General features: G+C 37.3%; 1 protein-coding gene across 1 annotated transcript; it reads left to right on the plus strand.

Annotated features, from left to right (window-relative positions):
* Positions 1 to 19,544: 19,544 nt before the first annotated feature.
* Positions 19,545 to 53,668, plus strand: SLC15A5 (solute carrier family 15 member 5; the record flags this gene model as incomplete). Its single annotated transcript, XM_080344031.1, has 9 exons — positions 19,545 to 19,908; positions 21,381 to 21,603; positions 27,621 to 27,790; positions 31,311 to 31,531; positions 34,107 to 34,293; positions 38,988 to 39,176; positions 43,441 to 43,572; positions 51,615 to 51,723; positions 53,524 to 53,668. The coding sequence occupies 9 exons, from the start codon at positions 19,545 to 19,547 to the stop codon at positions 53,666 to 53,668; spliced, it is 1,740 nt and encodes a 579-aa protein (XP_080200157.1).
* Positions 53,669 to 72,089: the final 18,421 nt, after the last annotated feature.

Here is a 72,089-nt window from a genome sequence, read left to right on the forward strand (position 1 = left end):
CCTATATTTCCACATCACTACACTTAACTATTTATTTGCAGCAAACAAAATGTAACTACTCATTGTCTTTGTGAGTTTGGGATGGTCAGTTTACAGTAGTTAAATAACTGAAGTATAAAACTTATCATATTTTCCAAACATTTGTTCCTCAAAATTAATAATATATAGTGTATAATTTTCATTGTTTCCATAACTATCCGGTCCCTTTTTGTATCTTCTCAAGTTCTTGGCTTCCCAGAGAAATTAATTTAAAAGTCCAATTAAATGCTGTGTGAAAAGGTATTGCTTTTTGGGGGGTCGGATTTTATTCTTCCTAATGGCATTGAATTGGTCTTCTGATTCTGTATTATGAGACAGTGAGAAAATAAGCTCTCTATATCTTAGCTCCTGATACACACTTTCAGGATTATCTGTTTTATAAAGGACAGTCTTATTATGCTTATTTAAATAAGAGACAACAGTTTCAGGGATAGATGCGGTGATTAGAAGATGAATCATGCTTACATTTCAAGATTACAATTCTCTGCTTTTTTTTTCTTCCTTAATAGTTGCTACTATCACAACTAACTTCTAAGAAGTGCATTCCATCTGCCCCCTGTGACACCCCCACCTTAACTGTTCTAGTGAACCACACTGGCTCCAAAGTCTAATGGAAAGAGTGGAAGATTCCTATTGATTGCAAAAAGCCTGTAATAGGGTCACGGTGAAATGCAGTGTAAAAGAGACAGTTTTCTTTCTTCCCCTTCCACTCCCCATCTAACTTGGCCTGGGAAGATTTGGCACTGTTTCCAGACTGCTTCAGTTTCTCTGCATAGGATTTAGGTTTATTAGTGTAGGTAGAAAAAGTATAATACACAGGTGACTTTTTCTCCTAAACCCAGGATTCTTTTGGTGCCTGTTTATTCCCTTTAAGTTTCTACTTAACAGGCTGTTTCGCTGAGTTGTATCTTGTGTTTCCTACCAGAACTAACTTGCTTCATTTGTCTGCCCCCATGATAGAGGACTTTTCTCCTGAAATTATACCCCATATAAGACATTAGTCTAACCAGTCCAACTCTTGAGGAAGCTGATAAATCAACAGTAATCTAAAGCCCAGCCTCCTGTCAAGTGCCAGCCTATGTCAAAGGGCTTTGGAGTTCATGCTGTTCTGTGTAATGAGCCCTGCCCTGGGAGGACAGAGAAAATACAGCTTGATAGCTGATGAAGGTTTGAGATTCTTTTTCCTTCTGTGCAGGACTGTGAGTTTCCTGCATTTCAGTAAAATACTTAAAAGCTAATTTAGTCAGTGTGTTGGTGGTGGTTAGATGTGGATGCTTGACCAGTAAAAACTGAACTGGCAAGCTACATGCTCCTTTCTCCTTAAAGTCACTTAAGAGAAGGGAAAATGATTATCTAGAGTGAGCTGTCAACCTTTATGCCAGCTTTCCTCCTGATGTGATTTATAAAACAGCTAAGATAACCTCTGGGGGGGAGCTTTGCAATGGAAATAGCAAGTGATTCTTATTCTAATGAACATAACACTGTCACAAGTTTAAAGTTCAAATCTGAGGTATGAAGGTTTTTGGGGAAAAACGAGCCCGTAAAATATGAATGTGACAGCATATGTGTTCATTGCCTGCACAGTGTATAAAACAGGAGAAATAAGCAAGCTTCATTTTTCTAATGAGGTTTAAAATATTTTTCAGTCTTTATCAGGCAGAAGTTCCTCAATACTGGTTGGTTTATTATTGTGGTTTTTGTTTGTGTTCTTTTTATGTTTTTTGTTTTTCGCTTCACACTTTTCCTGATTGAGATGAGGCATTTTTCTCAGAGCAAGTTCTGCGCCCTTTGGTCCTCCAGCTTTGCAAAATGTACTGTCACAATTGGCACTCATTAAATAAGTCTCTGTTGGTAGCTGCAGCCAAGAGGCAGAACGCTGAATGGACTACAGGAATTTCAACTCCTGGAGAAAGCTTGTCCTGACCAGCATTTAGAAAAAACAAACGAAGACTTATTGGAGAACTTGTTTCTTCACATACTGTTAAAAAAAATATATAAAAGGAAAAGAAAGAATCCCATTACTAGCTATCTGACAGCTTTTGTTGGTATCTAACTTACTTCAGAACTGCTTTAAAAATAAAAAGATGCTTTTCTAGAAACTGTTACATGCAAAACAAAAAAAAAAAAAAAGAAAGTTTATAAATCAATGACAGGTTAACCTGCCCCTGAACTTACCCAGCATATTTCTTATGACGAGAGCTATATGAGTGCAATTTAGATAGTCAGTGAACCATAGTATCTGCAAGTTTGCTGAGGCTGATGGCTTTTCACTGTCTGCTTAGTATCTTTCTGTCTCAAGGCTAGAGTTGCACTAGATCCTTGCTGAAGTAGAAAGAGTCAGCTGAGCAGAACAGGATAGTGAGTTACAACCTTTAAAAAGGTGTAAAAACACTAACTGTGCTTATTAGCCTCACTTTCTGAAGGTATACCTCACTTCAAAGACTTGTATTAGTAGGAAGCTCACATGTTGTACTGGCTTCTGGGTGCACTGCACTGTTGGGAATGGTGTGGTGGTGTCTTGTGGGGTTCAAGAATTCTGTGTTGGTCTTTTCCTCAATGGCTCAGCTGCCCATATCCAGGTACAGAAGGGCCACCGTGCATGTGGCAAACTCTTGCTCAATGGAAGCATGAAACTTTTCAGTGGGACATCAGTCGAATGCTTATGACCTGGAAGCAATATCAAATATATCAGAAATAGAAAATATCCCTTCTGCCAGTTTGATATGGTTTGCATGAGTTATACAGAAGGTGTTCACAGCCAGAGGAGTATGTGTCACTGACATGCACTTGCTATGGAGTCCTGCCCTGCTGAAGTTTCATAACTAGCAGCAGTATTAATGTGATTCCACTTATTTTTCCTTTTCACACAAAAGCTGTGTACTTACAAAACAGTGCTGAATAGCCTGAAGACATAAAGAGTTTAAAAAGAGGAAATGTAGAACTAAATTATGTTTTCCAATGTGGCACACGATTGCAGCTCACATTACTGTGTTGTGAAAACCAGAATATAGTCTAAAGTACTTTCAAATAACCAAAAACTTGCTTGGGTAGTGTTTTCTTAAGCCTTATCTGTTTAAGTAACTAAGTGATAGGACAGATGGTAGATGAAAGAAAGACCCCAACTTCCCCTTTGAATTTTTGAAAAAAAAAAAAAAAAAAAAGAAAAGAAAAAGGAAAAGGAACAGATCCTATTATACTCCAGCTGATCCCAAATGATAGACACTATCATGGAATTAGGAGGTTCATATTTACTCTGGGAACCTGGCTGCATATGGGACCTACCTGAGATTCAGGGAGAAGCAGCCAGGTGCCAAGTGCGCTGTCACTCAGTGACACAAAATGCACACTGAGAAGGGACAATGTAGCTTGATATTTCTTTCTGCAGTAATTTCTCCTGAAATATGGTCAGTGCAGGTTTGGATTAGGACATACAAAAGCTCAGTATCACAGCTTGTTGAAAAAATAAAGAAAACACTGGAAATTCTTCGTCTTTGTTTTTCAGCAAAGCTTGAATTTCCACAGGGGAAATAAAATCAGTAATTCCTGATAAATACAAAGCTTAGTATAAAAAAACTTTGATGGTAATAAAAATACACAGCCTATCTGTTTTGCCTTAGCAGGTGTCTGAAGCCTTGTTACGTCTCTTAGTGGCACAGAGAGATGCTAAATGCAGCATTTTGCCAGCATCATGGGATGATTTATCTATGGAATATATTTTTTTATGCACCTGTTATACCTCAAGTGGTAAATAAGGCTTTGTCTGTGCTTCAAAACTGTGCCACTTTAAATATACCACTGTAGTTAAAGTAATACAACCGATTGGTTGTTACAGCCCTGTAAAACAGCATTGAGTCACATAGTCATCCCTATAGAGTGAGGGGAAAATATCTGTGGTGATTTTGTACTGCATTGCACATTGAAGTTTTTATTGATGTTATGGTAACAGCTAAAAGAGAAAAGGCAACCAAAATGTTATGTTGGGAAAGGTATTGAGTGCAGATAAGGCTCAAATCAGAAAGATTGTGAGTAGCTTCAGGTACAAATCAGGTTTTCCTGTGGCCAAGGATAATACTTGCACACTATGGGCTGTACTAAATACCATTAATTATGACAAGAGTGTGGCAAAAAGATTTCACTGACACAGGAAAATAAAATGTTTCTGGCAGTAGCATCAGCAGCCTTACCACTGAGCAAACAAGAATTTCTCAGGATCCAACTCTTGTGCAGAATAAGACCATTTTAAGTTTGCTAACTATCAGAAGTCTCAGTGTCACCATGTTATGAAGTAGCTCCTGAGAAGTGAAGTCTGTGCCATTGTAAAAAATTGCTAAGTATCACTTGGAGTATCGTATTTGTCTTCTGATTTCAAATAGGTAGTGAAAAACAATTCTTGCCAAGGGTTTCCAATAAGGATTACAGCTGGGTAAGGCTTATTTTAATGCCTGATTTTGGAGAAATCAGATTCACTTCAATTACTTGCCTTTTTGCAAGGCAGAGCAATTTAGAGAACATCTACCTGGAAAAATTCTGTGGGTTCAGGACATAAGTTATTCTTCCAACAAGGCAGACATAAACACAATGCCCAGTCCCAGTGACAGAAAGGCTTTAAACAGTGTGCCACACACATCAAGACCATTATCTGATTGTCACACTGTTGGATATTTTGAAAAGGCTTATTTTTTCCCCTCCCATGTTAAATTTGGAATGGCTTTGATTTCATCCTTATGTAAGTAAAATCATTATTTAGGATCTCAGTCTCTCCACTGATCTTTTTTAGGATTCTTCATTTCTATATTTGGCCCTGCTGTTGATTTGCTAAGGGGCCACAAATTCTCTGTCTCATAAATGACCCATCTCTAATGTGGCAAATAACATTCCCTGCCTATCTGACAGAAATGTGCCAGACTTAATTAGCAACAGACAGCGTTTTCAAAAGTGACTAGTCAGAGACATCCTGTGAAAAATGAGACTCTCGAATACTATCAGGTTGAGCCTCTGGATACACATTCACACTTAAAAAAAATCACAAATAAGTTGTTGAAAAACAGTTGGTGCTCTGATAAGATACATTTTAAACACACTACTATATATCACAGTGAATATAATAATGGCTACATCTTATTATATACACATATTCTGAAACCTAATTATTTTCCTTATCCAGCGCCAAAGACTTGAAATCCTACCTACTCTTGTTTGATATATTCAATTTTCTCTTGAAGTGCAAACGCTGCCAGACCTGCTGAAGGTTACCTGCAAAATCCAGAGGTGAAACACACTATGGACTATGAGAATAAAGATGTTTTAAAACTTAATGTTTAAGCTTAGATCTACTCAGGATTTTACAACTCCATGAAAGCATGCTTGTGTGACTGCCAGAATCTTTCACTGTGAAAAATATGTACCATGATTTCATCACCAAATTGGAAGGAGCGGCCACTTGCACAGCACATGCAAGTGCTATACAGCTGTTTTTGTGATGGATCTCTTGCTCGTTGACCTGATTTCAACTGGTGTCAACTCAACACAAGACAGTAAACTTCTTTGGATGATTAGAAAAAATTGCTCTGAAGTGTGTGAGCAAACAAGAGCTGCAAGCATTGTGTTGGGAGATTATCTTACAAGTGTTACATCTTTGCAGTGGGAATATAACTTTGCTTTTTCTTCTTCCATCAGCTGCTGAATATTAGCAGTTATAATCATATTAAACATCTCCCTGACATTTTTTTCAGCAGGAAGCATGACTCTCTTCTCTTGGAAGAAGCCAGACCAAATTATGTGCTCTATCAGCAATAAGTAAATTTAAGAACCTATTAGAATTCAGTGTTTATTTTGATGTAGTGAAGTCTGGTAATCTGGGAGATACAAACTCCTTGCAAATCTCCCATAGAATGTGAATTTGAAATTACGGAAAGACACTGGAACCACAGGTGCCTTCCCCATCCCTTGAAACTCTTGCCAAATATAATAAATATCTGTCTGTATTTATGAACTGTATATTCCTCTGAAATCTCAGTTTTCTATGCCCTGGAAGGGTTGTTGGATTTGTAGCACCTACATCTTCAGAAGATTCCCTTTACACAGAGCATACTCCATCCCCTCCTTGCTTCTAAGGGCACACCAGACTGCAGACAGCAGTTACATACATTTTGCTGGTTTTAGTGCTTCTGGCTGTCAGAAGCTTCTGGGTCTCTGGGCACTGGGTCATAGAGGAGGAAAACTAAATTTCCTGGCTGTCCCAGGTAGCCTACATCCAGCCTGCAGTGTGGGGAGGGTTTTTTAAAAAAACAGAGTTAGTCAGTATTTCAAAATTGTGTTTGTGGCAACTTGGGAAGAAGACCTCAACATTTTTAACTTCCCATTGATGGAAAGACTCATGCTAGTATGTTCTAGAGAAAAATAGGTTCTCACCAGCATCTGCTTCTTTACATCTTTCTTTACTTTTCCATCCCCCTCAAATAAAAGGCAGCAAAATTGTAGAGAGTGAAGAAAAAGGTAGTGATAACAAAAAGGAGTCTGGGAGCAGATTGAAGAGGAGTAATACAGAATAATGCTGCTCTCTACAGGAAAATAATGAGAGTGGGAAAGGGTAGAAAAAAATAAATAAAGGCCAGGTTAAATCTGAGATGAGTAAAAATAGCAGCAGGGTGGAGGAATGGAGAGGATGGGGTGGAAGTTATAGCAAAAAAACAGTGGAGACTGGAAGGAAAACGTAGAAGCCAACCTGATTTCCTTAGCTTAGCAGTATTCTGTAGCCCTACCCATCTACTTCATCCACTCCACACTTTACACACTCTGAAAAAAGTCAAGCTGAGTTTTGCAGAAACTCTCATTTCACGACAATTATCCCCAGAGTAAATCCATCTTGTGCTTTGAGATTATTAACAGATTTGATTTTTTAATTAAAGACTATTCACAACCCAGGAGTGAAAAAAAAAAAAAAATAAAGAACAGATTTGCACAGGTCATCCAAAGTTGAACACTTGCTATTTTTGAAGTACTAGTCTTAAAGACTTCCTGTCCTCTCAAGTATGTTTGTGGTGTTTTGTCTGGGAAAGAGGACTGAAGGCAATTGTGTATAGCAGATAGATACTGTGTTAGTAAAAACTAAACATAATCTTTACTAAAGCTCTGTTTGCAAGGTGCTGACATATTGTTTCTTTTTGCATATGTGCAGATTGATTTCTTAGGCCACTTCCAGACTTTTTTCAACTATAACCTGAGAGTTTCCCTCCCAAATCAATAGTCATACTTACACATGGGGAAAGGCAAGCATTTTGGTGGCATGGCTGCATCACTGTTAAACAATATAGCCCATGTTCTCCCCTTGTACATCTCTTGTCACATAGGTGTCTCCTTCACCATTCCACCCTGGCCAGAGGAACTGAATGAGGAAACTAGGATGTCCTTTTGCTTTTCTTTTCCTGTCAGATCATGGTGTGATAACCAAAACCTGGTTGGCATTCCTTTGCCTTCATCTCTTCTGCCATGAATATAATTACTTGATGTACGTCTCGCTAAGAGATTTCATGTCTAAGATCTTCAAAAAAGTCTGTCATGGAGAAAGCAATACGGAGAAAAGCTGAGAAAATGTGCTTTTAGATCAATGTGTAGTATGAATGTGACAAAACTTTACTGATGTACATACACTTCTGTATCTAACTGTAAAATGTGAGCACCTAATACCAAATATTTTTCATTATTATTCCCTCTCCGTCTTTCTTTTTTTAGCCTTTCTTCCTGTAACAGTATCAATTATTTTTCAATAGTGTCTTGCATCCTACTCTTTCTCATCTCCTTTTCAGTGCTACCCTTTTCTCTGCCAAATCATCAAAGATATTTTTGTTCTTTTACCTATTGTGGCAGAGTCTGTAAACACAATCTTACAAAGAGAATTTCTAAGTATAAGCATTTGTGATGCATTTGCACTAAAAGCTTTGAATTGCTATCTTTGATAAAGCTATTTGGTCTGATTATATTGTTTTGGAATTGCACATTCAAGAGCACTTCTCTGAAAAAATGAGTTTTTCAAAATATAGTACATTGCATGTCTCAAAATGGGGGAGGATTATTTTTAAATACTGTGATCCATGTAAGCAACTGTATTTCTATCCTGAAATTCACACACCAACAATTAAGGGTGAGATTTAAAGTCCATTGTTAAAGACCCAACAAGCCCTGATCTTAAGATATATCAAATATAAACAAAGTTAATAATAATTATTCTGGTTTTCATTCTCTTAAATTGTTTCTGTGTTTTGAAGACTGCACTGACAGATATCGCATGTGGTTGAACATGACAAGCATTCTGCGTGAGCACTGAATAGCAGGTGTAACAGCCATTGATGGTTGTGGTGTACGTTTTAAGCAGAAATTGAAAACAATCTTTCCAAATACAAATTCAGATCTAATAGACTGGAATATAGGTGGCAGTAACTATACTTTTGGAAATTCAGTGATGTCTTTAAACTGCCGTAAGTAGTCAGAAACAAAGTGTATTCAAGTCATTAAGTAGCAGAGGCCTAGAAGTACAGCCAGCTATAAAGTTACACGATGTGTTGATCTCAGCATTTGAGACATGGGCAGACATTCCTTTCATAAACCTTCACAGCTGAAGACATCACCACCCTGGTACAAACATCACAGCACCCACCAATTCCATCAGTGGAAAGGATTATATGAGCCTTCTTTAACCTATTTCAGTAAAAATCAGTCAAGTTAAACAGTAACTGAAGTTGAAAAAGTTTATTCACTATGTTTAGGTTGTTGAAATTATTTATCGGTGCAGGGTTCTACCAGTCATGTTCAATGGCAAGACATGCAAAGGAATTAAATATGGATACTGCATACATTTGCATGTTAACAGAATATATTTCTGTACTCACACATGTCATCAGTGCAAGCCATTGAACATACTCTGAGTCTTATAATGTCCAGTGATTTTCAAAAGGACCTTCTTGTTGAAGCTGAGCAGCCTTCACAATAGGGATACTTTAGCCATGTCTTTTTTTTTTTTTTTTAATAGCAACATACTATTTTCACTCTCTACTAACTTAGTATCTGGTGTTCCTCTCCTTTTTATGTGTATTGATGGTTTTAAAACAAGGGACTGAATTTATTTTAATAAAAGAAGAATGTTTTGTTTCAAATGATAGCTAAATCACTTGTGACATGTAGCACACACTAATCTGTCTTGTCTCCAGTGATAAATTAGTGGCATACATGATGCCTTATCATATTAAAAGACAACTGAGGGTGCTTTATTGTAAGCTGTACAGTGGTTTAAAATTGTTTTATACTCCAGCTAATTAATGAAGATCAGCAGTAAAAGGAGGGCCGCAAAAATGATCAGAGGACCGGAACACCAGTCCTGTGAGGACAGGCGAAGAGAGTTGGGGTTGTTCAGCCTGGAGAAGGCTCTGGGAAGATCTTATTGCAGCCTTTCAGTACTTAAAAGGGGCCTATAAGAAAGATGGGGACAGGCAGGATGAGGGTAATGGTTTTACACTGAAGGAAGGGATATTCCAGCTAGACATGAGGAAGAAATTTTTTACAATGAGGGCAGTAAAACACTGGAACAGGTTGCCCAGAGAGGTAGTAGATGACCCATCCCTGGAGACATTCGAGGCCAGGGCTGAACGAGGTCCTGAGCAACCTGATCTAGTTGAAGATGTCCCCGCTCATTGCAGTGGGGTTGGACTAGATGACCTTTAAGGATCCCTTCCAACCCAAACTATTCTGTGATTCTATAAAATGAGTGAATCCAAGGTTTCCTTTTCTTTTTGCCTTTGTACAGTATACTTAACTGCTCCCTTGCATCTCTTTAAAAGACTGTGGGAAGAAAGTACTAGATGGTTTCAGTAACAGAATTTTAGTACAGTATTAGTGAAACTCATAGGCAATCACCTGAATAGTTGTGTTGAAATCTGTATGCACTGGTGCCAGAAGATCAGTGTCTAACAACATCCCATGCCTTTCCATGAGCACTGGGCAGCCATAGATTTTGAGGACTGATGTGAAGACTGGAGGAGCTGAGCATGTCGAATAAGACAAACTATTATCGCATTAGGACTCATATTTAGACCAAGGGATTCTGCCTCTTGCTAAGGTTCCTGTGTGCTAGTGGACCAAAATGTTGAGGCTGTAAAAATTGTAGAGGCAGATATGGACAGAGCTAAGCCTCTGTGCAGCCTCTTTCTCAAACTCTGGTACAAGGGTACTAGGAAAAAGAGCAAGGAAGATGGAAAGTTTATGGCCCATGCCATTGACTGAATATGGTATGCTATCCCAAGCACTGGCTGACTTCCTTGGAAACCAAATAAAGCTGTTTATGTGACCACCTGCTGCACACAGACTGTACATGGAATTCCCCAGAATGATTACTAAAATACGGAGCATTTGTCATCTGCGTTTGAAAATCAGAATTCAGAATAGCTGATTGGAACAAAATGTGTACATGTATGTCTGCAGACCAATATGATTCAAACAGCTATATGATGAGGGTGTCCTTTAGTTACTTCTGTGGTCTCACTATGCCATGCATAGAGAAGACAAGCAAAAAGAAGGCTAATTATTAGGATGCATATACATCTACATCTAAACATGTGTAGGTAACATGATACAATCCTCCTCAGCAAGAGGGAAACTCCTAATGACTGCCTATTTCAAATTAGCAATGAGCCTCATTCCCAGGAGGTTTAAATCTAGAATTCTTATTCAGGTTCGTTTTCCTTCATGAAGGTTTCAAAAGACCAGAGAAAATAAAGAGCTCAACCTGGATTGTAGTGTCTGTAGTATCCTAAGGAAACTTTGGTTTCTTATTTCCATAACTGGAAGTACAATTGCAGCTACATATTTGCCTTTCCTTATACTGGATTAGATTCTAGCACATTTTATACTACTTGTAGTTTGCTAATTTGTTGTGCTGGGGCATCAGTCAAAGGTCATTACAATAGTTAAATGCATTCAACATAGAGGCCCTGATACAGCTGTGTGACAAAGGAAAAAACAGAAGCAGCATGTGGCTTCTCACTTTAGAAGAATCATGTGGCTTATAGATTTAATGCCAAACATAAGAGAAAGCTTAAAGAAGTGCCTGCACCTGGGAGATCACATCAAGATCCAAACTTGCCTCGATCTGTTCAGACTCACGGTTTCAGTTCAGATCCATAAGATGTATCCTGAAACCCTTGGCAAAAAAAAAAACAAAAAAAAAAAATTAAAAAAAAATAAAAAATCTGGCTCATGCTTGGTACAAAAATTAAATCTGTCTGTGTTTACTGCAACAAAAAGAGATAATTTTGAAACAGTTGTACTGTACATATCTCCAGATTAGAAGTGTGACTTCAGTCTCACACATTTTAGGCAAATTGCTGACAATGGAGGACATTGTACCCAGTACTCCAGAAATGCGCTCAACAGTGCCGAGCTGAGTGGAAGTATCACCTCCCTTGACCTGCTGGCAATGCCAACACCTTTCATAAAGACTGACAACTCCATTAAAAAACAATTTTAACAAGAAAATATTGGCCATTACAAGGAGAAGTATTTTCTGCCAGTTTCTCTCTCGACCAAGCAACATGAGGTACTGTAGACAGGGTCTGTAGTAACTCACACAGTTTTCAGCTGGAGGACATTCAAGTTTACAGCTGAATAAAAAATGTTACCTACTTTCCTGTACCAGTTTACAACACTGAAATGTGTATGAACAGATGAGGGAAATAAAAAAGGTTTCAAGATAGCTATCTGAAACTTTTTGTTATCAACTTTTATGCAATCATCTGTTTATGAGAATTTCATATGGACAGATGATCTAGGTTTCATATGACCATTGACTCATCCCATGAAAATTTGTGAGATTCCAAATATTATTTTGTGAGCAAAGCCAAAAACTTTCAAGTATTTCTTTTCCCTTTGTAAAGGATGCTCTGCCTGCTCTAGCATTCAGCTCTCATTTCCTACATCCAATGTGCCAAACTGTGCTTTTCTCAGATAGTGTTTTCTCACTCCTCTCTCTTGAGGACTATCTATGTTGTAGACACAATTAACTATTTATTGACACAGGCCCTTGAATGTACCTTTCCCCAAATTCCAAGAGAGCAGCCCTAATCTCTAGATTACAAAGTCAGCTTCCCTACAGCTCATAAAGCTTTACACAATGACTTACAGCTCCAGCAGGAGAGATTAAGAGACTATCTGGGCACTGCAGTGGTTGGAAATCTCTTCAGTGAGTTGGGAGATCTACTGTCACCCCCCTATTCTGATGAATATTTGCTTCTAAAAAAGATGCTGACATCTTTTCATGCCTTCTCTGAAATGAGTCACATTGGATCAGGTATTAATCTAGAGCAGAAACTCCACCATCACATAGTACTTATATATGTGTTTTAGAATACTAACCACAGTCTACTAAATGGACTAGAATATAAATGAACTGTCACTATGGGAGAATAGTTGAAATCATCTTGGATGTACAGATAATACTGTCTCAACTGTGAACTCTGCTTTAGAATCTCATTTCGATCTGTACCTAAAAATCTATATGTCAAAAGAAAATATTCCGAGTGCCATTTACAAACTATAACATGACACAAAAAAGCCATCTTTCTATATGATAGAGCTACTTCTAATTTTCCCATTAGACCAAATGACATCATATGACATCATAAAAAATATCTGCCAACAACATGATATAAAACCATATCATGCATCATGAAAAATAATTGCAATTCAGTTACTCCTGAATTATAAAACCGTCAACTAGGTGCAATAAGACAAGAGCCTTAGAAGATATGAAAAACTGTTTAGCATAGATAATTACATACGTTTGAACAAAATCCCCAAAATAAAATGTGCAGTTTGAAGGAACAAGGTAATCACACCACAATAATTTTCATTTATAGCAAAGGTTTGAGGATAAGCAGTTTTAAGAGCACCTCCCTGGAAGGAAAAAAAAAAAAAAAAAAAAGTAAATTAGCAAACCTTTTCCACTTACAGAGGGGATATGAGCAACAGGAAAATAAGCTATTTCTTTTTTCCTCTATCATCTTCTTGCTTTTATTCTGCTTTGTCATTTAATGTTGCTACTTAGAATCACAGAAAGTTGAGGTTGGAAGGCATCTCCGGCAATTGTCTTGTCGACCCCCCCTGCTCAAAGCAGAATCACCTACAGCAGGTTGTTCAGCTCTGTGGCGAGTTGGGTTTTGAATATCTCCAAGGACGGAGACCTCTGTGGACAACCTCTTCTGGTGTTTCACAACCCCAGAAGCTTTTATGGGTGTTTACTCTTCAGTGGGTAAAGAACTGGTTGGATGGCCGGGTCCAAGGAGTTGTGGTGAATGGACTCGGATCCAGTTGGAGACCACTTGTGAGTGATGTTCCACAGGGCTCACTGTTGTGGCCAGTTCTGTTTAATAACTTTACTAACGGTCTAGATGAGGGGGTTGAGAACACCCTTAGTAAGTATGCGGATGACACCAAGTTGAGTAGGAGTGTTGATCTGCTGGAGGGTAGGAAGGCTTTACAGAAGGATCTGGATCAGCTGGATCATTGGGCTGAGGCCAATTGTACGAGGTTCAACAAGACCAAGTGCCAGATCTTGCACTTGGGTCACAACAACCCCAGGCAGTGCTACAGGCTCAGGGAAGAGCTGCCTAGTGAAAATGGATCTGGGGGTGTTGATTGACAGCCAGCAGGAAAGACATCAAGGTGCTGGAGAGAGTTCAGAGAAGGGCAATGAAGCTGGTGAGGGGTCTGGAGCACAAGTCTGATGAGGAGCAGCTGAGGGAAATGGGGCTGTTTAGCCTGGAGAAAAGGAGGCTGAGGGGAGACCTTATCACTGTCTACAGCTTCCTGAAGGCAGGTTGTAGCATGGAGGGTGTTGGTCTCTTTTCCCAAGTAACAAGCAAGAGGATGAGAGGAAATGGCCTCAAGTTGCAGCAAGGAAGGTTCAATTTGGATATTAGGAAAAATTTCTTCATGGAAAGGGTTATCAGGCATTGGAACAGGCTGCCCAGGGAAGTGGTTGAGTCACCATCCCTGGAGGTTTTTAAAAGACGTATAGATGAGGTTCTTAGGGACATGGTTTAGTGCTAGAGTTAGGTTATGGTTGGACTCAGTGATCCTGAGGGTCGTTTCCAACCAAAATGATTATATGACTCTATGAAATTGTTTCCTGTGTTTCTATTTGTGCCCATTGTTTCTTGTCCTGTAACTGGGCACCACTGAGAAGAGCCTGGCTCTGTCCTCTTTGCACCCTCCCTTTAGGTACTTAGATGCGTTAAGAAGATCCCCTTTGAGCATTCTCTTCCCCAGGCTGAAAGTCCCAGCTCTGTCTGCCTCTTCTCATATACGAGATGCTTCAGTTTCCTCATTATCTTCCTGACCCTTCGCTGGACTTGCTCCAGTGTGTCCATGGGTTGTATAATACTTTCTTGCACTTGAACTTGCCTAGGTACTGTGGGAAAAGCAATGGAAGTCTTTCTTCCTGTCATTTCTGTGATTTAGTCACACTCCCTGCTTGAACAGAAGAAAGAGAGAGAAAAAATTTGCACTGGAGAAAAAGTAGGATTTGGGGAGAATTGGCTACAGCAGTCTTTTTTAGGACAAGCAGAGAAAAGAAAGCTTTTTGCAGAAGAGGCCTGTACTCTCCTCAGGGATCTCCTGGGCATCTTGAGAGAGGGATGTGATTATTGATATGTTACCTTTTGGAAGAATGAAGAAGAAAATGGCTTTCCTACATCATTTTTAATTATGACTACACAAGGAAAAATAATAAAGTATACTTCTTAAAATACAGATTTTGCCTAAATGGAAAGTCTTACCCTGGTCTTGCACTTTAAGAAAGTGGCTATGGGAAAAGACAGGCATTAAGTCCATCCTGAAGCAAGGCTGAACTGAGCTAAGGTTCCTGGTTACATCTGGCTAAAGTTTGGAAAGTTTTGCAAGAATACTTAACAAAGCAAAAATAAAACTATTCAAAACATGATGTTGCACCATAGTCACAGAACTTCCTAGAAAATTTCTCATATAATCAGTAATTTTAATAACTGTTTTTATAGATACTATTTTAAAGCCTTAAAAGCATACTTTTATAACATTTAATACATTTATATAAAATATAAAACAATTTCATTTGAGTAGACTTGCTAATTAACAGATTATCAGATATCACAAATAAGCTTTCTCGACATCTTGATGCCTACATTTCAGTTTCTTAATTGACCTTTTACATTATTTACAGACCACTTGGGTTTTGTGTGTATTTGTTCTGATATGTAGTCAGACAAATATTCGTCAGTGTTCTTACTGGTGCTGATTAGGTTCTTCAGAAGCATCAAATACAGGTTTCAAATGCTGTGAACTCCAAAAGAAGCACCATCATATTCTATCCCAGTTCTGATTCAAGGCTTTCTGCACAGCAGCCAGAGTACTCTGATTTTGCAGTGATAGGCAGTGCAGAAATCTTTAGAATGGCTAGCTGAGGTAAGAGTTTAAATAGAAGTTTGTATTTTATTATTCCCCTGCGAAATAGGATACAGACCACAAGGAAATAAGACATTGTCCAAAGTGACACATAATAATAAAAAAAAGGTGACAGAAAAAGACAAAGGAAATTCATATTCTAATCTCTTTTGGAATACTCCTCCTACAATTAAAAGTCCCCCCACAAAGCCATTTTGAAATCCTGTGAAGCACATTCACAAGGGTCAGGTCATCTCCAACCTGTAAGAGATCATGGCTTCCAGCACTTGTTTTTTTCTGCCTCAAAAGACTTCTAATTTTCATTTGTTGATTTTTACCCTACTATACACATAACTGCAGGGAAGGATAAAAAGAAAGAAGGATATACTTAGTATCAGAGTCTCTGACTCTTTCTGAGGCCACACATTGCCCTAGATGAAAGCAGGCATGAGTGGAACCTGCAGAAAGCACTGGTTAGCTACCCTTGCTGAAGGACACCCTGCAGGGATCAAACTTGGGCTGGTAACAGCCATTTTGTGTTAAAATTGATCATTTCTCATAAGCATAAGAAATTAAAGTGGTGATCCTGAAAAGCATGAAGTCTTGTCTTAGCTTGTATTTTTACCATAACTCTTCTGCCATTAGCCTTGTAACTCTTCTAATTAGTCACTTGGAGCTGTAGCAGATACACTCGGTGCCAGAAGCATTCCTCCCAACTTGTCTTTGCAGCATTTTCCTGCTTTCTCCCTTTCTGTCATCCAGTTTTGAGCTGCGTTTCTTTATTGTGGCTGCCTGCTCAACCTACCACCTTGGACCTATTTTTTACACCATAGACAGTAAACCCTGGGTATGTTTGCCCTTGTTTGGCAATGCTCTCCGCTGGAGCTTTTGCTCTGTCTTCCCAATGTCTTTGAAATTGCAGTCCTCAGGTCAGTGTCATTAAGCCAACTTCTCAACCCATGCAAATTAATGGGAATCCTGGCGCTAAATAGAAAGATTTGACCCATGTAATTTTTTATTTACAATGTCAAAATTTCTGTGTTGCACTGTCAATCTGCCCGTGTTAATTATGCTTCCCCCCACCAGATATTTGGCAGGAACCACAGCTGCTGCTATGATTAAAGGTAACACCTCCACATGTTCTTTAAAAGACTAAGAGTAAAGCTGAACTAAATTTCCTAAAACGTTATAGAGACTGACCCTTCTAGAACATAAACAGAAGTCTAGAGCCACTATTGCCTTTCAGCCAAAGAACTGTTGTGCTGTACACTGAAGTTCTACCTCTTCAATTTCAATAAACTACCCCTATAATTAAAACACTGATGACAACAACTGTCACTTGTCAGAGAAAATTAGGAGAAAATTCAAGTTCCAACCTGTCCATCTTAATTCTTTGCCTAATGCTAATTTATAAGTTCCAGTATGGGTAGAAGTAGCCTTCTGTCTTGGTTGATAAACTATCAAATAGCAACTCTTTTTTTTTTTTAATGCCCAGACCTTTAGTGAGCTGACACTGTGATGTTAGAGCAAGTATTTTTACAAACCTCTCTCCAAGATCTGACTGTCCCATTTTGAGACTTATCCTTTCAAGAATGCTTTACAAAAATATACTGCCAGAAGAAGGGCTGGATTTTGAAATAGCAGGTATTTGATTCATCTCATTTCTAGGTGCCTCAGTATATAAATAGCTCTACATATATTAACACAAATAATAGAGTTTTTCATCAGGCATTATGCAGTCCTACTACCTTGTGTATTAAAAATAAGCCAAGTGAATGCCAGGTGATTCAACTAGAAATCAACTAAAACCACATCAAGTAGTTAGATATACTACCTATAATTGCTGCATAAGTGATTAAAAATGAATCAAAAAGATAATTTTGTTATATCAAGTTGTATATTCTTTTAGCATTGACCATATTAACTCATGTAGTGATTTGGATCTGTGACTATTCTAATACCACACCCATATTAGTCACATGCAAAGGCAATTCAAAAGTAACAATGAAAATCATCCACCTCCTCCTTTCTATGGCATTTATAAGGCTCAGTCAATTGTTTATTTTCCCTAGCTTGTAACCCAAAATTAGGGTAAATGAAACCACATGAGGACTAAGATACAATCACCCAAACTACTAACTCTGCTGTTGCTACCAGTTCCCATGATATGATTCACTTTGAATTGCTAGTACCCATGAGAACAGGTAAAGTTTGCACTTTTTAAAAAAAACTAATTTGTAGGAAGTGATGCTATTTTACACTGAAATGTTGATAGGAGTGAGAGTATATTTATCCTGGTATTTTCTGTCTGATTGTAAAATATTCCCTTAAAAAAAATAAATTCTTAATGAACAGTCAGATAAGGGTGCCTTTTAGTCAAAAACATAATCTTTCTTGTTTTGAGATTAGTTTCATTAGACTTTGGTGGAGAAGCTAAGCTGAGTTACAAGTGATTTGTAGCTTGGATTTCTCTTGTTAGTTCATCCAAATGAAGATCATTTTAGTTATCATAGATCAGAAGACAAATAGATTTTGGCATGCTATGAGTTAGAGCTCTTTTCATCTCCAATGGGACATCTGTGAAAACTATAAGTTCTTTGATGTCTGAGTTCTTGCTTTAGACTCATACTAGATTGAAAATATATATATATATTTTTTTTTTTCAATTTCCAAATTACTTTAGGGAGCAATATATAGTTAAATTTAAGCTTCAGAGCTTCTAGGCTTTATGTATGAATCACAGTTGCTTTAGAAACAAGCCAGGAAAGTAAATCAAAATTGACAGCAACATTCAGAGTTTGGTTTGTTGGGTTTTCTTTTGAGGTAATCTTGGAATCTATCTTTATCCACACTGGTTGTATACTATTGTGCATCTGGTTTGGGATGTAGCAGTTCTCATATTATAAATAGTTCTGAAGAGGTAAAATTTGAGTAGTTGTGATGGACAGATGGAAACAAACAGCAGAGCCTATTTCTCAAAAAATGCCATCAGAGACATTGAGAGCTCCATTTAGAGAAGCAGTCCTGATTTACCACTGCCTTACAACACGTGTATGCATTTGTGTTTGTGCAAAATAAATGCAGAATGCTTTTAATTCTTAAAAGCATTTAGTTGGGAGTATTTTGAACAGGTTTTAGTGACCTTAAAGAGCTCCACAAAATGGAGATACTGATCTGGGAAATCTGCAAATTTCTCTGTAGGTAAGGTAGCAGGACCATTATAAAGTACTAGAAGTTTGGCCCTTCCTAATTTCTTTTTAAGCTGATGATTTTCTTTTGGTTGACATGAGAGAACATGCCATCTGTGCCTCTGCCCCTTATGATGCCTTGTAGCTATGGTGCAATAACTGACTAGAGAAACAGTTCTGATTTAGGTTGCTATTGGATTGTTTTGTTTTTCTTTGCTGGTATATTCAGCTTCCTTTCTTTTAAAATTTGTTTTTCTCACTTAAATGTAGAAGCATTACTTCTTTTAATAATTAACTTTATCTGAATTTCAACCAAAAATAACACAAAATGTAATAATGATTAGATATTGTTAACCTTAGAAAAAAGTATCCTTCTTTTTATCTCTACTTGCAGTTTTTCTCTTGTTGCCTAATTAAAATAGCAGATTATTTAAAATAAATTATTTTCTTGATCTGTTATTTGAATCCTGCTGAAAATGTTAGCTTTCTTGTGTATTTAAACCTTTATCTTTAACATACAGATTGAGTTGCACATACTGTATTGGATTCACATAATTTAACAGGTAATACAATTTTGGGGAAAAATCTTGTTCACCCCTAAATGGATTAATTAAATAAACAGACTGAGTTCCTGAGTGTTGCTAAATTGAAATGTTGATATAGAACTTTAATTTTTTCAAATTCTTTGATCCTATATGTAATGTTGTGAAAGTGATGGGTGCCCTAAGAAATTGTAGTAATGAAGTGTCGAATTCAAAGAGAGAGTCTTACCAGTTTGCTAATTACAGTGGAGGAAGACAGAAGTATACCTGTAACTTAAACTGCTCTACTCAGTCATACTCAAAAAAGACAAGCATGCCTGGTGCAGACAGAAGAGAGATGCAAGAGAACCAACTTTTGAACCACACAGCTGACAAGGAGCAAAGACCTGTGAGAAGCAACTGTGCTGGAAACCTCTCTCAACATGAGAAAAAACTCCAAGAGGCTATTTGTGTGCTGCTGGTGGAGCTGTGTGAGCGATTCACATTCTTTGGCATTGTCTGCAATATGATCCTTTTCTGCACTGTCAAACTTGGCTATCGCAACTACCAGGCAGCTATTGTCAATATGTGCTTTGTAGGCACCTCCATGTTGACGCCAGTACTGGTTGGCTGGCTTGCTGAATACCTGGTGGGGAGGATCAAGCTTGTGTGCATCTGCATGTTTCTACACTTCCTAGGTAGGTGACACCCTCGTGGCTATTTCATATTTTGGTTATTCTGTTGCAGAAATGCATTATTGATCATTGTGTTTGAAATCTAACATTTTTTTCCAACCTTGTGGCCACCTTCTCTAACAGCTAATTACTCTCCTCTACAAAATACACTGCATTTTTTTTTTCATATGCATTTTTCTGAGGCTCTGCTTTGAATAAGACTAAGCAACATTTTCATGTGCATCTTGTGGATAGCTGGTGCACAAACATGGCTCCTCTAAGGTGGCTTAGCTGTTCAGAACATGGATGCTAAGCTCTTAAAACTGGTCCCCTTAACAAGCATCTAAGGTTACTAGTGTTTTGGGCAAATGCAAGGATTTAGTCAGAGAGATAGTTTGAGAGAGAGTTCAGAAACTGTTTTCCAGCTGTTAGTATTGAGACTTTATTTTATGTAAAGATATATGACTTTTGTATTTGGACAAGAGGGAAAGATGTATTTAAGCAATATACTACTTTAAACAAACTTTGCCTTAAGTAGAGAAGCTGATTATGTTCCAGTGTTTTACCCATGGGCTTCTGGTTTGAAATCTCCTTCTGCCTTTTCCTTTCAAAATACATCTTAAAGTAGGAGACTGGTGACACAAACAGAATTTGATGGATTCAGCTATTGTTTTAACCAGATGGGTTTTGTTGTTTGGTTGTTTTTTGGTTTTTTTTACTGCCTTTTTTTTTTTTTTTTTTTTGAGCTAGATCATTAAACATTCCCAACATATTAGTGTTTGATGTACAGTTGTAGTCTTAGTCATGGCTAATGTTGATGTTGTTGAGACATCAATATATTTTGATTTTAGCCTCCAATTACAACTCGCAGAATCTGTGGCTGAGTAAATTTGAAAGACTTGCCTTGCAGACTAGATGTGCTAAATGCAATTCATGGCAGTGCTTCTCATGTATTTTCCATGAAGCTGAAGCAGAAAAAAAATTAAATTTTCCATAAAAGTTTTGAGAATTTGTTAAATTATGATTCTCATTACAATTCCGGGATTTAAAGAAGATGCAGAAAAGGCTATGCTCCACCATGAAATGTGGGGTTTTTTTCTGTCCATTGATGGTTTATCAGGTGAATTTACATGTTTCAACTGGTGCCCTCTGGCAAGTGTAGAGCTATAATACTTCTCTCTATGCACAGGGAATGGGAAGGGCCCGTGAGAGGAACTAAAAGTGAGCTCTTTAGTTGAAGAACCTGAAACCTTACAAGCATTTCAGAAGAAGATTGCTTTCCTGGAGGTCCTTAGTGGTCTTAACTTACTATATATGGTGGCATCCAGAAGGGTTCTGCATCTCCACAGAATTAAGACTCTCTCTCTTTGCACTCCTCTGTTGTGTATCTCTGTTTTTTTTTTAATCTGTCTTTTCAACATAACTGCTTAAAAAATGTCTTATTCATCAGTCTGATTCTAATCCACTTCAAATAACAATTTTCTTTCTAACTCTAGGCACAGCCCTATTACCTGTTGTGGCATTCCCCTTTGAAGATATTTACATTGACAGACGACATATTCTTCATACACTAAACAAAAGAGAGCAGAAAATAATATTCTACTTTGCACTGCTCACAGCTAGTCTGGGAATAGGAGGCATAAGAGCTATAGTTTGTCCATTAAGTGCATACAACCTTCAGGACTGTGGACCAAAGGAACTTCTTTCTTTTTTCAACTGGTTGGTAACTTAATGTCAGCTAAATATCTGTTGGGGATACTGTAGAATTGCCTTGGAATTCACTGCTGAATTACAAGGCAGATTCTACAGATGGTGGGTTTCATTTGTTTTTATCTGCAACACATTTAGATTTTTGGAAGAGTTGCCAAGAATTTCTGTAAAAACTTTTCCTAAATTTTTGCTTTTCCTAGGACCAGTAGGTGATCATCTATTTTGGCTTCCTAAAGAAATCTTCAGCTAAAATTAGGATGAACTGATTTGCCTCAGTGCTCATGAACTTGATAGCCTAGTTGCTGTTAGAAAACCAAATGGAACATACTGTTCTACCTTTAACATGGTTATCCCTTTAGGATATTTTGCTGTTACTCTCTAATTAACAGTGGCAAAATTCAATCATATATTATAATTTACATCAGAGTAAATATTTAGCAATGACAGGCAGCAGTGGAGTCTGCTGATTTATTTGAACTAGGGATTGCTAGTGGTCTCTAATTGCTAAGCTCGGTGGTAGCAATCTCCTGTATTGTTTCATCTCTCTTGCTGTGAAGTTTTGGCGTTAAATAAACTCATCAACATTTGTGAATTGGTTTGAATATTTTAAAGTTTTTAAGAAAATTTTGAGGAGAAATTGTTCCTAAAATGATTCTTAAAATTAAAACTTTTTTCATGTTAATTATTTAACTCTCTGTGTGTCAGGGAGGTCATTTTTGATGATATATTTGCCTTTATTCACCACTTCTATAGCACTTTACGGTGCTATATACATTCATCTTTACCTTCTGGTTAAACTGTAGAGTAAGGATGAAAAAAGTCACAGTGGGAACCTCCAGATTCCTGCTTTGAGGCAGGGTGAAATAAGTTCTAAACTGCCCCCTTTTCTTTCTCTGTACATGTGTGGTTATTAAAATCAAAACTGAGCACATTTGCATATTGACAATGCAATGCTGAAGGATCAATGAAGATTTTGGTGAATCAGCTCTCTCTTCCTTTGGAAATGTCTTTCCTAACTTTTTCCTTCAATTATGTTAATATGAAAGAGTTTTGAATCGAAACCAAAGTCCAATGAATAAGGCAGCTTTAGCAAAGGTAGATGAGACTGTCTAGTTTCTTAGAGTAGATTCTGACTCCTTGACCTGCCCATAGGAGAGAAGAACAAAAATCCTTCCTTTTTACTCTACTCTGAGTTTTAATCCTTAATTAGCAACATCATTTTGATTAAACAAAACTCTGGGGGATTAAGACTGGAGAGCAATCAGTTGTTCTGAAGGATAGCTCTGAAGAATTTATTGTACTGTGGTCTTAGCCATTCAGAATTGTGCTTAATCAAAGTGACATTTCTCAGTGTTGATTACAAAAGAGACATAATATGAATGAAAAGTTCCTTGGGGGAATCCAAATGGGTCAGTTCTTGGGACTTTGGAAATATCAAGAAAGGTACATGTACTATTAAAAAAAAATAATAATTTTTGCGGTGGCATCCATTGCCATCTCAAGATGTAAAAATGGGGGTTCATTCTTAGCATTCTTAATCTCATTAAAACCTCTCAGAATATAATTATTTTGTCTTGGTAGGTGCTTGTCACAGAATTGAATTTTAAAATAATATGAGATGGTTGCATACTCTTGGTGAGTGAGAGTCTGTGTTCTTAGCTAGGTTCTGTTTAAACAGTCAGAATTTTTGGGTTAAAGTTTGGGTTAAAAGACCTTGTAATCACCTGTTGTCTAATTCAGTCCTCGAAGGCTGCTTTGCACATCTAGGGCCTGGTTCTAACTCCTAGTACGAACTACGAGTCTGAACTTTTGAATAAACAGAATATATCAATGCTAAATTAAGAAGGGACTTGGATTCTGCTGGACTAAGTTTCCCTAAGGATGTCTGCTTTTCTAAGGTCAAGATTATGGACTGATACTATTTTTGCAGTGGGAGAAGAAATTTCTGTCTGTGGGAGCAGAAAATGAGAGCAAAGTGTACAATCTGAGTACAGATGAGAATTAACAGTGTTGTCTTGTCTTACTGATCTGCTGTAAAAAATAATAATAAAAAAAAATGAAGACGACATGGAACCAGTAGTTCCTTCCCTCCTTCCCTCCTTTTTTCTTTCCATATACTGCAGATCAGTTTCTGCTGTTATCCTGGACACACTTTAACTTTTAAAAATGTTTTTCTATCCCTTTGGGTTTTATTTTCACCCACCTTTTCTTTCCAGAAAACCCTATAGTAATTCTGAAAAAAATAACCTCCTCCTGCAAAGCTGTAGTACAGAAAAAGATAGAGCTTGGATACTGGTCCATACATGAAATATCTAGGTCTGAGTTTGGATAAATCGAAACTTAAATTTTGAGAGCTAGGCATGCTTAAAAAATTAAATACAAATATTTCAAGAAATCTACTGAGGCTTCAAAATTAATGCAAAAACTGCCAAAAGGTCGATTTTAGAATGTTTCCCCATATTTTACTTGGTCTCAGATTGTTTCATTCAGCAGTTTCATCACAACTGTGATGTGAAGCAAAAACTTTTTTAATATTGTGTAAACATAAACTAAGTAGTAACCTGGATATTCAGTCTTTAAAGTTATCACAGTGGATAAATTTGTGTAAAGTGTTATGATAACATTATTAGATATTTATGGGCATGTCACAATAACATGTAGGTTTGTATCTGGACTGCAATTCTTGAAATGAATCTTCCGCATTGGCATTTGGCTCTCAGTGTGGAGAGACTTCAGAGTGCTGAAGCTCCATGAAGGATCTGTTCCCTGCAGAGTTGGATGTGATGTTCAGTTTAATGTATTTAACTAATTCAGTTGTGCCTTACTGGAATCTCTCAAACACTTCACGTAATGCAAGTCTAAATATTGCAATATTAGGTAGTTGTGTTATATGAGAGATAGCAAGAAATGTTTCTGTTTGTGCAGTTTCTGATTTGCTGCTGTCAGTCTGATATGAGCAAATCCCAAAATTCTGATCTGTGCACTGAAGTTAGTTTATCTTTCTTGTTTGGTTTTTTTGTTTTGTTTTGGTTTGGTTTTTTTGGTTTTTTTTGGTTGGTTTGTTTGTTTGTTTGGGGGTTTTTTTCGGCTTTTTGTGTGTGTGTGTGTGTGTGTGTTGTTTTTTGTTTTTTTTTTTTTGTTTCTCGCTTCTGGGAGAGAATGGAAGCTTTATATTTCAGTCTTACAGTACTTTGCTACACAGTGATGAAAAACAAAAGCATTCTCCTGTAAGCAAGGGTTTTCTTTGGAGATTCCTGCTTCCAGTGAAACAGTTGTAGAGTCGTGAAGAGTGTCAGGACTTCAGGTAGCTCAGGCATGCTTCTTTAGAAAGTTTGTAAAACAGCTAATGAAACGTCTAACTTAAAAATTGTCAGTTAGGACTTGTTTCAAAACTTCTACACAAGTTCTAGCTGACTCAGTTGTGTAACTGTATTTTTTAAAAGCTGTAGTTGAACAGGGGTCAACATGTGTGTGTACCGAATCCCTCCAACTATACCATCATCACAGAATAACATAATTCCAGTGGAGAGGAAAAGTCCATGATTCTGATGAGTATCATTTCATAAAAATGTAAATTACTTCAAGGAAACAGTAATTTGTTTGGAATTTAGGATATGTTTTGCTGTGACTTCAGAGAAATGCATGAAGCGGGAGAGTTCATGGCTCTGCGTGTCCTTGCTGGTTCCAGGAGAGCTACTACTGCATGGCTCTCAGCAGCACTGAGTTTGCCCTGGTGGATCACGTCATTTTTCTTCTGCCCCTTGTGCTTGGTCCTATGAGGCAAGGTGCATGACCATGTTCCCATGCCTACTGCTGCACAGCCCTGTGGTCATTTCCTATCCCTTAGCAGGGTGATAGAGAGTTGTCTTTGCAGCTGAACGGACCTGAGTAGTGTTACCAAGGTCCATACTTCTGACACGATAAAGGTTTTGCTTTCTATGCACTAGCTAGGTGTGATGTAATGGGCAATGTCAGAAAAATTGGAGGAAGCGCCGTAGGCACTTCAATACTGTAACTCACAATGCGGCAATGGTTTGTCTTGGCAATTATGGTAGGCCACCTAGAAGTAATTTTAAATGAATGAAATGGGATTAAGGAAGGCTCCTAGATGTCAAGACAGACTTGCAATGTCCCTCTTACGATTTTTGGCTCAAAACATTTTGCTGTGATTGTTGATATGGGACCAGCATCAAGCTGAAAAGTTTGAGAGCTGGATTATTGAGGTGTAACTGGTCTTCTAAGACATGTTAAGATTTTTCTTTTATTATTAAAAAAGGTATTCTAGATGAATTAGGACACATAAGTAGTCCAGTCCAGGTAGTATAGGCAGAAGTGCCACCAGACAAGAAAGCAAGCTTTGCTTCCTCAAGCAATATGTATTAAGCAGTATAATTATGTATCAATATATATTTCACCTTTAAATGGAACCATTTTGTTTAGGTTCCAGCAAAGGTGAAGGAACTTCTTCCTGCAGTTGCTTACAAAATGTAATCTGTGATATACTGAGGTAGTACTGCTCCATTATTGATCCCTCTTCTTTCTTTAAAATACAGTTGTCATCTTTAAAGCTAACTTGGAACTCGAAATTTTAGTTCAAGTTAAAATTCTTAACTTAAAATTTCAAAGGTGAAGTCTGCTAGAGAGAGTCAAATCTGAAGCAAAAATTGCTGAATAACTGATACTGACTCTTCAAATGAAGTATACTGATCCCTGACAGTATTTTTGGAAACTGTGACTCCAAGAAAGCATGTCTTCCCTAATTCTGATCTTTCTGCTCTGAGATGCTGAATATTTGATTCTGCCATGTAGCCTCAGATCCCTGCTTTGTGTGAGAGTTATGTTTTAAGGGAAACCTTGGTTAAAGTTCTGCTGCAAGCAAAAAGGCAACAAAAGTGGCCTGAAGAAAATTGTAAGGGGAGCACATCAGAATTTAAAAGAACTTAAAGCGGTTTTAACTGAAGCACTTGTAATTATGAATGTTAGACTAAAAATTAGTCAGTTGTGTTTGTGAGAAGAGAGCTGTGCACTAGAAGAATAGGCAGTACATTTTGTTTACCTTCACTTAAGTTTTACTTTAATAAATAGCTATACAGTTAACCATCTTCTTGCAGAAAGCTTAGTTTTAGGAGAACTCATGATTTAATGTGTTATGTAGGAGTCAGAATCCAAGGAAAAAATGTGGCAACAGTATACTCCTAACTGTGCAGATATAAATACATTTGCTAGGGTAAAGAAAAGAAGTAATTATTCTTTTGCATCCTAACAGGGAAATGCATTGTTTTGGCATTTTTTCTTTCTTGAGATTGCTTTTTACTATCCTTAAAATTACTGAAAGCATATTTATTGTGCTATTGTCAGGGATTCCAAACTGCAGTAGGCCTATCACTAGTGGTATACCATCTGCTTCCAAGAGTATGTAATTTTTATTTTAATATCTTCTGTGCATAGGAGGGGATCACCACTTACTTGGGAAGAAACTCTACTGCCAAAGGCAGTCTCAGAGCAAATTATGTTGGGGAACCCCCTTATCAAGATATTTCCAGAAGCCAAGAAAACTTCAAACTGAGCCTTGCAACTAAAGGAAAAGTCATTCCTTCTGATAAATCAAGTTCTAATATTTCTTTAATAAGGGATAGTGGTATTAAGACATTTCTCTCTTAATCTTGAAGTATGTGATTTGATGATATCACCTACACAAAACTTATGCTATCAGATATTAACTACGTAAAGGGTAAATGTTGATGTATTTAATTAGTCTGATTCACAAGGATATTTCCAGTACTAGACTGATAATTTGTTCAGCTTTACTACCTTAGTACACTTACTTTAGTGACATACCTCTTGGAGCTGAGGCATCCAAGTGAAATTTGGTTTTAATTGCTGCGTCAGTGTGTGCAGGGTACCAATGGTGTCCATGCTTACTGTACTTACTATGCTTTTAATGTAATGTTTTAATGTTTTAATCATCTTTAAAGGCCTTATTTTATTCAGCCTCTCCACTCTTTTCTCTTGTCTGTGTGTACTAGGTTTTACTGGCTGATTAACTTAAATTCAGCAGTTGTCTTTGTCACCATTTCTTATATCCAGCAGTCTGTGGCCAAGAACCTTGGTTTTCTTATCCCATTTGTGTCCATGCTTATGGCTATGATCACAATTCACATGGTGCGTGGTGAAATGATTTACAAACCCAAAACAGGTAAGAGTCAACTATATATTGGAAAATATCTTTAGAGCTTATTTTCACAGAACTTACATATCAAAATGAGTTCTTCCACAACACTGCCCTGTTTGGTAGGAGTTACTTGGGTTTTTGCTCTACAAGGTCTGTATGTAAGAAACAACATCCAGCGTCTGTAAAGAGACCTGGAGATTCTAGATAGTCTGAAAAAGTGAAAACTCATCTCTGGGAAACTTATGTACATTGTCTGTCATGTCAAGATGTGTCGAAACATTTACTTGTGCAGGAAGAGTTATTGAATGCATGTGACTGGTGGACTTGATTTTGTCATGTTTGTTGCCCTTAAGTGTGCTCTATTGCTTTGGCTGAACTTTTAGCTCAGCAGCCAAGCAGTGAGGTTAGTCAGCTAAACAGTAATATGCACTAGCAGCAAAGTTGTTCTATAATGCCTTTAGCTTGCAGAATGTCTGATGCTTATTGCTATTTCAATGTGCTTCCTTATATAACACCAAGTGTTTTTACACACTTGAAAATAACTAGAAATACTCTAAATAGTTCCTATGCAGACTGTGGAGATATTTATAACAGAAGTTCTTATGTTTCTGCAGCCTCACTAGTTGGTACCTGAGCTCTTAAACAGTCTTTGGTGGCAACTACCCTTCTCCATTGGCCAAGCACAGAAATGTCAGTGGAGTCTTGGTGACGTGAATAAGGCTGCACCTGAACCTTGCTATTCTTTTCCAACAAAACCCAAAAACTGAAAGCAAGTTGTTGTTTCAGTCTTTTTGCTATAAATATAATTTAAGCAAAAATATATTAGCAGTGAAGGAATGAATGCATGAATCAAGTGCCTGGGAATATCATAGTGAGGATGTCATTACAGAGGTTTACTCAAAACAAACAGAGCCAAAGGAATGCAATCTTTCCACAATGCCCAAAAACATCATGATAATGTGCAGCTGAGGTCTGCGAAAACTAGCATCAAATTAGCTAGTTTCTTATGGAGCAAATGATGGCTCTCTGGCTTGCTGCAGCTTATTACAGATTTTATAACCTGAGAAGGTAAGAAAATTCGTTAGTATCTGCCCCTGAGCCGGTCTATATCTTATGGACTAAATCTCTAGTTTTTCATCCAACTAGTTTAACTCTGCTAAGTGGAATAACATAAATTTGTAGATTATGTCTCAGCCATCAACAAAACTAGCAGATTTTTTTTATCAAATGTTTTTCCCTATGAGTGTTGTTCGATTTAATCATATATTTTCCAACTCTTTGAAAAATGCCAGTCTCTATACTAATATCTGCAAAGTTTTTTATCTCCTTGGTGAAAATAAAAGATAACATACTTTGTACCTTTCAGTGAGATGATGAAATGGAAATTCTTCAGAAGTGTAATTCAAATCCATAGGTGACCTTAAATGATTTTTATATCTGCTGCCTTTTTTATTTTAAGGTAACTCTTCAAGTATGGATCATACATTCAATTATGTTTAGCTGTCAAGCATGGGCTTCATTTGCATGTCTTCCCACTGCTATAAATTTGAGGACTGGCAGGTGACCAGAGATGAGGAAAAAATGTGTATCTACCATCTAGGGTGCAATGTAAGGTTTTTATTGTAATTAAGTAGCATAGATATTCATTACTAGATCAAGGTCAAAGTAGCAGAACATTACACCCAAGGACTGAAATATAAAGAAAATGGAAAATTGTCTTCTGGAAGTTGCAATTTAATATCTGTACATATATATATATATATTTTTATATATATATATATTTTTTTTTTTTCTGAAGTAAACATTAGAAATACAAGTATAGAGTTTATGATGTTGATCTACACAATGTGCACTGGTATAAATATTTATGCTTTTAAAATTGTTGCTACCAGTTGATTGGATTTGTAATCTGAACTATTCACCACTGTGGAGTTCTGTGGACTTTGTTTTCCTTTAAAGAAGGGGTGAGATACTTACTCTAACTACATCATTGGTAAAATCTTCTTAATATTGATTTGGTCTATGTGTCATTCAAGTTGCTTTTTGAACTACAAGTTCAAGAAGCTTTATCTTCTCAGTTTACTAGATCTTATCAGCTGGATTTCCATGCAGAGAAACACAGCTTAGTAATACAGTTGTCTGTTTTGCCTCATACAAAATAATGTTTCCTAGGTAGCTGACTGAAATTACATTAGAGAGGGCCTCAGCTAATCCATTGGGAAAGGCAGTGAAATGTCAGGATTTGTTGTCTATATTAGTCTTTTTTTTCTCCAGTGAGAGTACAAAAGAAGATTCTGCCCAACATCTTCCATTCCCAAGGAAAGGAGATGGCTGTGGCCGCCTTCAGAATTAGATCAAAAAACCCAGGACACAGCCATGTTGTAGCTTTGTTTGAGCTGCGTACTAGTCTTGTTGTGGGGTACTCTATGCGTTTTCTGGTGTAAAACCCTTGTAGAGTAGTAATGACACCACTTTATTGCTTTTAATTCCTTTGTCAATGTTCATCTTCTAGCATACAGTGAAGCAAAAGATTATCACTTCTTGACCTAAATAATGTAATTACTAGCTTTGCTAGCGAGTTGATCTGATACTGACTGAGAGTTTTAACTGTTAGTTTTCTAATAAAATTCCCTTTCCTAACACCTGAGAGCAAGTGCTTCCAATATGTGTCAATGGAGATTTCTAAAAAAGAATTTTCCTGCTGGAGACAGTAGGGAGACATTTTTTCCTCTGCCATCTTCTTAGTTCACTGTAGTTTTTGGAAATTATTTATTTATGGACACCCCAGTTATTGCAGTTCTCCAACATTATGAGAAAAGCGAAGTGCTATAACATCTATTTGCATGGATCAGCAACTTACTAAAGGTAAATGAATCTTCATTCCCAAGCCTGAAGCTAACAGTTTTATCCTTGTTTTAGTTCCATTGCCTCTGAGTCTGAGAACCTAGCTAGCAATTCCCGAACCCAGTAACCAGTGGGCAACTTTGAACACACCAGCTACTAGACTGGAAACCTCTCTCCCACAGAATGCTAGCTGGAAGTCTTGTGATAATATTTTTGGCTTTTAAATGTATCCATTAGAACTCTTTTATTTCACCAGGCCCCATTTGAGCTTATTTTCCTCCTCACTTCACTACTACCCTCTCCTTGCTGAATGGCAGTGGATATGCAATATTCCATTATTGTCTTGAATTAAGAACTAACTTCAATCAATAGAAAACAAAAGCAAAATTTTACCTGCTCAAACTCTGTAACCTCTGTAACAAATTGTTGTGGTGTGTTTAAATAACTAGTAGCAAAAACACTTTTCTCTGTAGATATCGAGCTGGATTACTTTCATAACAATTAGATTGTGAAAAAACTGGCTTCCAAAACAGAATGTTTTGGAACAAATCCAGATTGTTATTGCCTTCCCCCTCCCCCAAGAGACATAAAGGTGAATATATCAGGTTGTGTTTTCCCTCCCAAAGTGATTTGTCTTGTCTTGTTTATTTTGACAGCAAGTAGAAATGCAACAATATCTAGTGTCTCTGATTGTTTGCAGACAGTTCCCTGCTGACGACTTTTGGGGTAATTGCTAGTGCACTGAAAACATGCTGTGTGCGATATCGCTACTTTAGTGGAAGCGTGACAAACTGGCTGGATCATGCCAAGGAAAACTATGGTGGTCAGTACAGTGAGACTCAGGTGGAGAGCACAAAGTCGCTTGCCAGGCTCTTCCCGTTGTTTGCTTTCCAAATTCTATACAGAACATGTATCATGCAGGTGGGTACACAGCTTTTAAACAAAAATCTTGAAATATACTATGACGTGTTAACTACTATGTCTCTAGGTGTGTTTTTTTGAACTGTTGCTTGACCAGCAGAACAACATTGCAGAGTAGTTTGAATTACCTGAGAATATACCTTGCTATATCCTCTCATCTCATGAAATAAGTAAAATTGACTTGGTCAAGACTCATTAAGGAATTTGTGTGATTGCTTGCTAGTCATTTTTCTGAACCCTTACTGGCTGAAACATCTAGTGCTAGAGTCCTGTGCTCCTCACACTACTGTGTTGCAGTTATCAGAGACTCAGCCTCAGCATTCTTCTGAAAAATTGTAATTTTTCAATTTCTTAAGTCTTCATGCACTTTTTGGGAGAGGTAGAAAGTCTTCTCCTGCTCTTTAGGTGAGATTATGTGGCTGATGTACCTACACTGGAAATGGGTGGTTTTCCATTTGTGGAAGGAAGCAGTCTATTCACAGCCTCTCTATCAGGCTATGTGGTTCTTTGCATTTCTGAGTGTATATATGTCATGCAAATGTATCAAGAAGCTACTTAGGTTGATGTGATTCCTTCAGATTAATTTCTGTCTAGATGATCCTGACTAAGCAGGAGCTTGAGGTAGCTAACCCTTTGGCAACTGAAGTAACAGTTCAGAAATTAATTTTTACTTGGTGGTGTTAAAATGCTGCTTAATGAAAATCTTACAAATATGTAGTGTATACTGTTTTATTGACACTCCTTCTTGCCATCACCCTGCATTCCCATCCATCCACCTCATTCTCTCTCCTCTTCTTTCCCTGTACACCCTCTCTTCTCCACCTCCACCACCTTCCGTCCCCACCCCCCCCCGCCCCCCCCCCCCAAAAAAAAAAAGCAAAGCACAAAAAATCCCAAACAAACAAACAAAAAACTCAAACCAACAAGCACACACATATGGCTGAGGCTATGTATTAATGACCAAATGGAAATGAAACACATATTATTCACCAGGTATATATCTAGAAATGCTAAAAGTTGAGCAGCACTGAAAGAGACTGCTTTTATCCTTCTGGCAGAGTTTTCAATTAGTTTAAGGCTCTTTCTTAGTTTAGGCAATAGAGCAGTATCCTTTTTTGGAAAGATTAATAGTATTTTCTCCATATTATTAAGTTAACAGCTTTTGGTGCCTGTGGTTCATGTTGATGGTATTTTAATTCCTGTTCAGAAGTCAATTGTGATTCTCAATAGGCCATCAAAAGAAGGAACCATCAATACTTGTCTCAGTTCTGATCTGTCATACTTTTTTGCCATTTATTCAACTTTTTACAATTTATATCTTCTTTTAGAGGTGGAATGTAGATGGAAAATATTTTTATTAAGAGCTAACATTTGAGTAATTCATTAGCACTGAACAGATTCCCAGTGTGCACGGTTGACTTTAACCATTGATGAGAAAGCCTACATGAACTCAGTTATAACTATACATTAATTTTCAGACAGCTATAAAGCAGTAATATTCTACTTGAATTGTCATTACCAGTCATGTTAAAGACCCATGCAGAATGCTGTAGGAATCCAGAACTCCCTAAAAACAGGAATAGTGTGGGGGGAAAAAGAAAAACAAACAAACAAAAATAAACAAACCAAAACAACAACAGAAAACACAAAAACAAAACCAAAAACCAACCAACCAAACAAAACCAAAAGCAGTTCTATATCCAGGTATGTCATAACTGTACTCTGAATATTTCAAGTTTCTTCTCTTTCCCATCAGTCTTTAACACAGAGTGGATTATGACTCCCTGCTGCACATGTAATTGCAATACTTAGTTAACCAAGCTTCCCCAAGAAACAAATGAAAAAAATCCTGAAAACTCTGTTGAAGACATTGTGATTTTTTTTTTTTTTTTTTTTAATTTTATTTGCTTTTGAAGTGAGGCACAGTCTTAAATCTACTTGAATTCATACGCAGATGACTGCCACTGATTAACTGGTGGGTTCCTCATCTGGTTGTTAATTTTCTTCTGTTTTCAATTCTCAGAAGTAAAAGGAAGTCCTCTATATAGCTGCTGTGGCTGTCAGTTACATTAAACTGGTTCTAAGACTGTGGCCAAATCTTAATTCCCTGTATCTTTTAAAGCTGTGCACTAGCAAGACCATCTTAAAAATTACTTCCACCTTGAGAGCACAATTAGAAGTTCAAAGTTACTCTTCATCTTGCTATTCTAAAATTCTGTTCTGTTAAACCCTGTCTATGAGAAGTGCAACAGTATTCGGCAGAACCATTTAATATATGGCTGACAGCTGTAACTATGGATGATCAAATAAGCTCAGGGACTGCTGTTTATATTTGTTTAAATTCAGAAGCAAATGAAATAGAAGGAAAATGTTATGTTCTGCCATAGAACAAGAATGTTCTATGTTCTGTAAAGCTTTTGTCATTAATGGTCGTTCCTTTTAATCAGAAGGTATTTGGTTTACTGTGGCTTCTTCAGAGGGAAAACATTTGGAGAAGTTTCCAAATATAATCAAAATCTGATCCATGAAAAGTACCTGGTACTCTAACAGAGTGGGGTTTTATTCTTTAATACAGATTCCTTCAGGATATTATCTCCAAACCATGAATTCCAACTTGCACTTCAGTGGATTTCTTTTACCAGTTGCAGCAATGAATGTGATAAGCATCGTGCCGCTACTGATTCTTGTTCCAATTTTGGAATGCATTAACTCATATCTCTTTAGTTCCAAGGACACTGGACATTCTCCAACAATTTACATTGGTATGTATAAAATAAATGCGTTTATACAGTTTTAATATGTATTCTGTTTTTGAAAAAGAAACTTCAGTAGTTCATGGATGTTCCTATACAATTGTTTTTGACTGTAAGTGTGAAGATGGATTTGTTTTGGGATGATAGTCAGAAGTGAATATGTTTCAAAGGAATTGTTGAAAAGATAATCCTGAAAAACTATACTAGATATGAAGAAAAAATGCATAGCTTTTTTGTAGGACAGAGACTGAAAGTCTTCTGACCAATAAAAACCTTTGGGACAGACTCGCAAATAACTAGGAGTCATCCTAAAGAACTGGTGAGAGAAATGTTACTAACCATTTAGTCCGGAGACTTACTCTGACTTCGTTGTCTTCTATGTATTTGTTTATATATTAACTTTTGGAAAGTTAATTTACTTCGAAAGTATTTCTTTGGGTGGGAGAATCCTTCAGTTAGTTGCTCTCTGACACTGGAGAAATGTTTGTTGCTCAAACTGGTGAGTTTGGATTTAAGTAACTAGGTTATGAACAAGGGCTTCGTTTTTCTGATATTTTTGCTATAACTGCATTGACATTAGGACTACAGCTCATAAGAGGGAAACAATATTGTCACTAGTACAGTGTATTCCAGACTCTGCAGTTGCATCACAAGTGAAATCAAAGTATCTGGTCTAATTCTGTGTCTGCAATAGGTATTTTTTAGCAAAAGAAAACAAGCAGACAACTACATAAAACAAATGGATGTGTATCACTGGACTGGTGTTCCCACTGAGCAGGCTGAACATTTCACACGTGGAAGGTTACTTGGAGAGGTACAGCTTTCCTCTCTAGTATGAGAATTTTCATTTGAATATCTAGTATGGGATAATTTCCCTGGCATTTAGTAATTTATTTATTAAAATGGTAAGCTGAAACATACCTTATTGTACATTCAGTGAAAGTAAAGCAAAGAGGGGCCTCCAGATGTGAAGTCTTATCTCTTTCTCATATAAGACAACTGGCACAAAGTAGTCTACTCTGTTGTGAGTCTCAGTGTTTTCAACAGTAAGCATTGTAAGCTCAGGCTTGCAGATTGGCAGTCATTTCAGAGAAATGTGTAACCTAGAAGTAATGATGGCTATAGTAGAGGTTGGGCCTCCTCCTGTTGATGCTGATGTGATTGGTTTGTTTTTTTTTTGTTTGTTTTTTTTTTTTAAATTATCGCCTACCCAAAACCTCTTATATTCTAGAATCTGGAGGGATCCTCTGCAACCCTCTTGTGATATCAGCTGCATCTAGTATTACCAGAAAAGCAGCTTCTATTCTCTATTCACTTAAAACTATTCAAATTCATAGATACTCTCATTAAACTTCCTACATTTTTTACCTTCCAGCCTGCATTACAAACCTCACACAAAAATATTTATAAATGACTATTTTCTCAGTATGCTACTATTAATTCAGTGCCCCATGGCAAGCAGCACAGTGAGTACTGACACACACAGAGGTATTAATCTGACTAAATTAGCCTAATTAAGAGTGTTATTAAGTTTTATACAAACCAGATGCATATAACACAGCAGGTTGCAATTACCCTAGTTTTTAAAATAACATCTGCATTAAAACACAAAAAGCACATTCAGATAATAATTTTCATTAAAACCATGGAAATTTCAGTTAGTATTAATGTTCTATCCTGCTACATTGAACAGCAGTAGAATATATGCAGTAGTTTATTCCTAATAGCCCTGTTTATTAAAATAGCCTCCTGTTAGGTGTGATAAATTATCTGAGGCATAAAAATATCTGTGAGTAGAGGCAATGGTTTTAGATATCTAAGTATATGACCACAGCTGCAAATATGGTAGACCTTTAAGTGCCAGTATTTTTGCAAACTGTTAATTAGGTTCACCATTAGTTTCAGGAACAAAATTGAAAGTATAAATAGACTATGGGTGTTAAGCCAGCCTCTAACTAAATTTTAATTCAACTCTTGTAAGAAGATGAAACTTAAATAGTTTTCTGGAAATTTTCGGTGTGTTAAGAGAAACAGTTTTCAAGGATGAACCATATAGACAATGTTGTACTGAAATATGTGATTGCTCTGTAATAAGGATCTACATGAAAATTGAAATCTATTTCACTTTCTCTATAGTTTTTGGTTTATTTGTCAACTACGTATGATCTAAAAAAAATTAAAATCTTAACATGAATTTAGATTGTGTCTCAATTATGTTGAGTATTTGGACCTCTTTAGGAAAGACGTATTTGGTAAACTTTGTTTCATAGTTGTTTTGGATTTTAAAAATATATTTTATGCCACTTGTTTTAGTTAATGGTTCAGAAGCTTCAGCAGAGAACTTAAGGTGTATGTCTGCTGGTTAGTTGTCCATCAGCTACAGACAAGAAGCTCTAACTGAAGTACTTGAGCCATAGAAGTTCTTGCTCTAATATTCTTAGTGTCCGATTATTCTGAAATGTCTTATAAATCTTGGATTTAATCAGCTCAAGACTGATGAGGTTGATAGCTCTCCATACAGTACATAAAAGCAAGCCTCCAATCCAATGTCTGTTTCAGGTGATTTAGGAGTTGACAATGACCATCTCTCCCTAAAAGATGTTCTAGTATGAACAAGCATTAATTTCAAAAAAGCTTTTTGACTCAGAATATGAGATTACCTAATCACAAAGGTATAATACAACCTCATTCTCTAGGTAATATAAACAACCTTGTTCTAGAATGAGCCCCAAGTGTTCCTAAAACAGCCTGTTCTGTAAAACCAAAGCCTCAGAAGGTCATTCTAAACTGCTTGTTTTAAAGAGGGACAAAGGGAGAGAAGGTAGGAGGAAAACCAGGTCTCCGTGGCTCCCAGTTTCTTCCTCTGCCACATCATGTCTTAAAAGAAATATACTTTGGCTTTTAGTGAGGAAAATGCTTAAAATATAGCACTGTATGCTAATACTGAGCTTCCTCAGTTTTCTTTAGTACCAGCAAAATTTTTCACTAGGAGAATTCTTGCTTTGGTAGATTACAAGAAACTCCTTGAGGGCTTTATACCTGACCTTGATAAGGTGCACTGGATAGAAAACGCTGTTAAATTCCCTCTCATCATCAATTTTCAAGCAATAATTCATTGATGCTCTTATTAAATACCAGAGGTGCCTTAACAGGAAAACAGCTTCCAGGCCTCACATTGGATGATGGGGAAGGTATTCATACCTATGAAAATGCAGGAAAACTGTGCTTGTGGAAGGGTATGAGAGTTTGCTGCTGAGAGAAGAAACACAGATGGCATGCAAAAACATCAGGCTAAGGCCACTTGGCTATATGAATTTTCTGTCTCTTCTGTCCCAGAACCTGAAGAGACTATAAATATAAAAAGAAACAAAAGCCTTTGAATGTTGACATCAAATCTAGGAAGTGTAACAATTTCCAGTCATGAAGTGAGATAAAGTTTCTTATGGGGAAAGCAGTGCACAGTTCAGGTATTTGAGCCAAAGCTGTCAAAAGAAACCAAATTCTCACACCTATACTTACATTATAGCTTAGAAATCCTGAGGATTCACAAACTTAGTTAAAATTAGCAGGAGTTCAAAAACTCATAAGTATAAATATTTCCAGTTTGGGACACTTACTTGAAAACTTTGCATTCCTTGGTGGTTGGGTTTTTTGGTGTGTGTTTTGGTTTGTTTTAGTTTGGTTTCTGAGAGGCTACAACTATTTCATACTGTCAACAATATGAAACAATACACTTGAATAGTATCCTGTGTGTGATGTGTTGTGAAGTATGTGGTATTGAAAATATATCTGGGTTTTTTTTAGAATCTTTTTCTTTCATTTTAAAGCTAAACATAGTGGGGTTTTTTTTTCTGTCCTGTGCTGGTGCAGTACTTATGCCTTATAACTGTGGCAGGCAAGAAGACTCCATGCATTGCATGTGCAGTAATATATTAAAACGTGTTATGGTTCATGTAGCGATACTTCTTCAGGATGACTGAAGAAAGCAGGAGGCAGCTGTAGTACAATGGTTTCTGTGTAAACACTTATAAAGTGGGAGGTTATCTCTTCCAGTAATGTAGCTCGGCTCATTCTAAAATGTTAAACAGTCCAGTGAATGCACTATCCAGCAAACATTCCCCAGTAGGTCAGAAGAACTTTATAGTGGAGGCAAAGGAGAAAATGTAGCAATGCTTGATCTCCTGAAGTGTGATATGCACTGGTGATCATTTTCTCTCACATCTACCATGGCCTCAAGCCTTAGAAATACAGTACTTCAACTGCTTGCCCTACTTTTTGCATAGAAAACAAATGGGTAAAGTATACGGTGTATATGCATGTGTGTATTTCAGAATCTTATTGCTGCTTGAATAGGAGCATTTCCCCCACTTGGTACTCTTTTTCCCACTCAACCTTTCATGATATTTGGAAGGGCTGCCACTTTTTCTTTCTCTCCTCCTTTCTTACCTCCCCAACCTTAAAAAAAAAAGGAAAAAAAAAAAGTTGTTCTTCTTTCTCACCTTGCTATTCAGAAATTTTTTTTTCCTTGCACATTTATTCTGCATACTTTGTCTGGAGCTCATGTCCCTTTGCCATATATTTAGAGTTAGACTTGTGGTATAGGTTTGTGTCCAGAGAGGTTCTCCTGGGACGTGCATCATTCTAAATACATGATAATCCTATAACTACAACTTTGGTGAATATTCTCTGTCCTCTTTGCCCAGTTGTAGGTCACTTATCTGCTGCACTTTCTGTGATGGTTGCTGGCTTCTCCGAAATACACCGAAAGCACTTCCCTCAGGTGGAGCAAATGCTTTCCAAGGAGGTTCTCCTGGTCTCCTCCATGCCTTGCTTTCACCTAGCTCCTCAGTACATCCTACTGGGAGTGGCTGAAGCTTTAGTAACTCCTTCCTGTAAGTAAAATCCAATAGGCTAAAACAAGAGTGTCCTGATTTGCAGAGAATTATATCAGCTTCCTCAAAATAATTACTGTCATCTGATATTTTATCAATGGCTCTCTTCCAGGGCTTAATGAGCAGATCTGTGCTTTACCTGCTTCAGAATAGCATAATTTATCTTGCTGACTCTAATTCAATGAGCAATGACACTGTTCCAGATTAGCTGGAAGGCAGCACAGCCTGGTCATGTCCCTGGGTTTGGCAGGGTATGGGTGCAGCAGTGGGACTCTGTGCTTGGATGTGTGGCCAGTCTTGAAGCTGGACCTTGAAGCTGGCCAGTCTTGAAGTTGGACCAGATGATCTCTTGAGGTCCATTCTAACCTGAAATCTTCCATGATTAATTTCCTGACACGGAACAAATATGCACATGACAGCTGAACTGTGGTTATGGTCTGTGAGCACTTTTTAGGCTACAGTCAAAGCAAGCTGAAGCAATTTAGCTTAACTCTTTTAATTTGTGGACAAAACTTATAGAATTATTATGCATTTTTCACTGACATGGAGCATATGCAGGCAGATAATGCAATTCAACTGACAGGCTAACCTGGAGAGTATTGTAGGCAGATGCAAGCTTTTTCTTTGTGCTCCAAGTGAGAGTCATTTGAACATGCCTGCACATAGCATCATGCCTTAGCTTGTGGCATGAAGCCAGAGATAAACACTCCTGTTTTGCAGAGCACAGGCAGAGTTTAGCTCATGCCTGCCATCCATAAATTATGTAGATGCACTCTTGATTTTAAGTCTGAACCTTCCCTCCCTTCCATAATTTACTTTTTTACATCTACACTGACATTCCTGAGGGTTATTTTCTTCTGAGGAGCATGCAGTGTGCTTACCAGTGTTTTACCATGCACAGCTTAAAAAAATGTTAGTATTACAAAAATAATCTAATCAACATTCACTTAAAGAGACACAGGTGAAGTAATTTACTAGCTGAACTCTGCAGGCATTAAATTCTATAAGTTGAATATCTGTTGTTCTAGTACCACCCCAGAAATGTTCAGATTTTTATTTAAAAGCAGGAAATAACTTCAGTGTCTCAACTTCATTCTTACACTCTAAGATTACTGAGAGCTGTGGTTCACGGTCTGTCACTAAAAAGGTAATTTTCCCTAGCTTTAAATGCTTAGCACTTTCATAATGCCTCTTCATCTGATAGCTCTCAAGTACTTAACTGAGACAGGTTTCTAGGCAAGTAACGTGGTTTCTAGGTTACAGGCTAAGTGTAACTGAAAACTGTGACCTTCTCTGTTTAGCTTAACAACAACAAAAAAAAAAGATTAGGTGGTGGCTTGCTTACTGTCTTCTTATGCAGAAGCATATTACTAGTAGAATAAGCCTTCTTAATCTAGCACACTGGGGCACAACAGAAGCCAAATGACTGGAAGATTACATTAGCCTTCAGAAAAGAAATAAAGCTCCATCTTGGGCTTTGTTTTTTGGTTTGGTTTTGTTTTTCCCAAGTCTTTTTACAGGATTATGATTTAGAATTTCTTAGAAAGAAGCGTTGTCTTCCCCATTTAAATAAAGATAAAGCAACTTGCTAAGAGCTGTAGTTAGAGTTTTGATTCAAGGACTCAGGTAAATGGGACCAAGTCTGAATTGGAGACTTGCGTGTAGGTACCTAAAATAGTATGTTACTGCTGTAGTTGATGGAGATGCAAGCCTTCATTCACTTGCCCACGAGAGGTGCCCGGCACCATTTGTCATGGAGTGTCTAGGCAATGCATGTGGGGCAAGCAGGCTCCTCATGGTACCTGTGTGGCCTTCAGCTGCTGCTGGACAAGAGCGTGGTTTTCCTGTGGGTCTTGCACCTTACAGGACAGCTTCAGTCAGATGCTTGAGGTGCACTAGAGCATTTCAAGTAGCCCTGGGCATCTGTATTGAGGCTACTGAACCAAGCTCTAGGTTTTTGCTTCAGTTTGAACTCAATTGCTGTTCAGGAACCATTCAGTGGATCTCCACCGACAGTAACAACAGCCTAGACACTTAAATAGTTGTTTCACCTTTCTTGACATTTTATTGCCTTTGTTATACAAAAGGTCAAATTTAATTATCGTAATAATTTATTTGACCTGAAAGTACATGATCCAAGACGAAGATGGAAATGTTCACACTTGTAAGCAGAGGGAAGAAAGGAGATATCTCATTTCTGAAGTGCTTGGTTAGAGGAGGTAGATTTGGCATGTTAAACTCTCCATCTACATTTTTTACATTTGAGCCCTGATACTTACAGTTGTGCTTATGCAATATGTTTCATTGTCTTGTTTTATATAATAAGATGCTTCAGTTGGCATGACCAACATTTAGAATCATATCAGTATTTAATGTTTCCCCAGCACTGAGGTAGTCTTTAAAAAATAAAATTAAAAAATAATAATTACTGTTGTTCACAATGTTAGAATGCAAGATCTCACAGGCCTCTGACAACTTGAATTTGTAACTTTAGCTCAGTTTAAAGTGGGAAGTTACTCTTTTAAAGTCCAATGATTTAAAAGAGAAGAAAAACAACAAAACTCACACAAAACCTAAACACACGCACACAAAAAAACACCACCCTAAAAATAACCCCAACCAACTCAGTCCTGTGGGACAATATTAGCAGGCATTTGCCCCCACAGTGCAAAAGATTGCTGGTGATGAGAAGCCAGCCCGCTGGCCACAGTAGGTGCATGACACTGCTAGTTTCCAAGCCGTCTGGTGCACTGCAACTGCTTTGCCCTACGAAGGGTTAGCAGGTTTGCAGTGTTTGCTGAAGTGCTGTGAGAATATAATCAGCGTGTCTCAAAGCACTTCAAAATGGGAAGCCTTGTAACAACCAGCTCAGTTAGTTAAAGGATATATTGGGGATCACTTCACCTACTGATGAAATGCAATAGTCTCCAGGGTGAAATGCAGCAGCTGTTTAGTAGTTCATAGCAGCATTGTGGGAGAAGCAAAGAATGGAGTATGCAATTGAAACAGCAGGGGTAATTTAAGTGAGTAGGATGCAATTACCCAAGCTGAATTTGGCCAAGATGCATGTTTTGCACCTCTACTTTTAGAAGGGAGGAATAACCAAAAACTTTAGGCTCTTAGTGCCTCAAATTAGCTAGGACACTGTACAATTGCACTGTACTATTGCATCTACAGATGGTGTACCAGGCTCACCAGCTTTCTCTTGCCCTCAAGCTTTTTGTTCCCATTGTGAATGAGGAAAAAACACTTCCCATGGTAATTTTTTCTTTAATATGTTTCCAAAGCTCTTGTTTGGACATCCAACTTAAAAAGGGTGGAAGATGGTGATTATGAAGTTTCCTTTGTATTCAGAGATGCTTCAGGCAACGCAGCATCCAAACAGGAGCTGCTGCTGACAAGTTTCTCAAGCTGGATGTCATTCAAACTCAACTAATAACCGGGAGACACTGGGGCTTGGAGAACAAGTGTGGATAAGGAGTTAAGGTGTGAAATTAGAAACTGCAATTTTGATAATCAGGGAAAGTTATTCAAAAAGAAGAGCTATCATAAAGACGTAGTGTAACTGTAACCTAGTTTAGCCAAATTCCAACAGGTGCATTTATTTATAGTTATCCACACTACAACATTATGCTGCAGTTCCTCCTCACCACTGAAGCTGTTGCTTCTTCTGGTTTAGTCTTCTGGCAAGAAAGTGAAGAACAATCTCTCAAAAGTTAGCCAGTGACTTTGCAGATTGCTGTTTGGGGAAGAGGAGCTTTGCCTAGCCTTAAGTTAAAGCAAGGTAACTGCCCACATTAAGGTAGAGCTGTGGATTTTGGAAGTATTTACTAGTAGCTGCTCTCCATTGGCTCTGACATAGGACGTCCTGCTGTCCTGCAGTTAAGTATCACATCTGCTGTCTTCATGCTTGCTGACTGTGGCGGTGTTTCTCTTGCCTTGCTATGCCTCAGGTTTTAAAAGGTGAAGGTGACCTGGGTGAAAGATCTTTATGTACTTGTGGAATATTGGTAGTTGTATGTGGGATGGCTTGTTATGGAGATTCATTTAAGCAGTTCAGATAATCCTTTGTTAATAACATACATGCTAACACATCTGACTGTCTTTCTGCAGAAAGTACACTCTCTGTGTAAAACATGTAAAGTCCCTATTAGACACACTCTGGTTTTGGTGTTGTTTTGTTTTTTTCTGTCTTATTTATCTTTTACCATAATTTACTTTTTTTTTTTTTTTAACCTATGACTATATCTGCTTTCTTTCTAAGGTTCCTTACTTTCATTCTGGCTTGTGCCAGAAAGAATTAGAGGGATTTCCATGCATTTTTTAACTCTCTTTAATGGAGCTGGCTGCTTTATGGGAGCTTTATTTGTTCAGACAGCTCATGCAGGCACTCAAGGTAAGAATATGCTCATGACCGGTGTTCCTGAGCAGTTTTCTAATACTATTGATTTGGAGAATTAGGTAGCAGAATTAAAGGGAATGCCAAAGTTTTATTGATTTGCTTTCACAATTAAGATGGAATTAAGATAGGAAATAGCCTTCCAGCTGTATTCATCCAACTTTAATGACTCATCTTTAGTTTTGATAGGTGGAGTAATTAGAGGATGGCATCTTACTGGAAACCCTCGCCTCCAATCTCTATACTTCTGCTCTGGAAGACATGAAAATAAATTGCCTAGGAAGGACCTTTTTACGTTCATGAAGAAGTATGTTCACGTTAGCCACGCTTACGTGGAAGCCTCTGGCTCTAGAGCAAGATTAGTGCCTCAAAGAATGTAGAACATGCCTTTCATTCTGTTCCACAGTGTCGTAAGGGAAAGGAGGTTGAGCTTTTCAAAGCTGTCGAGGGAACTTTTTCCCCCAGATCTGTTATTTCTCTCTTGCCGCCTTTATGTATCTCCCTTTGCCCAACTATTGGAAGAAACAGATTCTGTGACAATATGGTATCGCTGTGGTTTTATCCTTTTGCAGATGAATATTGCAATTCCCAGAGAACTTACTCTTCAAAAGGCCTTATTTCATATTCAGCCTGTTGAGGAATGTTTGGTGTAAGCCTTGAACTGGAGATTTTTCTGCATTGCAAACTTTCAAGACAGGCCAGGAGTTTCTTAAAATCTCTTTTCCTTTGCTGACAAATCTTTGTTCAGTATAGAAAAGAGTTGTTTCATGAGTAAATTTTAAAAGTCAAGCACTTCTTGAACTGAAGGACAAGGACTCCTTTGTTCATATATCTGAAACATATCTTGGTGAAGCAGTATTTCTAAAGGTGCTTTCCACTGATAAGCTTAATTTTTACTACATTACAGAGAACTGTTCTCTTGTAGAGCACAACTGCTGGCCTTAGTGCATGACACCATTGCAATAACCACAGCTGCAGAGTTTTGTAACTGTTCATGGTTAAGTTTTGGGTTCTTCCCTTTCCTACATAAAGAACCATGTAACCTAAAACCAAGGATAATTTCTTGAAAGTATGGCAAGAAATTTTAATTTCTCTTTTCAAGATCTGAACAAATGAATGGTTCTTTGACATGCAGTGCTTATTTTCAGTCAATGATACAATTAAAATTTTATTATGAGGCATGAAAGCATCACCTAGAGATAGGTAAAAATTAGGAATACTTACCCAAGTGAATCAGGCAAAGAACTATTAAGGACCAAGGCATCCAGTGTGGAGAGTAGATCTCCTTGAATTTCCCCCAGTTGAACAGATTTTTTTCAGTGGGTAATATGAATTCAGTGAAACTAACACTTTTTTATCTTCCTCTCTCTCCCCCAAAGTACAGAAATTAGTAATTTTGACAAGGTTTAAATATTTTATTTTAGTAAAATTGACATATTTTACTGCAGTTTGATGTTGGGTATAATTAAATATTTATAAAATAATTAAGCATAATGTCAGCATCAAAATATTTTGAATATGTTGTGCCACTATATATGTGGTTTATTCCTTCACTGAACATTTTTATACAAAGCAACAGAGGAAATAAATTTTTGCATTTGATTTGCAATTCAGTAGATTTTTATCTGATTTTATATCAAGGTGATTTATTCTTTTTCTGTAAGTCTGTATGAAAACATTTTATTGATTCATTAAAGAAAATGTTCATTTTCTTTAATGTTCAAATGTTCTATTGTTCTAAATGTTCAAAATTCTCCACAGATGGCAGGTGCCGTGTTCTAACCCTTTTTACTCAAGATTTTTGAGCCAACTGAAAAAGTTTCCTGACTAAAGTAGTCCTCACTTCTATGAAGTTGGGTGGAAAAAAACAAAAACAAAACAACCACAACCAAAAACAAACAAACAAACATAACATGTCTTTATTTTGCTTTGTCAGACCTTCCATTCCTGTAGGTAAAATTAACTGCTCCATTATCCTGAGCAAAAGTTACTCTTAAATTTCCAAGGGATTCAGTGACAGTCTGTATCCAAATAAAGGTGCTGTAATGAGACTGAATAAGCCCTCGCAGCGGGCAGGTCCTCTGCAAAACTTGCAAAGCTTTAGAGAAAATATAGTGAAAACTGTTTAATATTTGCTCTGTTGCTCTTGTTAAAAGCAGTAGTGATTACTTTCCATATTAGTATGTAAACAACACATTACTGGGCTCATATTTTATTTCTAAAAATAAGTGGAATCTCTTTCCCAGTGTTCCCTGCTTGAATGAGATTAATTATCCCAAGTTACCACAATTCATACAGTCACAGCTTGTAAATAACGGAGATATTCTTGTATCTTCATCTGTGTTATAATGCTTCACACTGAAGACTTAGAGTATTCCTCTACTCATCCCAGCTAGGCTTTCGTCCTGCTGACTCACAAATCAAAGAAGTCTTGGGATCAGGTTTCTGGAGCCGAGTATATAACAAAACCAAAGAGATATTTAGGCTTGCTTTTCTTTTGCTCCTAGTTTGATAGGAAATGTTATATACAAAATTCTATTGTTCCATCTCTGTTTTTTTCCAAACTCTTCCATTGTGCTTCTTGTGATGTTTTCTAGTGCTTGTGATGAAAAGCTTAAGATCAACAAAACAATATATTTATTTTTTTTAAATTTATAAAACCTAAGGACTACAAACTAAACCTTCTACAGATGACAGCACTTCAGAGAATAAAATTGTGAAGTCGCTTAGGTCACAAATTATAATAAAATGACACAAATTAAGCTCTCATTACTCACATTTAGTATTTTTTTCAGCTCTGTCTAAAGAGCTTGTAAAACATTTAGTATCTGGGTAATTTATTAAATTGGGGTAAAGCAAACCAACTGGAACTTTTTTTTTCAGAAAAAAAAATCCAAATTAATTTATATTCGAAGACCAATGTTCTTTCTCTTTTGCTAAAAGAAGATGATTGTTTTTATGCAATAGTTTTATAAGATTTAACAAGGCTTAATGTGCAGCTCCTGGGCTATGGGTGCGTTTGTCTTGTCCCATGACTCTTGTTTCACTAAAACCTGAGCCAAGACTATTTCTGGTTTTCCCATCTCTCAGCAATGAGATCATGTTTGCCATGAAGCAATTCAGGATGCTGTGGAGTAGATCTTCCAGGGTGTTTTTTGAAGTGCTGAAGCACAGAGGGTGTTGACAAAATTTAAACATTTTATATCACATTTCATGTCACTAGTTTAGAATTTTATTTGGGCTTTTATTGGCAAAGTTGATCAGATATCAGTCACAGTCAAAACTGCATTAATCATTTTTAACGCATCTATGGAGGATGGTGTGAATATGTTAAAATAAGACTTTTTAAAAAAATCTGATGAGTGCAAACAGATGACGGGTGACAGTGATATTTTCAGTACAAGCTGGGAAACTGCTTTCTTTTGGATCTCTTACCTCTCCTAACATTTTAACGGAAGAAGATGCAAGACAAAACCTGTCCTCCCATGCCAATCATTTCAGAATATATTTCTCTAAAAATATTAATGTAAATACATACGAAAGGAAGAAAGTAAAAAGGTCAGAGGAAAGAAATTGCCCCAGACACAGTTCTCCTGCTTGTATTCAGAGAAGCGGTATTTTTTTGTGGGCTTCATCCCCCCCCCCCCGCCCAGTTTGGAGTCTTGTGTGATTCTAAATACCAAAGACGATAAAGCTAAAGGGTATTTCCTGCAGTCCAGATGGTGGTGTCCACTGGTGCCTATTTAGCTAATAAGGATTAGATGCTTACTGAGACTTTAATTTGGATATGATTAAACACTAAATATATGCCCACTAACTTGGTGAAATGATGGAAGATGCTACAATTCCTTTTTAAGATATGAAGTAATTTATTTTCTATAATCATAGTCTAGATTGCAAGACAGCTGTAAAAATGTGGAAATCATACAGAATAGGCTAACTTCTGCCATGTGAGTGTTGTGCTTTATCTTCTGTGTTTACCTAATACTAAAATATTATGGTGTTATTCAGTAAGCAAACTGAATGCCTTCCTATGTGACCTTAGGCTTTGTTGCTAATCCCTTGAGAATTCCAGAAATGCCATCATAGTAACAGATACCTTGTATGCACTAGTATATGTCAAAGGTTGGCTTACAGCCTAGTTCACATCTTCTTTCATGGCTAGTATTGTCAGCAGTTTGTCAGTCTCAGTCATCCACGAGAGGCAGCCCAGGAAAATGTTTTTTGTCTGTGTCCTAGTCCCCGCTTCACCTATTTTTCTGCCTGTGTTGGTAAGATCAGGTGTTTTCTCTTGGTGTTGTCTAATATTCCTCCTTCTTGTACTACCTGAGTATTTTTGATGCAAAACTGATAGGACTGCAAAATGTCAGTGAAAAGTCTACCAGGTTCTTTATTTCAATGATGTATGGTATAGCAAGCTTGAGGAACTGATTCCGCTTGGACTTAATCTTCTAAGTTGTTCTAGATTTCCCCTGAAATGCATAACCTATTCATCCCTAATCAATAAGAAGAGACTCTTTAAAATATATGTGGCTAAAGGAAACTTCTCATTCTCTGTGGTGATTCATGGTACAAAGTATTTTCGTTGCTGAAATAAAAATGGAAATCAGGAGCTTGTTGCAGAAAGTTAATTCCCAGTGAGCAATTATCTGTGTGACAAACCAACCTTATAATTGGCACTTCTGTTGGCAATCTCCATAGAAAAGTAGAGGATTGACAGAACACAAAGGCAGTGTCTTTGGGGGGAAAGTGAATTGTTAACATATTGCATGCTGATTTAAGGATGATAAAGTGATGGACCCTTCAAACAGAAGAGTATCCAGGTTATCTTACTCCAGGAGAAAAAAAATACAACTGGCCCAATAAGTTCCTGACATTCATGACTGATAGTAAAATCCTGAAAGTATGAACCCCAAACCCAGTCAGTGGAAGAGCTGGAATCTGCAGATGGCTTGTGGAAAGTTTTAGTGGGGTTAGGGTTGAAAGTGTCTAAAGGAAGTTTCACTGCCTGAAGTACATGGCTGATGTTTTAATAGTGACAGCTGTTCTCCCAAGGCTTCCTGCCAGCAGACGATTCCCTGTGCAGTGAATGTAAGTAGAAGAAAATGTATTCAAGGTCTATCCCCTCTTCCATGGAAAAACCATCTTCCATTTAAAAAGAAAAAGAATTTTTTTTTTTTTAAGTAAATATTTTTGGCTGAAAATAGGAAATGGTTACCTTTTTTTTTTTTTTTTGGTACCCACTCATGAAAGTGCATATTGATAGTAGGATAAGAGTCTGGATATCTGCAGGATTGCTGCCACTCTTGTTTCTCTGTAGAGAAAGACCCTTCTGACAAAGCTTGTTGCCTCTCACTGAAAGGAAAAGAAAGCCCTTGTCCTAGCTCTTGCTTTGCATAGAACAGTAAACTAGAGAGATACCTACAGGATCTGGAGTCTTACCATGCCCAATCTAATTTTGGCCCTACCTATGCTGTTGCTCATTCCTAAAACAGGATTTTGCAAAGCCTTTTTGTCGTTATCCTGGTCTTACTGTTTAAACACTGGCAATTACTAAAAGAAGCAGAGAAGACACAGAGCAATGATCTTTGGCCCAGATCAAGGAGGAGGCTGGTGTTGAAGTCGTGGAGTAGTGGTGGAACCCAGATCTCCTGCTTGCTGGGCTGCCCTCCCAGCCTGATGAAACCAACCATTCCCACTTTTTCAACACTTAGATATGGTGCCTTTGCCAGCATTAAGACAGTTTAAGAGGTCCATTTTACTCCATTCTCTTAGAAGCTGCGAAATCTTTTTTTTCTTAATCTCTCAGTGCTATTTTGAAGTAAAATTTTCTGTTCAAGTTCCACTGTAAATGCCATTCCATTAGGAAACTCCTGCTGCTCATATAGTTAGCCTAGGTGATGTAAATAACCTGGCAGACAGTGTGAACTCTGCTTTGACAAGCTGTAGCGCCGAACCTCATGCATGCTTTCTCTTTCATCGGATGCATGCACTCTCTGTGACTTCTATTGGCCACTGGGGGTTGTGAAATGAAAAACTACGTGATTGTGAATTATGACAGTAAAAGTTTATAAGCTACTAAAATGAAGTTATAGTACCTGGGAGCTCAGTCAACTGACAATGTTAAATGATACATTTTAAAAGTCGCTCTGAGATAATACTACAAAAGGAACCGCGCACACAGAGGTGTGGTGGTGCTGCTCTGTGACAGGCAAAAAGGTAACATGGCACAGAGCAAACTGCGGAGGCGTTAGGAAAAACTACAGCACTGATGGCAGTTTTTCCCTGCTAATCCCAGGAGAGCTAAAGGTAACTGCTTTGAAAAGAAATGTGTTTACAGTTCTAAGATGTGGAGGAAAGAGAAAAATGTAAGTATATGTATGGAGGGGGCTGCGGTGTAATCCTTTGACTGCTGCCTCTCCTGGGCTGTGAAACTTCTTTTTCTCTCTAATTACAAAATTTTGACCAGCTAAGGATGTAATTGGATAGCTAAAGATGGCATTAATGGTCAAAAGATTGGTTAAGGCTACCAGGTTTATACAGCACGACTATGGCAAAAGAGGCTGTTTTTCTTCCTCTTCCTTTTAGCTAGTTCAAGTGGTGAATAGCAACTCTATTTAGACAGGTAAGATCTGATACCAGACTATTAGGGAGCAAAAAAAGGTGAGTTTGGGCACATTGCTGGTGTTCTACTTCAGATAAGAAGAGTGCTTTTGATCCAAATCTCCTGATTGTCTCTGATTTGATCCTGGAGCACCAAAAAATCCCTCCTTCCTTTTGGACAGAACTAAACAAAAACAAAAGAAAACAAAAGCTCATGCTTGATGTGTTCCAGCTGTTAGTTGGAACTAGTCTGATGTGAACTGCCCTGTTATGTGTGCAGTGTGGATATCACGTTCTCAGCACCAGCTGTTTCATGCTCTTTATTTGCTCCTATTGCACTTCACTACTTGGTAATGATGAGTCTCTTTCTTCTTCAAATAAAATAAACACCGTGTATTCCCAAAAAATGTAGAAGGTCATTACAGTGCTGCTCTCTCTAATATTCCGTGTTTACTATAGTCTCTTTTTGCCTTGGTTTTATGTTTTTGCTGCAGTTGATTATGGTACTTCAGGTACTGATTGTCTTCAAATGCAGACTGACTGGGGCTTACTTTCTTTTAATACATCTTGATTTCCATAGTTATCATTTTTCACCTGAGCTTGTTTGTAGACTGGTTGCAATGGACATCAAGAGCAAAACATCTGTAAACTAAAGCACAAAAGAAAGAATACAGGTAGGGAAGACTCTGGGTGTATATAGGTGGCACTGTCCTCTGCTGGATGGATTTTGGGCTGCCAAAATGTCTCAGACACTATTGCCAAAAGCCTTGGTAGAAAAGGGTCTGATTGATGCAAATAAACGTTGCATGCAATACAAGAGCATGTTACAGATTCATGGTTAGAGGCAGCCATAAAGATAAGTAAAATTAAATGTCAGGTAGGATCTTTGTAATAGAGCACCATCCAAGGCAGTGAACGAATGTCTTCAGTGCATGTTTTGGTTTGTTTGCTTTTTTTTGTTTGTGTTTTATTCAGTGGGTGTGTTTTGTTTGTTTGTTTTAAAGAAGGGCCTGTTAAAAACACCAGAGATGTGAACAAAGATCTCTACAGACCACCTTGATTCTGATTCTTCTTGAAATATTCAAATTTAACATTCATCTAGCTACGTGCACAAGATAATATAGAGGGAATATGGCCTGATCATTACAGCAGCAGATGTGCAGAGTTCTGTTTACCAGTCCACTTCAGATTTGTTAGGAAAGTTCTTTAGTTTCTCTAGATCTCTATTGTCTGTCAGCAAAGCAGGAGCAAAGTACTCTGTAGACTCAAAACCACAGATGCTGTGAGAATAAAGTCGGTATAAATAGCTACAGGGGGGGGTTCAAAGCACCTGCTGTGATTGTGTCTTACACAGAGTTATCTTCATGTCTTTCATTATGAGCCACATCTCATCCTGCAAGGTAAACTAATTCTGCTTCAAATGTCTACTTTGCCAGGAAACTGGTTTCCACACTTGCTACATGAAGGTAAATTGGAGAGATTCTTCTTCTTCTTGGCTTCCTTAATGACAGTGAACACCCTGGGGTTCTGGACCATTGCACACAGGTATGTGTGAGAAAATGAAAGTGTGATGTTTCATTTGTAGATATGGGTAGAAATTCTTGCGTGTAGTAAAGAATAGGTAGGGATAGATTGTATGTTATCATTCAGGATTCAGAGTTCACTATTTTTCATCTGCCTTGAGGAGAGAGATTTCACAGGAAAAAAACAAACCACTAATGTAATTAGCCTTAAATATTCAAGAGGTCTTATTAATATATAATAAAAATGCCTTGAAGAAAGCAGAGCAACCTGTTCCTTGCAGAAGGATGTAAATATGGTGGCATGGAGTTTAGATCACAGCACCAAGGTATCTCAGTCATGGAACTGGCCCCTACTACAGCTGGCTTTGTACCAATATATAGAAAACATTGCTGTTGTCTCTGAGCTTACATCTTTAGTATACGACAGTAGGCAAAGGGGTTGTAAGAAAACAGAAAACTGTTACTGGTTAATGCTGTAGGCAGTGGTTCCAACAGAATAACTCTGAAATATTTTCTGATAGTATACTGCACAATGAGATAAATGCAACTTTCTGCTAGAGTCAATGTAATTGCTCAATTAGCCCCTGCACAGGAAACAATTTTATGCTGCCTGTACAGCCGAGGTTTAATGACAGTATATTGCCTGTAAAATGCAAGGAACTCACAACTGCAATCCTCTTTTACATCCAGGATAGTCTGAGAGTTGGTCTACCTCCTGTATTCCAGAATATTTAATCACAGTTAACATTCTATTGTCAGTGTTATAATAGTCATAGTCAAGAGCAGGGAGGGAAGCAACCCATGTCACCATGAGTGGGACGGGTCATGTGTGAGTGTCATTCTCTCTTAGACATTGGGCTGCAGTTCTATGGAAATCCTTCAGAAAGCTTGATGAAGTGGTGATGTGATAGTGACAATAATAGAAAATTTCCAAGGGCAGTGTACTTCTAGAACTCTTCAGAAAAATACTTTTTTTCTATTAGCTGTAGCCCTAACTTCACAATATCAAAGATTATCATAGTGTCTTGTCAATCACTTCACTGTAAGATGAGACACAACTGTGTATTTATTTGGATGGCTACTTAAATGTGACCTGAATCATGATTAGAAATGTTTCTCCTGCATGTACTTTGTCTTCTTTTTATAAAATTGGGTTTATTCTTCTGTAAAATGAATTTTTCGTTTGGGACATTTACTGCTGAAAACTAAAAGGTTTTGGTTGTCAAAAAGTGGCCATAAAATTGGCTTGAACTCAAAAAAGAATTTTGTCACAGATTAACATATTTTAATGAGGTAATTTGTTGACCTCCAATCTTCCTAAAAATAAAGAATTTCAAAATATTATTTCAAATTGGTATTTCACTTCAAAATCAAGACACCTCAATTTTCAATATGACAACCAAAACATGAAATTTGTCTTCTGAGGTAAAACGTAATTGTTTCACTTTTTGCTGAATAAGAATTCTCCCAAAGAGGAGAAAAAGGGTGAGGAATATTCAGATAAACACTGATTTTGTGGTGGGGAAAAATCAGGCTTTAAAACTCTGAATTAGATAAAATATATTAAAACTTCTCTAAGGAAAAATGCATATTTCTTTTAAAAATTTGTTAAAATGACACAGTACAGCTGTTATTAACACCTGCATCTCATTTGGCACTTCTCTTCCTGAAGTTCTGAAAGGTTCTATTTTTTGGGCTGCTTAGAAGCCTAGGACTCAGAAGGCACTGTCACTTGCTAAATATTACCTAATAAACAATGGGCAAAACTACTCCCAGAAAGAATGATTATTTTAGCATTTTCCTTCCCTGTCCTCCCTCCCAGATACAAGAGTCTGAATCAGGAATGCACCAATGAATTCAGAGGAAGTCTTCCCGAAGAAAAACTTTTGAAGCATGAAAAAGCCAGCAAGTGTTATGATAGTGTTCTGGAACATTCTCCCATTTTGTCTCCTATGGAGAAACCCTGATAAAATTTCACTCTTGTTTACTGGATTTTGATTGTGTTACCAACAAGCTTTCTAACACTAGATTACCTTATGTGGTTAAATGGAACTGCCAATGTATTTTTGAATTACCTTAGGAATAATAATGTTATTTATAAGTTTACAAAATAACTGTCATCATAGGATTTGGTCTTGTAGAATGCTGCACTGTCATGATGCACATCAAGAACAATGAGAGCTCACTGCTTGGCATAGGTGATGGAGAGAGTCTTTTAATCTCTGTAGGGAAACAGATAGGTATCCACATGTATTTGTACTTAGTAATGGTTCAAAATTAATAAACTCATGTCTCCATTTGTTTAGCAAATTACTTTGAAAGTATCATTTCAAAATAATTTTGGAGGCTGGTATTAACTGGTTGATACCTGCAAAGGTGGGAGACTTGCGTGCTGCTCTTGGCTCTGCTACTTATATGCTACCCACCTTCAGCAAGTAGCTTTTTAACTTAGTTTCCCCTTCAGTAAAATTGGCACAGCCATGCTCAACATCTTGGCAAATTGCTTTGAGATCTAACAAAAATATACTAGAAACTATATACCAGTAATAAATCCATAAAGTCTGTCATGAAACATTGATGCTGAGGCACGTAGTCTCTTATTTGGCAGAAGCACCATGAGACTGGTCATTCCTAAAGGATGATGTACAGAAAATTGCTAACAGGAGAACTGGAAACTAAAATTCATTTACATCAAAATTACTAATTGTAGCCTGATTGAAGGGGGTGAAAAGAATTAGGAAGAAGAGGAGTAGGAAAAAGGCAGATGCAGTTGGAAGTGGAGAAAGGAATTATTAGCAAAATGCATTCCATTTTACAGATGTAAACAGCATTAAGCACCCCCAAAATTGTCAGACTTAGGTGTTGTGAGTGATGCTCAGATAGCACTTCACTTGTGGTTTTTTGGTGGGTGTTTGTTTGTTTGTTTTAGTGTTTTGTTTTGTTGGGGGGGGGGGGGGAGGGGGCTAGGGGGCTGTTTTGTTTTTGGTTTTTGTTTTTTTTTTAGAGTCATATTACTAAACAGAGAATGAGGATAGAAGTGGGGTCTTTATGTGTTAAGGAAACATGTTGAACCCAAAAACTAAAGTAACACTTTGATATCAAGCAGTAGTAGTCAAGCCAGAATGCTTGCTAGGTGTGAGGAGTACTCTACTGCAGGAGAAACTACATTGAAGGAATATAATGCACTGAAGTGACAGAGAGGGTAGTTGGTGAGTTGAAACTATGAAAGAGTTCATAAGGGAAATCACCTCTACACTGTTAACCATGTTTAGTGCTGCAATTTGGTGTTGGGCATTGTGGGAAGGAGAGACAAATGTAGTAACTACATCTAAGAAGTAGGAAGGCAGGCTCTTAGGAGCTTTTAAGTTTGATCTTGCTTGTATTTAAGATTAAAAAAAAAAATAAATAAAAGAGAATATTTAAAGTCATGAGATAAAAGAAAAACTGAATAAAATGCAACACAGATATATCAAAGGTAAATTTGCCAGACTACCTTAATGTCTCTGTATAATAAGAATTCATTTTCTAAACAAAACATAGTGGAGATGATTTGCCTTGATTTCAGTAAGGCATTTGACAAATATCCCATGGGCAATACCTCGTGAAGATGGAGATCAGGGTCAGTAGAAGAGCTACAAGATGGCTGAGAGACCTGTTAAAGACCAGATGGCAACAGATACTGTAGAAAGGGGAAGTACCCATCAGGAAGTGAGTTTTTTTGCAGAACTTGTTTAATATCTTTCTTTGTGGGGAAAGAGAACGTGTCCTGGGATGCACTGGTGAAGGTGGAAGCATATCTTCATACAAGTTTATCTGAAATGGTCATTCATGTTGAGGAAGTGCTCTCTGACCAGTGTGGGACATCGTGCCTTGATGGCAGAGCTGAGTGTACCACTTCCCATTTGCCCTATAAGTAATGGTGAGCAGGGGGAAAGGCTGCCTGCTTGCCTTGCCCTGGCTCTTGCCCTGCCATCAAGATACAGCCTCTTTCTCCAAAACTGGCTGCATAAGCTGGGCTGGTCCTGGGGCTGTGAGAGAGAGGGGCAGCAAAAGGCTGAAGAGCCTAGTCTCCAAGGGCACCGAAGGGTGGGAGCAAGATTAATTTCAACATATTTGAGGAAATCTGTCCATACCGCTTGACAGTTATTTGCTTGTAAGGTATTATTTTCTAGATGGTATTTGTATTGCAATAAATCCAACTTTAAGACATGGTAACCCCTGGTTTCTTTCCATGAAGAGATAAATTCCTGAATACTGACCTTTGTCTTGGCACAGAAAAGCTGCAAAGATGCTGGGTGGGGTCTGCTGAGAAGAGTTATGTAGTTACTGTCAATGCATTTAAGAGTTATACACAAAGGAGAACAACTATGTAATAAAAGGCTAAAATCTAAGAATTGAACCAGGGAGTGTAACTGGGCTGGAGACGCTTTTAACATCTAATGATAATTTTTATTTTTATATATATATATATATATATATATATATATAAAAACTGCAAAATGAACAGCAGTTTGGAATCATTTACGTCAAGAATAGGCCAACAAGAAACCTAACTTTGAATATTAACATTTTTCTTCTGGTACATGCTCAAGCTAAATGACCTCAAACATCCTAAGACATTTTTTCTTTTTTTCCTCAGGAATCAAAAGGTGAGAATGGATGACAATATTGAATGGAATGCAGCTACTGCAGTTTAATTGTCTGATGAGGATCATTCTGTAAGAAATAGATGATAGTTATCTCCCTTGGCAGAACCTCTCTGTCATGCAATCATGCAAGAAAGGCTTTCAGCAACGGAGAAGGCAGCAGTTCTTTTCATAAAGAGTTATTCTAGAAGACATGGGTTAGAATGAGCTTTGGCATGAACAGTTGACTACTGAAAACTCTCTGCCTTCTTCACATGGATTAGAGGAAAGCTTTTTCTGTGAGATTTAGGAATTTCACCTCTTGGACAGAGGGCTAAAGGAAAGACGTGCTGATTAGTGAATTTTGACTATTTTAGTTGATAGTGGAGAGGAGGCTATGTGCAAAAGTCTATCAATCATGCCTGCTGTTATGACAGAGCAATTTAACAGATATACCCAACAGATGGGGATGCTTCTTGACCTGCAGCATCTCGGACTCCATACAAAGCGGATGGAATCCTTTGTACTTGCAGAGCACTACCTAAATTGTATAAGTCTTGTACCAGCACACAGTGAAAACAGTATAAAGGACTCTCTAGGTTTGGTCTTCACTTTGAATGAAGCTGCTTTTCACATCTGGTGAAAAAATGAGGGGATAGAAAAAAATAAGATGTATGCGTATGAAATAATGCAATGAGCAGCTGAAAAATGTTATAATAGCCTTCTTTTGTTCAGTGTTTTGTTGATCTATGGCAGTTTTCATGGGAGATAACAAGACATTCAGATCTGATTGCATGTGTTTGAGGTCACCCATTGATGTTGCTTTGCACAAAGTAAATCTAAGATGTGCATGTTTTAATCCTCACCATAAAGAATTATAGTTGTGAAAGTTATTGTGGAAAAAGTCACCTCCTAAGTGAGCTTAGGAGTGACCAGAGACAGTTCAGTTTTGTAGTTTGAGTACTGCCTAAATTGTCTAAATCTTGCCCCAGTACACCATGAAATAAACGTAAAGGACGCTGTAGATTCAGTCTGGACTCTGAAAGAAGCTGCTTTTGTGCTGTCTGCCAGCTCCACTTATAACTTTGATTAGGTGCTCCACTCAGCAGAGGTTATTACTAACCTTGAATAGCTGTATATATTTCTGATTACTGCTGGTATATTTTTGGGTATTTTTTTAAAGGCTTAAATGTATGTTCTTACTATGTTCATGCATGCACATATAAAAACCACAACTTCTGTCCCACACAGTTCACTGAGCACCTCTGTTAAGTCTAAATGCAATGGACACCGTTTTAAGTGAGGGAGAGTGAAGAAGGATTGCTGGAGAGAATTAAGATCTCCATCTGTTAAGTTTGCACTGATGATAAAACACATGCTCCCCGTTGGAACAAGATGCATTAAAAGAGCAATTTCACTTCTACTGCCTAGCAACAATGTCATTGAGCACCTGCAATAGTTTAAACATTAAGCATAATTGGCTTTGCTTGACATAAATCTGTAGTTTTGTAAATAAGAGCAGTTGAGTTTCCATGTAATACCAATTAGCTATAAGGAATGCTTTGTTTGCTGAAGCCTGCAGCTTTGCAGAGGAAAGAGGGAGTTGTTAAGACTCAGCAGCAGTAGTCAAAAGGTAGAACCCAGATCAGACATTATATTGGCTTTGAGTGTCCTTGTGCAAGTTATTTAATCTGTTTCAATCAGGTTCCCTAGTTATGAATGGAAGAATAACATTAAGAAGTGGGTTTTTTCTTTTTGGTAAAGATCCTTGATTGTCTCAGATTAAAAGACCTTGGAGCTAATTTTACAGCACTAAACTGAGTTGTCTGGGTCTGTGCTGGATTTCTTTTCCCTTCTTTTAGTTGGAGTTACTATTGCATCTTGAAAGATCTTGTAAATTTGCTAGAATCACTTGCTTTCTGCTAGTGATGCAAGAAAGTGTGTGACCCACTTGATGTGAAAATCAGTCTTGTTCAGCTTCTGTGGGAACTCTTGACTTGAAGAGATGAGGTAAGGGAATGCCCTCCATGTAGCCCTAGGCAGAGCTGCAAAGCAGAACTAAAGTTTTTAGACTTCAGTTTTGTGTCTGTCTTATGTTATATGAACTATATTTGCATTGGCAAAGGCAAATAGAACTACTTTCTAGAGGATGTTTTGAAAGTCTGTTCTTATTTAATCTTAAAAAAAAAAAAAAAAATAAATAAAAATTCACTAGTCCCCTCATCATGTCTCTGCTCTAAATAGAATGCAAATTACCTTTTCTTTTCTATCTATCTGGTCTCTAGGAAGTCTCACTATAGAAATAATATTCTGTTGATATAGTACTTTAAAACTAGTTTAGTTTCAGTCTCTGTCTCTCACTGTAAATAGATTTCCTTGATTCAGTAAAGGCTGACATTTGAACCTTATTCAGTCTACTAGTACTGGTTCTGACTCCTTATACTTAATCAGTTCTAATACTTGATGGTAGAAAGACTAATAGGAACTGCTCTGACAATGATTTTTCAGTTTTGAATGTACTTCATCTCTTCATACTACTGGATAACTCACATTAAGACTACCAAAGTGTAGATACACATTTTATTGGGGTATACATGTTCTCAAAAACGAAATTAGCAGAAACTTTTTAAAAAATATTGGATTACTAGCTTTTTGTTGTTGTTGTTGTTGATTAGGCCTTTTTGGTCAGGTGGGTAGGGGGGTACTAGTTTATTTTCTTTTTTTTTGGTTTTTTTCCCAGATGAAATTAAAAAAAGGCAGGTATATCCACAGTTTGTCTAGAGGGTAGTCCACCAACTTTCCAAACACCAGGATTTTGTGTAGAGCCAAAATATGCTCATTCCAGTTACCTAACATACTTCAGAGAAAAAAACTGAGTCTATAAAATATTGCAGATAATAAGTTTGCATTTTGAGGTTTAGGCTTCTTTCCTGCTAATATGGGAAACTCCTGCTCCAAGTGCTTCCTTTGTCACATCTGTAACAGCTCAATGTAGAAGAGAGGTTTTGAAACCAAGTCTTGTATACTCAGCAGAGTGTGCTGACTGGATTGGAGACTGACTGTAGGTGTGCATATTTTCTGCATGCTCCTTTTTTATTTTTCCTATCAGATCAGAAGGAATGTTTTGAAATGTGAAACACTTAACAAACAAGCAAAAAAAACCTGGCCACTGGAGGATGGGGGGAGATGAACAACAAAAAAAACCTAAAGCAGCCAACATTTGTCCTGCCTGCTTTGTAGCCTGGTAAAATGCATCTTTTGAAACCAGAGCTTGAATGCTTTCATTGCTATGTCATGTGAACTTCAGAAGCAAGATTGCTGATAAGGTTGAGGTTAGTAGTTATAGTAGCACTTAGTAAAAAGGCACAGCAAGTTATCTCAGCTTTGTTTCTCAGATGGTCAATGAATACGATATGAAGATACTGTATATTTAACTGGCAGAAAGAGGCAATCTTTGATACCAAGGAAAATCATAAATTCAAAACAAATGTTGAATAGTAAACCAAATGTTGCAAGAGGATGCTGCCTGAAAGCAAATCCTGTATTACATGCAATTCTGAATTGCTTTACCTTGGCTCATAGGGTTTTCCTATTGTCTTGAAATTGTTCCTTTTTAAAGCACTCAGGTGAAAAACCTGAGATTTTAATATCATGCTGGTAGATGATAACCCCCTCAACAAGCTTTGTCACTGTTTATAAAGAGCTGTCATTTAGAGGAAACACTCTAAGCTTAAAGTATTTGCAAAGTAAAGTTAAATTGTGAGAGTATTATGTAAATCAGGGGTGTCAAACTCATTTTCACGAGGGGCCACATCAGCCTCGCGGTTGCCTTCAAAGGGCCAAATGTAACGTAACTACTCCTGCATTTATACAGTCCTAAAATCACATTCAGCCCTTTGAAGGCAACCGTGAGGCTAATGTAGCCCCCAGTGAAAATGAGTTTGATGCCCTTGATGTAAAACTTTAAGCAGCAAAAGGTTCTGTGTTTACATATTCTGTGAAAAAGAGCTAGGGAATGTCTGTGACTTTAAGGGAGAAACTTCATTGCAGAGATCCAAGTACACAAATTATGCAGGTCTTGCAAAAATAAGCAAATAGCTTCAACAACAGAGAGAGCAGCAAACTATACCAACAGGTGATAAAGGCAATTATTACCTATTTGAAAATGGTGTTGCTTCATTATAGAAAAGCTTTTGCTTGCTGCCCCTGGCTTGGAGTAGGAGATTCATGTTTATAAGAACATAAGAGAGAGGATTAATGTCTTGTCTGTTAGATTGAATAGGTGTTAAAAAGACTAAATACAGTGGCAGTGAGGGCAGACCTAAAGTACGTATTCCTCTTATTTAAAAAACTGATCAGAGAGGCTACTCTTAGATTGCTGGCTGAAACAGTTGTAGGGTATAACTTAGTTGGTAAATCCAGAGCTTTTTCTTTTTTAATTTCTTTAATTTATTTTATTTTTTTTCTTTTTTCCCAGTTCCAATATGAATCACCAGTCAAGTGATTCTTGATTCCTTTACACAGTCTGATCATCTGATTAATGGCTGAAGTGGACTATTCTCTGCTTGGTTATTTAAAATAACAGCCACTGTTGTAGTGAGAGTTAACTAAGTCATGGTGATTTTCTTTTGGTTCTTTCCCCCAGTTAGCATTTTCAAGCTATCTTCCTATGCATGCAGTGATTGTTACACCTACCTTTCAACATTCTTTAGAAAACAACATTTTCACTTTCTTTGAGCCTTTTTAAGATGCAGTGAGTTCCAAATAATCACTTGCACAGATGCTCATAAATGGTTTTTTTTTAGATACTTGTGCAGTTCTGATACAGGCTCAGGCATGTAGAGCCTTCAGAAATGCTCAGAGAGAGTGGCCCGATTTAAATTATCTATTGAATGCTGAAACACAAATTGCACATGAAATCCCCAAGCTTCAAGGGTCTCTGGCAGGTCACATCCTACCAGTCACTCAAACATTTAGTCAGTGCTACTCCCATGCACCTATGAAACTGAAGCTGTTTGACACCTCTGAGAATATTTCTCATGTTAGATCTGTTGTAAATGAGCACATGGTCCAGAATAATTAATGGTAACACTTCAGTCCTTTTTTGACAGAGTTGTGTTTCTTGTGCAGTTTGTGCTGGTCTGTCTATTTAACTGCAATCAGCCATGCCTGAAAGACAGGAAAGAACAAGACGGACAAGTGTGTCAGTAAGTGAACCTCTTTTCTGTAATTAGAAATGCACAGGGAATAAATTATTCTCTAATTCAAGCTGTCCAGCTCACACTAATAATAACAACCTAAGAAGCAATCTGTTTACAAAAATTAAAACTGAATCTGTGAGACTCCTTAGTGCAAGACAGGATTTACTGTGTAGTCTTGTCCCAGTCTATCATGCTTAAAGGGCTCTATCAAGGTATTATGAGTCTTTCAGGCTGGAGTACAGAGTGAATTCATGCATGCATTTTCTATCAAATAAGATTAGCTAAAATTTAATCAGAGATAACTGTAGAAATTCTGAGCCAAATTCTTCTCAGCTAAATTAACATTTGATAAGGTAAAAATATCATGAAGGTATAAGCAAACTTGACCTAAGCCATTCATTTTTTTTATATTCCTCCATTCAAATGTCTTCCAGTTTGCATGGCCAGAAACAACTTCTGCAGAGGCAGTGTGGAGGACCCTAGCAATGGCTTGACTGGTTTTGTTTTGTTTACCTATGTCTAATTCCTATGAGTCTGATAATTCTTTGTAAACACTAATGGAGCTTAGTTGTATATCTAATGGGTAAATATTTAATTTAAATTACTCCATGGTGAACGTTACGAGTTTCAAACCACAATAATATTAAAACTGGAGGAACTGGGGAGATTCTGAAGTGTCTGTTTTACTATCACAGCCAGAACACTGTAGGCTGAACTGTTCCTTCTCTGGGTGCTAGGGCAAAGAGAGCAGATGAGATCTTGAATGTTTGGGCCCCTAAGTGTGTTTGGCTCAATGGATTTTAACTTCTTTTTTTTTTTTTCTATTATTTTTTCTTAAACTTACATAGGCCTTAGGTATAGCTGCCTTTCAGTTGTAGCACACAATTAAGATGCAAAAAGCTGAGTGCTAGAGAGTGCAGAGCACTCTTACTTGACTTCAGCTTGAAGTCAAGTGGAGATTTAATGTCTTAAGAGTGGAGGAGGTGCCAGAGTACTAGCTTTCCAAGAAATCTGAAAAAGAGTGCACGGTCTCCATCGTAAGGCTGGGAAAGTAATCAGGTCTCTGGATTAGATATGTTACTTATCCTCCTTTAGAGCGAAAAGCTGTAAAGAAACTGCTCAGAATTTGAACAGCTTTCATAAAGCATCCCTGACATTTTTAAGCAATCTCAGATCTTTGGATGAAGAGTCATGATAGTAAATGTTATTTCTGGAAGGCTGAAACATACACACTGAATTCTCTCTGTCAGACAACAAAATGCAAAAGGGTGTTGACTATGAGAAGTCAGCCTAACAGGTAAGAATTTTTTTTTTATTATTGTGGAATCTCAACAAATCACTTTATTCATTTTATTCTTCATGCAGAGCATATGCATTATGGTCAGTTTCTGATCTGAAAGTATATGTGAGATCCAGGGGAAGGAACAAAAGCCGTGTAGGGCTTCTGGCACAGTTGTGTACATACATCACTTCAAACAGAGTAGAACAAGCTTGAAGAATCACTGGCCAGTAATTCGGAGTACTTAATTATTTTAATTGAAAACCATGACATTATCAAATTAATTTATTATTCAAATATATTCATGCACTTCCCTCCCCCAGGGCTCTCTCCCTAAAAATCTCTGCCTTTTCAGTGCAGCTCTGTGAACATCTGAAATTTTAACAAAAGAATATCCTTAGCATGTCAGACCAGTGATCCTTTTAATGGTGTGTAAGGGAAAAATACAGAACAGAACATTAAAACCTCCTGGTAAACCCTTCCAGGCACTCAGGCTGAAGGAGTTATCCTTAGTTCTGCATTTCTGTTCATTCCAAAGCTTATGTAACTAATCAGAATACTTATAAAACTAAATCTAGTACTAATTACCAGTTTAGCATGTTCTAGTGAAATGTGTGATTTAGGTATTTGTTTCCAGTTTCTATTTGTTTTCAGTATCTCTGCTAGCACTTGTGCTCTTGCATGTTTTTTATGCCTTGCTTTTTGAAGTCCAGGGTGAAGTCAGCTGTGGCCCAAACCCTTCACTAATCAGGCTTCTACAAGTGGTAGGAAGTGCAGAAAGCATGGAGGAGACAGAGTAAGTTCACAGAGTGCAAACTGTTCAAATATTATTTTGTATGAGCAACTGCTGCCCTTCCCATAGCTTTGTAGTTCAACATCTAACATCAGTGAGTTGTGCTAATAAAAGGATGTGGGGCCAGAGGAGGGATCTGGCTTTTTTTTGTGTGGTGTAACCTCTCATTACAAGCATGAAATAGGTCATATATTATCAGAGCTTGAGCTTTCTAAGTCTGCAAAATAGACATACAGTTGATTTGAAATTTGCTTTTGAATCTATTAGTAGGAAATTACTTCCATTAAAAACCAGGATGATCTCTTTCCTTTTTATTATAATAAGCAATGCGCTTGGTCCTTCCTTAATTAGCAGAATTGGGTCTGACTTTTTGTCATTTGACAAAATAAATAAAAATGAGTTGATGCTAACACCTCAGCTTCCTGCTCCTTCATGTGAACTTAAACCTCTCATATGACCTGACCTCAAAAGAAGGATGTGTAAAAGTAGTCTTCCTGATGTATTTGGGGGTTTGTTTTTGTTTTCCTTTGCCTGCTCCAGCTTTCATCCCACCAGTACCCTCAAAGCTTTGATATGAAGAGAACTACATGGCATTACAGATGTTCTCTTGTTATTTCAGCTCTTTTGGATGCTTTTGACTGGCAGCTCCTTGGTGGTCTTTTGCTGGAATCCCTGCTCCTGCTCACCTTTTCTATCACCTCTTATGACACAAGGGTCTCTCTCATTTGCCCTGCTGCACACCACGCTCTAATCCAGGCTTCCTGCACCATCTCTTCAGGAGTAATTCTGCTTTTCTGGGTCCCTCTGAGGATCTGTCACCCAGCCTCGGTCAGTGTTGCATTATTAAGTATCAGGTAGACACCAAGCAAACTTGATGGAAACCGTATTCAAAGAGTGTTTTCTCTCCCGGCTTGTGTGATATTCTGTTCCCCTGCTCTCCTGTGTGCTCCTGCACATGCAGGTGCATGTGTGTGTCTGTGTGTTTTGGGGATTTGATTACTGTGGGAATCATCGCTACCCCTGTCCTTGCCCACTCTGCTCTTTGTCAGATCTGCTGGTTTTAGAACCGCCAGGCAGTCGGTGTCTGTGCTGCATTTGAGGAACAGTGGGGACATCCAGTGGTCACATGGGTTATAATTAATTACTCCTGATCCCGTCAGTAAGATCAAATTTCCAAGCTTTCTTCTTTTCTCAGCATTTGACTTGTTTTTCGTTATAGCTCATTATGCTGTAAAGTGCCTGTCAGAAGGTTGGGATGACTTCTTTCTCTCGTCTTTTTCTTTTTCCCCCACTATGTGATGTTGTTTCATACCTATCAACAACTGAAATCAGGAAATTGGGTCTCTCTCAGAAAGAACTCGGTATATCTTCTAATTGCTTTTCAAATGGAGAATTTTGAAGTAAGAGTAAGGAAAATATTAGCTATTATTTTGAATGCATAACACTGGAATAACTGGTAAATAAATGTTATTGTTAGAAGTGACAGGGATTTAAAAAAAAAAAGACAAATAATTACAACTTAAACTTTTTATACAACTTTTTCAACTCACCTCATGCATAATTCATGTGTACCTCGGTTCATTTGGAGTCTGTAATGAGACTGAGGGGAGCTAATCCCTTTTCTGAATTCGACAGTGATCAGATTCAGTCATTGCTCATCACGGGGACTGAGTCTCCCATTTTTCTGACTGAGAGGGCTCATCTGTAATAATTCTCAGTGGGATAGATTTTTAAATAAATAAATAAAGACCTCTTCTGTGGTTGTTACAATATAGACTAACAACACTAGTGAATTCCAGACCTTTACACTAGAGGATGAAAGATGTTTCTTGCCCTGCGCTGTCTAGAGACTCTTGTTGTATAACTGAACAGAGGAGATAACTGTCCTTTGCCCACTTAGTAAGTCCAGAAATGGCACTAACTGATCTTCTCGTTAGTAGCATCAGAACACCAAAATGTCTATCCACTGTGCATTAGTATAGCCAACTTGTTCCCTAGTTTTGTCCAGAAATACAAAAAAAAAAAATAATAATAATTTGGATCCTCCAGAGATTGAGGGAACACATCAAAATCAAACTTAATAAATTATTTTTTTCTAAAGGATAAAATAATTTATAATTTTGTATAATATTACTGTATTTCTCTTAGTCCACCTGATACAGGAAACAACGCCAAATTAATTTATACAAGATGATTTTTCCTCTGCTGGTTTGTTGTTTGGTTTTGGTTTTGTTTTTTTCCACATTGAGATAAATTTTGTGGAAGCTATTGGAGAAATTCTAGTAGAGGTCACTGGCCTAATCATAAAATGTCTTTACAACTTTTATGGTCCTTTAATGGAGTACTATTGAATAATTCCTCCTGGAAAGGCTCTAGCTCTGTAATAAACCCTTTTGAAGGGACATTGCAACTTTCTTTTTACAGAATCACAGAATGTTAGGGATTGGTAGGGACCTCGGTACAGCGAAAGCCGAAAAACAACTCTTTTCCCCTCCTTACCTTGGTGGTAGTGACAAGTAGAGATGCTTTAAATGTTTGGAAAAAAACATGGTTGCAAATGGAGCAAGAGGGAGGTAATGGATTTTACGCATTATCTTGGTGAAAGAGTATGATGATTTCAACAAGGAAAATTCTTATAAAGGAAAATAATTTATATAAAATGCATCTGTCATCTGAATGAGTTACATCAAATTATCTCCACTTTATTTGTGAAACAATAGCTGGCTTGTGCCAGTATATTATAATGACTAAATTTCAACAAATTCTTAATTTGGCCTAGGTGATGGAAATGGTGGGAATACCAGATTTAAAAAGCTGTGGTGTCCTCCCATTTCATGTTCTTCTTAGTTGGCGTTTTCATATGCAAATTCATCTTCAATCTCTGCTTCAAAAATTTAGAGAAACATCATAAGGTAAATAACAGACATGACTGAATTTGGTGTCAGAAGGGAGCATTTGCATACTCTAATTTCTAAAACCAAGATTTCTCTTTAGGCCAGCCCTATGCATTTTATTGTCTGGTGGAAATGTCATAAGTATTGAATTGTTCTTACTCATATCAAGCTTTGAAGCAAACTAATTTCAAAGGGCTGAATAAATGTAATGTGCATGGCTTTTACATGTTGCTTACAATGTAGTATTGACCATTGTTATTATTCCCTCAAAATAAAATGTGATTCTATGACATTTGATGGGGTGCTCAGGAAAACTCAGGGCTATACATCCTGTGTAGCAGGTCATGAATCAGTTCATTAGCAGAGCTGAGACTACAGGGCAGCTCACCTTTCTTCCTCCTCCACTTCTTTCTGGAGAGAGCTGCTCCTTCTACTTAATGGCTCCAAACAACAGTAATATGCATTTGAAGTTCTGCCAAAGGAAAGTGTAACCATGTTTGACAGTAGCAGATATTGTGAAGATAGAGGAGTTTTTTTGTTTGGTGTTTTGTTTTTTTTTTTTCACTTCTTGAGATGAGCCTTTCCGTTTTTGCTTGAAGTTTTGCTTGATTAATGTGTTCATTAAAGAGGAGTGACGGTAATGATTAAACAAAAACATCTTTAAAATGCAGAGTTCTTTTCAACCCATTTGGTTTTGTTGCACACAAATTGGATTGGCATTGCATCCTGCACAGCAGGTACTCCACTTGAAATCAAAGACAGATGCTTTTATAGGATTAGAAAGGATATCTTGAGAGGTGGAAGAAGAGATTGAGGTTGGGGATTTTTGTAGCTTTTTCTTGTACTTTTTAGTAATAATTGTAAATGAATAATGATAATACTGCTGTTTTGTCTGCCTTGAGTACTAATAATATTGTTTGCTTAAAATTAAAAGGAAATAAAAGCTCCATTGTAACTCAAACTGTTAACAATTTGAGAATACTTAGTTGAGATTCTTCCCCTCATAAACAGCTAATTACACCTGAGTCTGTTTGAATTTTATTGCTAAATATCTCTGAATGAAAATATTTGACTGCTGAGTAAGGCCAGGTAGCCACTTTTTAATTATTATTATCTTACAGTGTACCTGCCTTTTAAGAGCTTTCCAAATTGCTAAATATAGTATTTGCTCAAATAGAAACCTGGTGAGAGAGCTACAGCTTTCAGGAGATTGTAGTTGGTTATAATAAATACAATCAAAACATGTCTCTTGAACAGATCTGAAAGACCAAGTTGTGTGCAGAACTGCTGAAGGTGCTGATCTTCCTCAAATGCACTGCAGCCAGTTGACTAAGGAAGCAAAGAGGAGAACAGGTCTAGGATCACTTCTGTGACTCCAGCAGTACCTTCCAATTAAAATGCCAATTTTAGTTGCCCTTCAAGAGATGTGATCTACAAGAGTCATGAGCACCCTGTGAAAACTGAGTTTGGGCAAAATATCCTCATGAGCACCCAGATCCCCTTTGTCAACAAACTAAAAGCCAGCATTTCCAGCAAAATGTTTTGAGATTTTCTTACACGAGAAATGATCATATCATTGCATTGGCTTTTGAGCTCCTGAGTTGGAGTAGCTTCCTAGTATTCTGCTGCACTTAATCATCCAGTATTTCTGCACATTATAGATTTTCTGATAGTGGCTACTATACCTTGTACTATTCACTACTTTCCATGTAATCATTGCATTCCACTTTTATGGCTTTAGAAAATTTTCTCATTTAATCTCTTTCTGAAGATATAATTTAAAGAGCTTCTCCTGCCTTTTGACACCACAAAGCATCAAAACATTGGATTTTCCCACTGTAAATATAAAATCTTTTTTTTAAAAAAAAAAAAAAACAAAAAACCAACAAACCAACAGTGTCTTATCTTTAGTCAAATCTCTGCCTGACCGGTATAGAAGAGATTTGAAGAGAAGAGCAGCTTGTTGAGAATATTAAGTTTATAGTGTCACTGTTAATTTCCTTAGTGTGTCCAAAGATTCTGATTACGTTTGGGGTTCTCTGTGTGTTGTTCAAATACAACAGATGGAGTGCCTCTAACCCCAGGAAGTTGTTGGTGCCTCTTATAACAATAAAGGAAAGAATACTGAAAAACAAGAAAGAAATATTACTTATTCCAAGCAATTAAAGTTTTACTTCAGCTAATGTCTTTTGATAACATTTCATGTGGTTTGAGTTTCATCTCAGTTGCTGGTGAATAATATCCATTTTAAGTCATGAGACTGCAGTGGACTCTTGTTCAGTGTTTAATACCTTGTTTCATTTTGCTGCCTGGCTTGACTTAAAATCTTTAGTGAGGGTCTGATTGTGCCCAATATTGTTTACATGAGTGTGTGGCATGACCTACGGGATTTTTTTTTAACTATAAAGTCTTAAAATTGCCATAAGGGTTTTATTTATTGTTGTTATAGTTGGTTTGTTTGTTTTTCGGGGCGAGGGGGCGCGGGGGGTGTCCACATTTTCTACATTTTATCTGTAATGTATATAGTTTACAGAAGGTAAGAACTAAGGTTGAACTTTGGTCATACCATAGTAAGGTGCTATATTTTTTTCATTCATGACATTACTACTGTAGAAAAATACTAAAGTCCAGAAATCTGCAAATTATAGCTATAGCCCCTGACTCTTACCTAACTTTACTTTCAAAACTGATCTTTACTGCAGATTTAACCATGTGTTTTGTTTTGTTTTGTTTTTCCTCCTACTCAAAGCCTTCTTAAGGTTTGCTTAGCACTGAAGTTCTTTGTCTGTGTTCAATATAAATTCCTAGACTGGTATCATCAATTCTTGATGGGGTTGTTTTGTTTTGGTATGGTTTTCAGAATAAAGGATCAGTCTCAACCTATATAGTTCACATAGCCTGGACCAAGTGAATAAGTCAGTTAGCTTCTGCTTTATGCTTTTTTTTCTTGTCCTATTTGAGAAATAATAAATGTTGCCATTTAACTACATGCAGGGCAATAGCTGTTTTTTTCATATAAAATCTTGCAATCAAGTTTTAAATCAACCTACAGATTCCAGAATAAGACATTAACTGCTGAAAATGAATAAACAGCTGGAAAGCAAAAATATAGGTCAGGATCTGTAAAGATATTCTTTCTAATCCTAATAAAGGTCAATATTTTTGCATCAGAATCAATTTGCTTTTTTTCCTGCTCCATTATTATTATTGTTACATAAGCTCTTTAAATGGCTGAGACTTTCAAGAACTCAGTACTGAATGTTTGCTTTCCATTGAACTTTTCAGAGATTTATGATGCATTCTTTTAAATTCATGAACAGAAAAACAGTTTGCTTACTCAAGAGCAGTATCCCCAATGAAGAAAGATGTGGTGTTTATCACTCAGCAATCAACTTAATTGCCTTCCATTATGAAATTGGCTTGGATTTTTGGGTTTCCGCCACAAGAGTTTTTAATAGCACAAATGAATTTTTCACAGAATGAGAATGAAAATAAGTTCAAAAATTATTAATTCGAATATATGTTTTTCCACTGTGCATTCTTCTGTATTCCTGCTGGAAATCATAGTCATATGTTGTTATTGCTTATCAGAAGACCCATCCAGATGGGATGCTACTATTTTATAGTAGCAAAGACTGTAGGAAGCCAGAAATAGGGAAGTGGAGACAAAGCCTGTGATCTCCCAAAACTGAATAAGAGGCATTGTTGTGGTTTACCCTGAGGTAGGAATACAACCATGATAGCTGCTCACTCAGCCCTCCTTCCCACTGCCCCAAATAGGGGAGAGAATTAAAAAGGGAAGGGAGAAACTTGGATTGAGATAAACACAGATTAATAAAATAGCAAAATACAAATATACTACTGATAAATATGTAAATAGAATAGAAATAGAATATCAAATAAAAGATACTCGAGGCAATTCCTCACAAACTCTGTCCACACTGAGCAGCTGGCCCCAGGAAGCAGTGCCAAACAGCTGATCCCAGAGAGAGGAAAGAGGAAAAAGGCAGAAAGGCCCAGATGCCTCTGCAAAATAGCAGGATGGCAAAAAGGCCAAACTAAAGGCCCTGAACAAACTCCCCTAAACAGGTCAAGAGCAAGGAGAAGAGAACATGAGAGAGCAACCAGAAGATTCTGACTCTCCTTAAATATGAAGCATGATGCTATTGGGATGGAATACTCTTATTGATCAGTCTGGATGTCAATCAAGCTCTGCCCCACCTATGCCCCTATTCCTCAAGCCCTCACACCTGTGGGCAGAGGGCTCAGAATGTCCTTGGCTCTCAGACCAGAGCAATTAAAAACGTTAACTCCATCTGGGAGTTAATGCTTATTTTCTCCATCATAGGGGGAAGCATGCAACAGATCAGGCAGTTGCCTTCCTCTCGTCTTGGAAATGGTGGCCACTTCAAATTGATGACTGAGGAATGACACACTGTTTGTGTCTCTGGTTGTATTAAAGAAGTGCAGATAGAGTTTATTATTGAGTTTATTTCTCAAAAGTGCCTTCCTCCTTTCCTTTTTCTTTCTGCTTCCCACTACTTGACAACCATGTTGATCCTGTTAGGTTGGTCTGAACCCTTCTTAACTGTAAAAAAAATAAATCTGGGAGGGCAGCAGAAATAACAGAAGCAGTTTGGGGGCTCTCCTGAAGGCACTGGTAATATCAGTAGGTATCTACTTTAGTGAACTTGGAGGGGTTTTTGAACACAAAATGTGTAGCTCCTTAAATATGTCTGATATTCAAGCAATAGCACACCTTCCTTCATAGGTATAAAGATTGCTTCTGCCAGTATAGAGGGACTTTGCGCATTGGAGGAAAATCTTCAGTAATTTATGACAATTCAGCTGTGACCAGGTGATATTTGATTGTATCATAGCTATTGAAAAACACCCTTTAACTTCCTGTACTAGAAAACAAATTCTGATTAACTGTTGTATTTTGCTATAGGATCTGGTATTCAACAACAGCATTTCACTACATATTTCATATATTGTTTTCTAAGTCTTTCTCTGCTCTTGTGTTCTGAATATTATCATATTTCTGCATTTAATTTTTAGAGAGATTCAGGAGATTTTGTGAAAAGAAAAATTTTGAGAATCATGTGGGGTTACAAGATACCACACAGCTTTGTGTTGCTGTCTCTGTTTTATCAGCATTGGTTTTCTGGTTGGATTTCTTTTTTTTTTTGTTTAATATTTTTTTAACTAGGTAATATATTGTGCCATTTTTTTATGTCACTGATTTTCATAGTTATATTATTGTAGGACTATTCAGGAGGATGTATTTCTCTAGGCATTTAAAACCAATTACTTAATTCTAAATAAAATTTTAAATTCCTTGTGTCTTCCATGTAAAATGCAGTGATGAAAACAAAGGTTGCTCTTGTAATTAATGTTCTTTATTCCAGAGAAGATAAAAAAAAAATTAAAAGCTTTACTCTGATAAAGTTTTAATGTTTTTGCTGGATTTTATTTTTAAGAGTGGGAAGTTTGTCATGAGAAGGAAGGAAACATGCAAACTTGATTGTATATTTATCTTAAAATAGAATTTTGAAGGTTATAATTATGAGAATGTGTTTGTCTAAGCTTCTCT

Source organism: Nesoenas mayeri, assembly GCF_963082525.1.
Source record: "Nesoenas mayeri genome assembly, chromosome: 1".
In the NCBI taxonomy this organism is placed as follows: domain Eukaryota; kingdom Metazoa; phylum Chordata; class Aves; order Columbiformes; family Columbidae; genus Nesoenas; species Nesoenas mayeri.